This window comes from Mesoplodon densirostris, chromosome 1, assembly GCF_025265405.1.
Source record: "Mesoplodon densirostris isolate mMesDen1 chromosome 1, mMesDen1 primary haplotype, whole genome shotgun sequence".
NCBI lineage: Eukaryota > Metazoa > Chordata > Mammalia > Artiodactyla > Ziphiidae > Mesoplodon > Mesoplodon densirostris.
This window is the reverse complement of record NC_082661.1, coordinates 209,875,242-209,947,330: the sequence shown is the minus strand read 5'-3', so window position 1 is coordinate 209,947,330 and position 72,089 is coordinate 209,875,242. Positions and strand designations below refer to the sequence as shown.

Here is a 72,089-nt window from a genome sequence, read left to right as displayed (position 1 = left end):
ATCACATAGAAAAAAGTCATCTTTTGTTTTGCTTCTTTTTAAGAAAGGTCCCATGAATATACAGCACTCTGTTAAGGAACTCTAGTGAAATGTAATCAGAGGACTGGAGGAGAGGGCACTGGCAAAAATAGACCTATTCTAACATGTTCTAGAGAATAACAAGTTAGTGCCATTGTCAAGGTGCATGTTCTGCACCAAACAACTTTTGTTGTTGATTTTATTTTTTTTTTTGGATTTTAGCTAATTATAATTTTTAAATCACTGCTAGCAAGTGGTCCAGAAACTCCAACAGCCACCAACACTGGGACCCAGCAATTTTCAAACATTCACTTTGTGTTTCGAAATTTAGAAAATATTAATACAACAGCATCGTAGTAAAAATATCATGCTAAAATCTGGGGTTGCTCACCTGATTTATTTCTGTGTGAATGGGGCTAAGCTTCTGCCTCTGATTAACCTTGCTTACTAATTCCTTCTTCCTCCATGCCCACAAGGAATATGCATTTTTGAGGACACCGTTCCAATGCCCTGATGCCCTCTTTACCTGCTTTGAAAAAAACAAAAGCCCAAATCTCTCTGTTCTTTTTCAATTCTGTTAGTATGTTGTACATATTTTCCAGCACCGAAACTGAAGTAACATCTACAACCGTGAAAAGCTAAACCTAGTCAGTACTAATAGAGTCATTTTTTGGTATGGCTATTAGGTCAAATTACGATGAGAAAAAAAATCATCATTACAATTCAGTCAAGTATAAATAAGATAGCTAGATAAAACCTTGTAAACTGTCACCATTTAGAGATCTAATTCAAAAGTTTCAAACTTGAACTAACACTATCAAAATTCCGCCAGTTTGAAAACCAGTAAAAATTATTGCTGGAATCCAATACTTAAAAGTTGGTAGTTTGTGCTGTGATGCAAGAGTGGGGAAATACTTTGTGCTATGGAACAAATACCCTGTAAAATCTGTAGCCGCCGACTAATTTTGATTTATCACTTTGCATCTGTTGCTAAGAAACAAGATACTGTGAACGTCAGGTGATGGAGTCAATATGTTGAATGTTCTAAGCCAGTTAATCCAGTTGCACTGGCATATGTATGGTTGGTTTTATGTTCAAAAGCAACAAAACATGAAAAGGAAACAGGAAACTTGCAGGTGGATCTATAACTGCGAGTCCCACTCTGGTCAGGCACACCTCCCTCATCAATACGTCCGTAACCACAAAAACTCAAAATGGCTCTAAAAACCTGCAGTGCCAATTAGGCTGTGCATAGCAATTGCTACCCGTCCAGTCTGTCTGGGATGGATGTAAAAGGGCTGTAGCTCAAAGACCACACAAAGTGAGTGTGTCTTCAATGTGTTCTGAATAGTGAAGTAATCCTAAGGTCACTTCTGAATACTATTTTTCTTTTTTTGTCTGTATGAACGATCCATTGGTCACTCAGACCCTTGTGTAAAAATAAAAGAATCCTCAAGGCATGAAAACATCAGTAATCTGTAATCTGCTGGACTCTTCCCCTGTCTGGGAAAATATTCGCCACAATTGGACCCAAGCAAATTCTTCTTGGTCACTCAAGGCTAAGAAAAAAATTCTGCTTGTAAGAACTGTAATTTTTCTTCTTCTCTCTCTTTCTCTTTGTGCCAGCAAACTACGACTCTGGTGGCAAATATAAAAGTGCAGAATATATGGACCACAAGGCCGAGCATACACCGCTAACAGCGGTACATCTGCCTGCCCGTGCTGTTTGGGAGTCTCTGGAAGAGGCTTTTTAATATTATTCTACAATGTAAATGTAGGTATAGCCTATTATATAAACCATCTTAGAACATAAACCTCCATGTACAAAAATGACTAAGAATATCTAATAATAACTAGTGCAGTGTGTCAGTTTTTGTTTTTTTGCTTTTGGTTTTTGTTTTGAAAGAATAACTAGGTAATATATGAAACTAGTTTCACACTCTCTGGTTGGCAAAAGAGATGCTGGATGAGCTACAGTAAAGGCAGCCTTTTACCAAGTTACCACCTATTACCATCAAAAGCCTTCCATAGAAAGCAAAGCTCTAGGATCATCCCATTTCTGCTCATTATCAGACAGACAACATCACCCTCAAAGACTCTGGGTTCTGAAAGAACAAACTGGCCCAGGGTGCCAACTTCTGCTTCAAGTGAATCTGGGCCGTGTAGGGCAACAAGCACTTGTTTGCTGTCTCTATCTGCCACCACATGGACTCACTAGCATCTCTCAATAAAGACAAGGCTAGGGTAGTAGGTAAAGCACAATGTTTTACAATTAAAGGGCGCTTCACTGGTCAGCGCAAGAAATAAGTACAGGAGTCGGGGGCATTTCTTTTGGCTGTCCATCATGGGGGAGCGGAGTTGATCTCTGACTTCTATGCATTTTCCATGGCAGCCACTTCGGCCGGCACAGCGAGGCTGAAGAACGCAGACACGGCGGGCATCTCCGGGGTGCTGCTCCGCGTCTCCGTGGCCCCTCGGTTGTGTGAGCATGCGTCATTGCAGCCTGTCTCGGTCACCTTAACAAGACTCCTCTGCAGGTGTTCCTTTGGTTTGTCATCCAAAGTACCTCCTGCTGGTGATACCCGGCCATCTGCTGTCCTGACAAGGTGTGTGATCTTGGTTTTCCTTGCTTTTCTCTTTTGACTGCCCACCAAGGGTTCTTGCGCCCTTGTTGGCTCTGGAGTGTTGGGAATGGATGGGGCATTTGTAACCTTATAAGCAGGCTCTGTGGTGTTTCTGTCTTCTGAAAATATGGCTTCTGTAGGGTGAATGGCAGCCAAGAAGAGTTGCTTGTTTGACCATTTATCCCCACTTCCTTTTTCCGGAACATTAGGCTTCTCCTTTTTGTGCTTGTATTTGCTGACAATTTTGTGGAATAAGTTCTTTTTCTGAGACTGGAAAGGACCTTTGCTGGTTTGGGTCGGTTCTGAGGACATATGTCCGGTCTTCTTCTTTTTTCTTGGGACAGGTACACATTTCTGGTCAAATGTAACAGGACTATACTGAGGGAGGCTGTTGAATTTCTTTTCAAATTCTTCATCCAGCTTTGCTGAGCCAAGGAGAGAGTCTTCCTTTGGCTTTGTCTTCTTGAACTTCTTGCTTCCACTGGTCCCACTCTGGTGAAATGTCCAGCTTTCTTCATGCCAACACTCTTCATGATCAGAGGACTTTCCTTTTCCTGACCTTCGTTTCCCTCTGCCAACATTAGCTCGCAGAGAGGTGAGCATACCCTCAGACACCAGGGTTTTATAAAGAGCACCTTTGCAAGACCTCTCAGATTTCCGGGAGCCACAAGTCTCTATTTTTCTGTGACACTCACTGTCCTCAGGCTTGGCCTGTCCCGATAGACTGGGTGGTAATGCATCCTCCGTAGGGGTCAAAGGTTCTGCTTTTATACCCTCTGGGACCTCACCAGAAATGTTCTTGCTGGCAGAAATACTGATAAAATCTTGAGGTCTTGACTCTTGGGTGGTGTCTGAGGATCTCTCCTTTGACATTTTCTTCTCTCTTGATTTCACTTTCTTCTTTGGTGGCTTGGCATCCAAAATGCTTCCCTTGCCACTCGAGGATGTATGCACCTGCTTGCGAGGGGTATCTCCAAGCTTCTCGATGCCCCAGTCTCCCTTTGCAACAGCTTCAATGGTGTACATGACACTCTCGATATCAGATTCCGAGGACTGCCTCTTTTTGCAAGTCTTCTTGGGTGTGGATTTATCATTTCCCTGTCGATCCATTTTGGTTTTCTTCTTTTCCTTTTTTAGCTTTTCTGGTTTGCTTAACGCTGTGGGAATCTCGATGATCCTAATGCCATGAGGATGGCACATGTGATCCTTCCTACTGGGAACATCGCTTATTATTATCTTGCTACTGCCAGAGTAAGAAAAATCAGGGAAGTGACTACATTTTTGATCTTCCTCTAATTCTTCCTTTTTAATTGCTTTAGGAGCTTCCATTTTTATACCCATTATATCATCCATTCGCAGCTCCTCAAAATTTCTTAATTCCTTAGAATCTCTTACATTTTCCTTAGCTGATTTTTCAAATTCTGCTTCTTTCTGGAACCTGGCTTCATCTATTTTCTCCATTTTCATTTCTCTTTCTTCCTTGCCCTTCTCCAGTTCTTGAATTCTTCCGCCATCTGATTCTTTGGCTTTTATTAGCTTTGATTCTTCCATTTTCACCCCCTCTGATGCCAGGCACATCTCTGCCAGTTGAAAGAGTGCAGACTCTCCACAGCGTTTTACAGGTTCAGCACCGCCCAACTGTGAAGTCTTCAAACAGATCTCTGCAAACTGAAACAAGGCTGATGCTTGACATTGTTTTGACGGAACATCAGGGTGGGAGGTACCTGAAGATATCTCGGCAAACTGAAATAATGGTGACTCCTGACGCAATTCAGAGGATTCTGAAACATCAGGCCTGCAAGTGCCAGAGGATATCTCTGGTGTACCAAGAACATGTTCTCCAGCTAAAAGCAGCATGCTCAGGCCTCCCATTTGAGTAGGATCAGCCATCCCAAAGTTAAGCTGAGGCATTTCTTCAGGCTTTGTTTTCTTGGGGCTTGGCAAGGCTCTTGAAGAGTCAGATGGGAAGGCCCACAGTTTCTCCCGTGGATTGACAGTGGATGTTGGGGATTTCACAGGCTTGTTTGTGGTAGCACACCATTTGTAGCCAGGATTTGCTTTCATAAATGCATGTTTATACTCCTTGGCCATGTCTGTGTATTTCTGCTTTTCCTTTGGATCGAGAACAGCCCACCAATCAGCTAGTATCTTGGTAGCACCTCGGTTATCAAGCCTGTTCCTGTGTTCCTGACGTACAAGAGAGCGATGACGTTTGCAAAATAAGAGAAATGCATTCATTGGTCTCCGGGCTCGCTGTTCTGGTGATTCATCATCTTCAGTTTCACCATCTTGCTCTAGACCCGCGGCCCCAAGAAGTTGAACCTTATCAATATCCTCCTCTTCGTCTTCCTCTTCTTCCTCTTCTGAAAAGTCAAGAAGTTTCTTTGCTAGCAATGGATGCCACTGAAGGCACTTTCGTTTTGGTCGTTTTCCAGCTCCTTCTCCTTCTGCGGAATAATCTTTATTTCTATGACTGCCTTTCATTACTCTGACCGGTCAAGTCAAGACTTTCCATCGTGAGTTCAATGGAACATCGGAACTTCCAGCTTCTGTGATGCAGCAGAATTCCAGGAAGGCAAACGGAAAGTACACAGGGAGGAAGATGAACTGCGGCAAAGCCTGTGTCCTATGATACTGACCGCGCGGGTTCGCCGGGCGCGAGGGCGTGTGTGTGGCTCGCCCTCAGCGGCCAGTCAGGGCTTCTCTATGGGAAAGTGGAGAGAGAGGAGCTCGCGGAGCCACTCGGCCTCCCTTCACTGTACACTCCAAGATTCTGATGTTTAAAGAGTGACTCTCATAACCACTAAGGACCTACTCTATAGCACAGGGAACTATACTCAATATTTTGTAATAACCTATAATGGAAAAGAATCTGAAGAAGAATATATATATATGAATCACTGTGCTGTACACCTAAAACTAACACAACATTGTAAATCAACTATACTTCAACTTAAAATGATGAATTAATTAATCTAATTAAATACAATTTCTTCCCTAAAAAAATAAGAATGACTCTCAACTCTTCTAAACATATAAAATATTTTCTTAAACCTTAATCCACCCACTCCTGACACGTTAGGACCTGAGGCAAGACTGCGCTGTGCTGGAGGCTGAGGCCCTGCCCTCCAGCTCTGGGTCTGCCCCGTGTCCTGTAGGGCCTTGCTTACGGGACGGAACGTGGACGCCCAGCCACGTAGCCAAGCTCCCACCTCCCCTGCTGCACACAGATGAGCTTGGCCCCCTGGGGCCTGCAAGCGTCACATCTGTGGCTGGGCTCGTCTTCTAGACCATGGTCGTCACCTGGAAGCTTCTTAGAAATGCAGAATCTCAGGTCCCACCCAGACCTACTGAACAGTAGTCTACTTTTTCATAAAATCTCTAGGTGACTTATGTGCAAGTTAGAGCTTGAGAGCCTTTGCTCTCACGTGGGAGGCTGAGGTCAGAGGCACCCATCTCTTAAGTTTAAGAGACTCCCTGTTAAAATGCTTTGTTCGTCTTCTGACCTCTGAAGGACTTGAGAAGATTCTGGCCAATGATCAGTTCTGTTCAATTCCTTGTTGGACTTAAGGTACATTCCAAACCATAGCTGATTTTTCCTCTTATACATTTCATTTTTTTCGGTCAGGTAATTTTCCTTAAGCTGTATTCTTAGTTAGAATGCACCCCACCCACCCTACTCTGTCAATATCACCTGCATCAGGGTGGCCACCTCTTCCGTGAAGCCCACCGCAATACCCCCAAGGAAGAGCTTCCGTTCTGACCCCATCCTCCTTAGTTGAAAACTCTGGTAGCCCATTCACTGGGTCTGCTCTGGTTATACAACTGAATCCTCCATGAGACAATCAGCTCCCTGACATAGGAGCTGAGTCCCATTCAGATTTAGATTCTCCATTGCCCATAGCTGAGTCTATCAGATTTTAAATACACATGTGAAATTAAATCTGCCTCTCTTAAGTTTATTTTTGTGGCTCCTGCAATTCTCTGCTTGTGCCAGAAAGGAGATGAAAATAGCCCTGCAATTTTAATGAAGGTGGGTTTTACTCCTGGGTCTTACCACATTTAGGAAAGTGTATACATTTTGTACTTTCATGCAAAATTGTGCTTGGCACCGACCTGGTGGTCACGAAGGGAAGCAAGGGTGTTCTTCGATGAGAATTCTTGGGCAGCTGGGTCTAGTTCTGTTAGTGAACAGTATTCAGATGGAGGAATTGCTTTAGCTTGGAAAGTAGACCTCAGATATAGGAGGAATAGAGCAGAAGAAAAAGGAACTTATGAAAAATGGAATACAGAAGTGTAAAGGAAAGGTCAATGTCTATGACTGGCCCAGTCTTCTGGCTGTCTGTGTCCATGGATCATAACTCAGGAGTCATGGGAGTGCAGAGAGGGGGCAGGAACCTGCAACGGGGAGTCTGTGCTCTAGTTTTGGCTCTTCTGCTAATTAACTGAGCCCCTGAGAAACTCACTAAACATTTGTGGGTCTCTGTTGTCACATCTGAAACATGAATAGTTGGTCAATGCTTCTTAACCAGAGAAGAAAGCTAGAAAAATGGGGGGGGCGGGGTAGGAGGACTTGTTTAAAGACACGTGGCCAGGTGGGACACCCAGAAATGCGTATTTGCTGGGTTTGTGATGGGCCCCAAGTATGAGGTGCCTTTCTGATATTCAGCTCTGGTTAAGCATCAGTAAATCAGATGCTCTCTTAACATTCCTTCTAGCTCAAATATTCCCCAATTTCATGACTACCAGCCCCGTAGTGAATGCATGGTTAGGAGTCTACGGGTCTGGCAGACACTGCTGGTTGTACCCCTCTTCCTTTAGGAACAAAACCCAAAGTTTTTGCTCCACACACGCCTCCCAGAATAACTATGACATTTCCCAGCTTTCCTTTCGGTATGTCCGTGGACTAAATTCTGGCCAAAGGGAAGTGGTGAGTGTAGGTTCTGGGAGCGCTCTTAAAAGACAGAGGTGTGCCCTCTTGCTTCTTCTTGCTGACAGGCATGCATAGATGATAGTGGAAGATGGGCCAGCTGGGTCAGTGCCGGACATGGGAGCTGCCATAGGAGATGGGAGGGAACCAAGACAGTGTGGCCTGGGTCCAGGATACCAGGGAGTCGTGTCAGGAGGGAACTTCTACCCCCAGGCTTCCTTTATGTGTGAGAGAAAGACATTATCATCTAGTTAAAGTAACTGCAATTTTGCTCTTACTCTTTCTTTCAGCCAAACCCATTTTAAACTAAAACAATATGGAGCATGGAAAAGACTTTACGGACTCCAGTTACGCTTCCCAATCTTCATGTCAGCAGAAATTAAATGTCTGTTTACTGTGGCTTCTTGTTTTCTACTTCTGTAAGTGTAGTATGTTTATAAGACAGAGAATACTATTGTCTTTTACAGAGAGCACTTCTTTCACAGCCAAAAATTCATGGAGAGGTATCACAATTTTAGGAAGCACAGTTTTCTTTTTATGATTTTATCTTATTCTCTACAAACATATATTATTTCCTTACCATATGCCATATATATATATATATATATATATATATATATATATATATATATATATAATTTTTGCCCTCAAAAATGGTCAGTCACCATTAATTTTGTGTGAAATTTGGTAGGACCTGAACTACAGTGAAATACCAAGAACTGCCATTTAAATTACATATTATTGCTAATAATTGTTATGACTGGCAATAAGCAAACATGTGGTGTTGAGTTTTTTAAACGCTTCTACATTTTTTTTGAAAGTTTGGGCTTTGACAAGAGCTCATTAGGAAAAAACCTTTAATTCTTTTCCTTCTTATTTATAGTTGAACAAAAGCGCACACCTCCACACACCATATATGTATACGATAATGGAATTTGTTTCTTGTGAACTTGCATTTAGCCTGTGAAAATTACCTTTAATGACTTTGAAAGATATTGTGCTTTTTGCACATTTTAAGTTTCTGATGGGGGACAGGGATGAGGGGCAGTGATGGGAGGATGGTGAAAGAAAAATTATATATATACATATACATATATAGAGAGATATAGATATAGATATAGATATAGATATAAAATTCAGGGCATAAGACCTGCAAAATTCTGGGATTAAAAGTCATGTGAATAATCGTTTCCATTTCCAAACCTCTCTTAATAAATAATGGTAAAATGCCACAGTAGATATTTCAGGCCATTTAATAAAACTCTCTTTCTCTGTCTCTCTGTCTCCCTTCTCTCATACACACACACACACACAGCACACCCCAAAACAAACTCATTCTCACATACAGAATAGAAACTAAACCAAATCAAAGAAAGATGATTGGGTGGGGAAAGGAAATGGGGACTCTTATGAAGAGCTCTCTCTGTTTACCTTCATTCCTCTCATCCGGGTCAGTGTAGATGGAAGCCAGAGTAAAGAGGGAAAAGATAACAAAAGCCAATAAAATGAATGCCATTTCCAGGTTGGTAAATGGAAGCTCCATGAAAGACCACAAACTTCTTCGCCTGCAATAGAAAGCAGACACTGGCTTAGTATACCCTGGTCCAGAGAGAACTTGTTGAGTAATTATTTATTGTAGAATGAGATTTACTAAGACTTTTTAAGATACTTCTGTGCACCTGGAACAACACACCTGGCACTAGCAGAAATGGAGGGTGCTCTCGTTTTTTGAAATTTGGCATCAGTCTTGGTGTAATTGAACTTAGACTTTGCTGTGTAGACTGGAGGAGAACATGGGAGTCTGAAGGGCAGAGTCAATTTATGTTTTATGAGCTTTTTGGACAAAACCCTGGGAGTAAAGTTAGAGTATATTTCATATCATGAAGGAAAAAATAATGTTGGTTTCTATCTCACTGACCACACCCAGGTTCAGAGTAATGTTCTTGTGCCTGAAGTTATCCAGCGTTTGCCAACCAGGTGATAAATCTACAATGGAAGCAATTTTTAGTGAAGAAACCATAGTCTTCAGAGTAGCTGGATCAAACTCAACCCAAATAAAGATAAATGTGTTAACAATTCAACCATGAGAACTTCCAATCTCAGACTCGAAAAAGGAGAGCTCATGTGTCTAGAAAGGAAAGCATAGTTCCATTGGGGGGAAAGGATAACATCTAGCTGGAAATAACCTCTGTCTTTCTGTCTTTCAATGTTTACTACATAAATGGAAAATATTTAAAACACTGCAGACATATGTGGGAATGTGATAATTTTAAGAAGACCCAAAGAAAGAGATTTCACATCTTTCCACTGCAACGCATTCCAAAGTCTTTATTTACTGTCTATTTTAGGGAAATAACTTATTGGGGTCTTTCACCTAAGGGTTCAGTCTCCTTTAAATATATTTTTTAAATGACTTCATCATACCCTGTAGTTGAGAGACAAGATTTGAGGTGGGAGTTAGGCTTGCTCTCTTTCCTAGTTGCAGTCTTCCAGTGTTGCTATAGCAGAACAGAGGTGGGTGAGGGGATAATAAGTTCTTTAAAATCTGCTGGTTTTGAACAGATTTCTGATTCTTTTTTTTTCTTTTGGACATACTTCTTACAATTGACAATAGTTTGGGGGATATTGATCAGAAGTCTGTAGCTTTTCGTAGGTTTGTAGGACAGAAAATTAGACATGGAATTTATGTGTCATAGGTATGCACATGTTAAGATATGAAGAATACTACCGGGGCTTCCCTGGTGGCGCAGTGGTTGAGAATCCGCCTGCCAATGCAGGGGACACGGGTTCGAGCCCTGGTCTGGGAAGATCCCACATGCCGTGGAGCAACTAGGCCCGTGGGCCACAACTACTGAGCCTGCGCGTCTGGAGCTTGTGTTCCACAACAAGAGAGGCCGCGACAGTGAGAGGCCCGCGCACCGTGATGAAGAGAGGCCCCCGCTCGCCGCAACTAGAGGAAGCCACGCACAGAAACGAAGACCCAACACAGCCCAAAATAAATAAATTAAATTAAAAAAAAAATAAAAGAATACTACCAAGGGGTTAAGATGTATCTTGGAAATTTTTCACATCAGTGCACATTGGTCGAGCTTATTCTGGTTACTGGAAGCTGAGCATTCTAGAGTATGGCTCTACTGTCATTTAACCACTCATATTGATGGGAATTTGGGTTCCTTCTAATTTTTTGTCATTGCCAACAACGCAGCAGAAAATATTTTTTTGTAAATATAAATTTTCACACAGGTACACATATCTCTAGGAAAGATTTATAGAAGTAGAACTGCTGGATGTATAAACTTTTGAAATGTTCCTTCACAAATTTCCCTGAAATTTACAACCTTATCAGTACTATATGTAAAGAACTGGTTCCCAAATCCTTCCTCAACACTCCCTCTTTCGGTTTTCCCCCCCAATTTGAAGTTAAAAATATGATCTCATGTTTAAATTGGCTTTTCCCTGATTTCTAGTGAGGTTGAACATTTTTTATGTGTTGATTTATTATTTATACAGTTTGCTCTGTGAATAACTTGTCTTTATCTTTTGCCCAGTTTTAAACTGGGCATTTGTAATTTTCTCACTGATTTGTAGACACTCATTATAAACTTTGGATAAAAAATTCCTTTCAGGGCTTCCCTGGTGGCACAGTGGTTGAGAGTCTGCCTGCCGATGCAGGGGACGCGGGTTCGTCCCTAGGTGAAGTAGGTGAAGCTTCCTTGCCCAGTCAAGATTTCTGTTGGGCTACATGTTTTTCTACAGTGACTGATTTCTGTTCTTATTTGGACTCATATTTGCAAAGAAGCACTATATGTTATGTTTCAACTTTAAATTTTAAAATACATCATATGGTCCAGAACAAAAGCAATGTTCTTAAGTACCTCTGAATGTTCAAATGTAGATGATCTATGTAAATTCAGTTAGGGATCAAAATAGCCAGACTTCTTCCAGTGAATACTGAACTGACAGTCTTTGAAAATCTTTCTCTGGAGACTTCTTACAGTAACAGGGAAAAATGTGGGTTCTTGGTCAGTTTCTCAATAAATACAGTTTCCTGAAATATCTCAGGGCTTTGTCATACCTTATACCCTTTTCAACAAAGAAAGTTGTCTTAACTATTCCCTTATAAAAAGGCATAGAGTAAGAGAATTGAGAATGTTAATTACAAATGAGATAGTAGATTTACAAACTATTAAGAGCTGCAGAACTCTTGCAATACTAAAATATTCTGAGTTTTTTTTTATTTTTTATTTTTTTGCGGTACGCGGGCCTCTCACTGCTGTGGCCTCTCCCGTTGTGGAGCATGGGCTCCGGACGCGTAGGCTCAGCAGCCATGGCTCACGGGCCCAGCCACTCCGCGGCATGTAGGATCTTCCCGGACCGGGGCACGAACCCGCGTCCCCTGCATCGGCAGGTGGACTCTCAAACACTGCGCCACCAGGGAAGCCCAATATTCTGATTTTCTATTAAATATTTTTTATTCAGTTTTAAGATCACAGTTAAAGTACTTTAGCATGTTATACACATGACTTACATGTGCAAATTTTAGAAATTAAATTAAGTATAAGATTTTGAGGAAAGAAATTATATAAACGTGTATATTGACTTTTACTACACATACATCTAAGAAACCAATAATTCTGTTGTACCATTAAGTGGAAATCATTTATTACATGGCACGTTTACACCAACTCTAAAGACAACCAAGCCAATTTCTGAAAGCAAGAAAAATGAGCAATTCGGTCATGCTGAAAACTGTCAACAGACTTAAGACCTGGTGGCCAAATGAAGCTGTGGTTAATTTATAATAGGTAAGTAAGCAATTCAAACCTATGGGAAAAGTTCATAATCTGGTAATGTGGACTCGCAGGTGGTTTTTATTCCTTTTTGACAGATTCCTGAGAGCAAGCCATGAATGCTAAGGAAATGAGAAACATGTTGCCGAGCATGTGCTGAGCTCCAGATCACAAACCTCCCCCACCCCAGTTCTGCCGCTACGAGCTGACGCACTAAAGGGAGGTGTCAGTGGACGTGAGCACTCCCCTGAGGCCGCCAGGGGATGTGATGGTTAGTCCACGAAACGCGTGCCTCTGTGATTTAGGTTAGAGCTTGTGAGGTAAGACGTGTGGTGCGGTGCAGTGGGAGGGTGTGGAGGCATGGAATTAGGTCCTTGCTCCTCGGTAACCAGTTCTGGCCCAAGTTATTAGAAAATCTCTGGAAAGAGTAGTAATGTTCACAGTAACTAATTCTGTGCATAAAGATCAACTTAAGGAATTGACAGACCATTAGCCAGACTCATCAAGAAAAAAAGGGAGAAGACTCAAATCAATAGAATTAGAAATGAAAAAGGAGAAGTAACAACTCACGCTGCAGAAATACAAAAGATCATGAGAGATTACTACAAGCAACTCTATGCCAATAAAATGGACAACCTGGAAGAAATGGACAAATTCTTAGAAATGCACAACCTGCCAAGACTGAATCAGGAAGAAATAGAAAATATGAATAGACCAATCACAAGCCCTGAAATTGAAACTGTGATTAAAAATCTTCCAACAAACAAAAGCCCAGGACCAGATGGCTTCACAGGCGAATTCGATCAAACATTTAGAGAAGAGCTAACACCCATCCTTCTCAAACTCTTCCAAACAATTTCAGAGGAAGGAACACTCCCAAACTCATTCTACGAGGTCACCATCACCTTGATACCAAAACCAGGCAAGGATGTCCCAAAGAAAGAAAACTACAGGCCTATATCACTGATGAACATAGATGCAAAAAGCCTCAACATAAGACTAGCTAACAGAATCCAACAGCACATTAAAAGGATCATACACCATGATCAAGTGGGGTTTATTCCAGGAATGCAAGGATTACTCAATATACGCAAATCAATCAATGTGGTACACCATATTAACAAATTGAAGGAGAAAAACCATAGGATCCTCTCAATAGATGCAGAGAAAGCTTTTGACAAAATTCAACACCCATTTATGATAAAAACACTGCAGAAAGTAGGCATAGAGGGAACTTTCCTCAACCTAATCAAGGCCATATATGACAAACCCACAGCCAACATTGTCCTCAATGGTGGAAAACTGAAACCATTTCCACAAAGATCAAGAACAAGACAAGGTTGCCCACTCTCACCACTCTTATTCAACCTAGTTTTGGAAGTTTTAGCCACAGCAATCAGAGAAGAAAAGGAAATAAAAGGAATCCAAATCGGAAAAGAAGAAGTAAAGCTGTCACTGTTTGCAGATGACATGATACTATACATAGAGAATCCTAAAGATGCTACCAGAAAACTACTAGAGCTAATCAATGAATTTGGTAAAGTAGCAGGATACAAAATTAATGCACAGAAATCTCTGGCATTCCTGTACACTAATGATGAAACATCTGAAAATGAAATCAAGAAAACACTCCCATTTACCATTGCAACAAAAAGAATAAAATATCTAGGAATAAACCTACCTAAGGAGACAAAAGACCTGTATGCAGAAAATTATAAGACACTGATGAAAGAGATTAAAGATGATACAAATAGATGGAGAGATATACCATGCTTCTGGATTGGAAGAATCAATATTGTGAAAATGACTCTACTACCCAAAGCAATCTACAGATTCAATGCAATCCCTATCAAACTACCAGTGGCATTTTTCACAGAACTAGAACAAAAAATTTCAAAATTTGTTTGGAAAAAAAAAAGACCCCGAATAGCCAAAGCAATCTTGAGAACGAAAAACGGAGCTGGAGGAATCAGGCTCCCTGACTTCAGACTATACTACAAAGCTACAGTAATCAAGACAGTGTGGTACTGGCACAGAAACAGAAAGATAGATCAATGGAACGGGATAGAAAGCCCAGAGATCAACCCATGCACATATGGTCAACTTATCTTTGATAAAGGAGGCAGGAATGTACAGTGGAGAAAGGACAGCCTCTTCAATAAGTGGTGCTGGGAAAACTGGACAGGGACATGTAAAAGTATAGGATTAGATCATTCCCTAACACCATACACAAAAATAAGCTCAAAATGGATTAAAGGCCTCAATGTAAGGCCAGAAACTATCAAACTCTTAGAGGAAAACATAGGCAGAACACTCTATGACATAAATCACAGCAAGATCCTTTTGGACCCACCTCCTAGAGAAATGGAAATAAAAACAAAGATAAACAAATGGGACCTCATGAAACTTCAAAGCTTTTGCACAGCAAAGGAAACCATAAACAAGACCAAAAGACAACCCTCAGCATGGGAGAAAATATTTGCAAATGAAGCAACTGACAAAGGATTAATCTCCAAAATTTATAAGCAGCTCATGCAGCTCAATAGCAAAAAAACAAACAACCCAATCCAAAAATGGGCAGAAGATTTAAATAGGCATTTCTCCAAAGAAGATATACAGACTGCCAACAAACACATGAAAGGATGCTCAACATCATTAATCATTAGAGAAATGCAAATCAAAACTACAATGAGATATCATCTCACACCAGTCAGAATCGCCATCATCAAGAAATCTAGAAACAATAAATGCTGGAGAGGGTGTGGAGAAAGGGAACCCTCTTGCACTGCTGGAGGGAATGTGAATTGGTACAGCCACTATGGAGAACAGTATGGAGGTTCCTTAAAAAACTAAAAATAGAACTACCATATACCCAGCAATCCCACTACGAGGCATATACCCTGAGAAAACCATAATTCAAAAAGAGACCATGTACCAAAATGTTCATTGCAGCTCTATTCACAATAGCCCGGAGATAGAAACAACCTAAGTGTCCATCATCCGATGAATGGATAAAGAAGATGTGGCACATATATACAATGGAATATTACTCAGCCATAAAAAGAAACGAAACTGAGCTATTTGTAATGAGGTGGATAGACCTAGAGTCTGTCATACAGAGTGAAGTAAGTCAGAAAGAGACAGACAAATACCGTATGCTAACACATATATATGGAATTTTTTTTTAAAATGTCATGAAGAACCTAGGGGTAAAACGGGCATAAAGACACAGACCTAACTTGAGAATGGACTTGAGGATATGGGGAGGGGGAAGGGTAAACTGTGACAAAGCGAAAGAGAGGCATGGACATATATACACTACCAAACGTAAGGTAGATAGATAGTGGGAAGCAGCCGCAGAGCACAGGGAGATCAGCTCGGTGCTTTGTGACCGCCTGGAGGGGTGGGATGGGGAGGGTGGGAGGGAGGGAGATGCATGAGGGAAGGGATGTGGGAACAGATGTATATGTATGACTGATTCACTTTGTTATTAAGCAGAAACTAATAAATAAATAAATAAATAAATAAATAAATAAATAAATAAAAAAGATCAACTTCAGGGCAGGATCAATTTTGACCACTGACTGCAACAAGGAAACAGTGGCCACCGAATTTCTAAGTACAAGGTTTCCTCTTTTCTGTTATTATTATAAATCATACCACCACAAATAAAATTTGGCCAGGAGAGGAAACTTTCTGTACGTGTGAAGAAAATGTATATTGATATTTTTAAGGAAAGCGTAGCACAAACAGATGGATGTGTATGAGGGGAATCAAATGTACTTGTCTTGTTGTTCACTCTTTTGCTGCTTCTGTTTCTAAAATGTAAGATAATGTCCCCAGTGAAAAGGACAAGGTCATTTAATATGGGGTATAATAAACTTCACTATCACTTCCAAACTATATAAAAGCAAAGCAGTCCATCAGACTCTGAATACATCACCAGACATATCTGGTAAGATGAACTGAACCACTGTTTCTTTTTTTATTGTAAGTATGAGGTTAGTCAATCTAAATAAGATAACTGTAAAATAAAAAATCCCCAAACTCAAAGAAACACAAAATCCAAATCTAATTCTTTGGGAATGCTTGTCTAAATAAAAGCAACACCTAATTAACAATTAGTACACTCTTTATAAGGTGCAAAACAAGATCCTATGTGGGGAAAGCTAAATTTTAATTCCCACCTAACAGTCACTCTGAATACTTTATAGGTCAAATGTAATAAGAGCATTTGCTTCTACTGCCCATTTTCAGCAATACATTGTTCTCTCTGGAGAAGGTGGTTTGGGAAGTCAAAACACTGCAGTGGAAAACAGTGGCCCTGACGGTAGAAGCAAAAAAAGACAAACCTTTGAAACAGGACTTACTGGAATTAACCGTTAAAGCCGAGGTAGCCCATTAGGATTGGCCTTATCTGAGGGCTCTGTGAAGCAGTGCAATCAAAGGTGAACCTTCTCACAGCATCACGTACACCCCGACTTCCCCTTTACAAATGATGACTCCAGGCCTTGCACGACTTCCTTCCTTTTCCCCCAAGAAGCGGCGATGCTTCCCCTTTGCTGTATGGATGCTGGCCTCCAGCCTCCAGCTGCTGGTCTCCAGAACACTTAGGATTCATACAGTAGTTTAACAGGCAGCATGGTCCCACTGCTTCACATTAATGCCAAATGCCAAACTTGGAACAGAGCTACTTGATATTCCCCATCCCTCCCCCGGAACTGTATAGACAAAACATGTCATTCAGTTTTCAGCTTACTCCTAGTGCTGTATCGATTTATAATCTGCTTGAGATTTTACATAGGTGCAAACATTTCCAGAGGATGAGCCAAGGACTACAGAGTGCAAACAAAATTTTCTATGACTCAGGCAGAGTAGCATCTGACTTGATAAGAGAGTGACAGGGATTACACAAGTTGGATTCTAAATAACCAGACCCGTTCAGATGCTCCTTTTTGTTCACAGTGTTCGATCACTTTTTTTCTCGGCAGCAGTTTGAATGGCAGGAACTATAATAACAGTGATAACGTGGGAATGAGTTGAGCATGGCTTTGAGGGGGCACTGGTAGAAAGCTCATCTGACGGAATTAAATAAATATATTTTCGGGGGGGAAAAGACTGTCAGAATTACAATGGTATGATATATCCTTTTAAAAAAGAGGGCTTTAAAGAATTCACCATTTTCATCTAAAATCTGGGACCTAACCTAGTTTGGGGATAAGAACCTGTGTCTTCAAAGTGGCTGTGGGACCTTTTGCCTTTTCCTGGCCTCATTACAGTTATCCAAACAAATAAACACTTAAGAAGGGCGTCTTACAGTATTTTCTCTCTTTCACTCAGCTTCTTGGAGCTGCAGCTTCAGTAACTATAGTATACTCTACACACTTCAAAATTACATAGGAAAATACCCAGAATAACTAAATAAATAAAAGGCTAAAGAAAACTGGAACAGTACTGTGTCTCCATCTGAGACTAAATCATCCACTTCCAGCAACACAGAGAAGGGCTAGGACAATTTTGTTCCAAAGATTTATATACAGGTTTGAATCTAGAAATTAAGGTAAAAGCATAAATATTGAGAATTTCAACTAGATTCAGAATGGTTTCAGAAAGATATGATACAACAATTTAGAATAAAACAAAGGCAGAAGAGCATCATATTTTGGTTTGCTTGAAATATATATAAGGTGCAACAACTTTTTCTCTTGAGGATGCTTGTGGGACAAATGTTAGTGTAGATGGTGTTTGCTGGCAGATTAAGGTACACACCATAGCAATATGATTTTCTAAAATAAAAAAGAATGAGAGAAGTGAAATGAAAATGATAAATGGGGGAGGGTACTACATGTTGGTCTGCAATATTTGTGCTCACAAATGTTGTTACCTGAAAATACCAACACCCCTCTCCAGTGGATTCAGGGCATGAGAAAAGCACTATTTTTGAAATCAAGACATTACTCAGAGAAATGACAAGGTGAGTGTCTAAAAGACTATAGAGCTTTGCAGGATTTCTGCTACTCTCAGTGCCTAACCGCTTAAAAATTAAGCATGTCTACAAAAAGGTGGGTTTTTTTTTTTCTAAAGTACCTGAAAACAGTCGTATCCAGTAGGTCGCCCTCCACCCCGACCCCTGCCTAAGGGAAAAGCCACTGAGGTTTAGGAAAAGCAGATCAAGTAAGATATATTAATCACATAGAAAAAAGTCATCTTTTGTTTTGCTTCTTTTTAAGAAAGGTCCCATGAATATACAGCACTCTGTTAAGGAACTCTAGTGAAATGTAATCAGAGGACTGGAGGAGAGGGCACTGGCAAAAATAGACCTATTCTAACATGTTCTAGAGAATAACAAGTTAGTGCCATTGTCAAGGTGCATGTTCTGCACCAAACAACTTTTGTTGTTGATTTTATTTTTTTTTTTGGATTTTAGCTAATTATAATTTTTAAATCACTGCTAGCAAGTGGTCCAGAAACTCCAACAGCCACCAACACTGGGACCCAGCAATTTTCAAACATTCACTTTGTGTTTCGAAATTTAGAAAATATTAATACAACAGCATCGTAGTAAAAATATCATGCTAAAATCTGGGGTTGCTCACCTGATTTATTTCTGTGTGAATGGGGCTAAGCTTCTGCCTCTGATTAACCTTGCTTACTAATTCCTTCTTCCTCCATGCCCACAAGGAATATGCATTTTTGAGGACACCGTTCCAATGCCCTGATGCCCTCTTTACCTGCTTTGAAAAAAACAAAAGCCCAAATCTCTCTGTTCTTTTTCAATTCTATTAGTATGTTGTACATATTTTCCAGCACCGAAACTGAAGTAACATCTACAACCGTGAAAAGCTAAACCTAGTCAGTACTAATAGAGTCATTTTTTGGTATGGCTATTAGGTCAAATTACGATGAGAAAAAAAATCATCATTACAATTCAGTCAAGTATAAATAAGATAGCTAGATAAAACCTTGTAAACTGTCACCATTTAGAGATCTAATTCAAAAGTTTCAAACTTGAACTAACACTATCAAAATTCCGCCAGTTTGAAAACCAGTAAAAATTATTGCTGGAATCCAATACTTAAAAGTTGGTAGTTTGTGCTGTGATGCAAGAGTGGGGAAATACTTTGTGCTATGGAACAAATACCCTGTAAAATCTGTAGCCGAAGACTAATTTTGATTTATCACTTTGCATCTGTTGCTAAGAAACAAGATACTGTGAACGTCAGGTGATGGAGTCAATATGTTGAATGTTCTAAGCCACTTAATCCAGTTGCACTGGCATATGTATGGTTGGTTTTATGTTCAAAAGCAACAAAACATGAAAAGGAAACAGGAAACTTGCAGGTGGATCTATAACTGCGAGTCCCACTCTGGTCAGGCACACCTCCCTCATCAATACCTCCGTAACCACAAAAACTCAAAATGGCTCTAAAAACCTGCAGTGCCAATTAGGCTGTGCATAGCAATTGCTACCCGTCCAGTCTGTCTGGGATGGATGTAAAAGGGCTGTAGCTCAAAGACCACACAAAGTGAGTGTGTCTTCAATGTGTTCTGAATAGTGAAGTAATCCTAAGGTCACTTCTGAATACTATTTTTCTTTTTTTGTCTGTATGAACGATCCATTGGTCACTCAGACCCTTGTGTAAAAATAAAAGAATCCTCAAGGCATGAAAACATCAGTAATCTGTAATCTGCTGGACTCTTCCCCTGTCTGGGAAAATATTCGCCACAATTGGACCCAAGCAAATTCTTCTTGGTCACTCAAGGCTAAGAAAAAAATTCTGCTTGTAAGAACTGTAATTTTTCTTCTTCTCTCTCTTTCTCTTTGTGCCAGCAAACTACCACTCTGGTGGCAAATATAAAAGTGCAGAATATATGGACCACAAGGCCGAGCATACACCGCTAACAGCGGTACATCTGCCTGCCCGTGCTGTTTGGGAGTCTCTGGAAGAGGCTTTTTAATATTATTCTACAATGTAAATGTAGGTATAGCCTATTATATAAACCATCTTAGAACATAAACCTCCATGTACAAAAAAGACTAAGAATATCTAATAATAACTAGTGCAGTGTGTCAGTTTTTGTTTTTTTGCTTTTGGTTTTTGTTTTGAAAGAATAACTAGGTAATATATGAAACTAGTTTCACACTCTCTGGTTGGTAAAAGAGATGCTGGATGAGCTACAGTAAAGGCAGCCTTTTACCAAGTTACCACCTATTACCATCAAAAGCCTTCCATAGAAAGCAAAGCTCTAGGATCATCCCATTTCTGCTCATTATCAGACAGACAACATCACCCTCAAAGACTCTGGGTTCTGAAAGAACAAACTGGCCCAGGGTGCCAACTTCTGCTTCAAGTGAATCTGGGCCGTGTAGGGCAACAAGCACTTGTTTGCTGTCTCTATCTGCCACCACATGGACTCACTAGCATCTCTCAATAAAGACAAGGCTAGGGTAGTAGGTAAAGCACAATGTTTTACAATTAAAGGGCGCTTCACTGGTCAGCGCAAGAAATAAGTACAGGAGTCGGGGGCATTTCTTTTGGCTGTCCATCATGGGGGAGCGGAGTTGATCTCTGACTTCTATGCATGTTCCATGGCAGCCACTTCGGCCGGCACAGCGAGGCTGAAGAACGCAGACACGGCGGGCATCTCCGGGGTGCTGCTCCGCGTCTCCGTGGCCCCTCGGTTGTGTGAGCATGCGTCATTGCAGCCTGTCTCGGTCACCTTAACAAGACTCCTCTGCAGGTGTTCCTTTGGTTTGTCATCCAAAGTACCTCCTGCTGGTGATACCCGGCCATCTGCTGTCCTGACAAGGTGTGTGATCTTGGTTTTCCTTGCTTTTCTCTTTTGACTGCCCACCAAGGGTTCTTGCGCCCTTGTTGGCTCTGGAGTGTTGGGAATGGATGGGGCATTTGTAACCTTATAAGCAGGCTCTGTGGTGTTTCTGTCTTCTGAAAATATGGCTTCTGTAGGGTGAATGGCAGCCAAGAAGAGTTGCTTGTTTGACCATTTATCCCCACTTCCTTTTTCCGGAACATTAGGCTTCTCCTTTTTGTGCTTGTATTTGCTGACAATTTTGTGGAATAAGTTCTTTTTCTGAGACTGGAAAGGACCTTTGCTGGTTTGGGTCGGTTCTGAGGACATATGTCCGCTCTTCTTCTTTTTTCTTGGGACAGGTACACATTTCTGGTCAAATGTAACAGGACTATACTGAGGGAGGCTGTTGAATTTCTTTTCAAATTCTTCATCCAGCTTTGCTGAGCCAAGGAGAGAGTCTTCCTTTGGCTTTGTCTTCTTGAACTTCTTGCTTCCACTGGTCCCACTCTGGTGAAATGTCCAGCTTTCTTCATGCCAACACTCTTCATGATCAGAGGACTTTCCTTTTCCTGACCTTCGTTTCCCTCTGCCAACATTAGCTCGCAGAGAGGTGAGCATACCCTCAGACACCAGGGTTTTATAAAGAGCACCTTTGCAAGACCTCTCAGATTTCCGGGAGCCACAAGTCTCTATTTTTCTGTGACACTCACTGTCCTCAGGCTTGGCCTGTCCCGATAGACTGGGTGGTAATGCATCCTCCGTAGGGGTCAAAGGTTCTGCTTTTATACCCTCTGGGACCTCACCAGAAATGTTCTTGCTGGCAGAAATACTGATAAAATCTTGAGGTCTTGACTCTTGGGTGGTGTCTGAGGATCTCTCCTTTGACATTTTCTTCTCTCTTGATTTCACTTTCTTCTTTGGTGGCTTGGCATCCAAAATGCTTCCCTTGCCACTCGAGGATGTATGCACCTGCTTGCGAGGGGTATCTCCAAGCTTCTCGATGCCCCAGTCTCCCTTTGCAACAGCTTCAATGGTGTACATGACACTCTCGATATCAGATTCCGAGGACTGCCTCTTTTTGCAAGTCTTCTTGGGTGTGGATTTATCATTTCCCTGTCGATCCATTTTGGTTTTCTTCTTTTCCTTTTTTAGCTTTTCTGGTTTGCTTAACGCTGTGGGAATCTCGATGATCCTAATGCCATGAGGATGGCACATGTGATCCTTCCTACTGGGAACATCGCTTATTATTATCTTGCTACTGCCAGAGTAAGAAAAATCAGGGAAGTGACTACATTTTTGATCTTCCTCTAATTCTTCCTTTTTAATTGCTTTAGGAGCTTCCATTTTTATACCCATTATATCATCCATTCGCAGCTCCTCAAAATTTCTTAATTCCTTAGAATCTCTTACATTTTCCTTAGCTGATTTTTCAAATTCTGCTTCTTTCTGGAACCTGGCTTCATCTATTTTCTCCATTTTCATTTCTCTTTCTTCCTTGCCCTTCTCCAGTTCTTGAATTCTTCCGCCATCTGATTCTTTGGCTTTTATTAGCTTTGATTCTTCCATTTTCACCCCCTCTGATGCCAGGCACATCTCTGCCAGTTGAAAGAGTGCAGACTCTCCACAGCGTTTTACAGGTTCAGCACCGCCCAACTGTGAAGTCTTCAAACAGATCTCTGCAAACTGAAACAAGGCTGATGCTTGACATTGTTTTGACGGAACATCAGGGTGGGAGGTACCTGAAGATATCTCGGCAAACTGAAATAATGGTGACTCCTGACGCAATTCAGAGGATTCTGAAACATCAGGCCTGCAAGTGCCAGAGGATATCTCTGGTGTACCAAGAACATGTTCTCCAGCTAAAAGCAGCATGCTCAGGCCTCCCATTTGAGTAGGATCAGCCATCCCAAAGTTAAGCTGAGGCATTTCTTCAGGCTTTGTTTTCTTGGGGCTTGGCAAGGCTCTTGAAGAGTCAGATGGGAAGGCCCATAGTTTCTCCCGTGGATTGACAGTGGATGTTGGGGATTTCACAGGCTTGTTTGTGGTAGCACACCATTTGTAGCCAGGATTTGCTTTCATAAATGCATGTTTATACTCCTTGGCCATGTCTGTGTATTTCTGCTTTTCCTTTGGATCGAGAACAGCCCACCAATCAGCTAGTATCTTGGTAGCACCTCGGTTATCAAGCCTGTTCCTGTGTTCCTGACGTACAAGAGAGCGATGACGTTTGCAAAATAAGAGAAATGCATTCATTGGTCTCCGGGCTCGCTGTTCTGGTGATTCATCATCTTCAGTTTCACCATCTTGCTCTAGACCAGCGGCCCCAACAAGTTGAACCTTATCAATATCCTCCTCTTCGTCTTCCTCTTCTTCCTCTTCTGAAAAGTCAAGAAGTTTCTTTGCTAGCAATGGATGCCACTGAAGGCACTTTCGTTTTGGTCGTTTTCCAGCTCCTTCTCCTTCTGCGGAATAATCTTTATTTCTATGACTGCCTTTCATTACTCTGACCGGTCAAGTCAAGACTTTCCATCGTGAGTTCAATGGAACATCAGAACTTCCAGCTTCTGTGATGCAGCAGAATTCCAGGAAGGCAAACGGAAAGTACACAGGGAGGAAGATGAACTGCGGCAAAGCCTGTGTCCTATGATACTGACCGCGCGGGTTCGCCGGGCGCGAGGGCGTGTGTGTGGCTCGCCCTCAGCGGCCAGTCAGGGCTTCTCTATGGGAAAGTGGAGAGAGAGGAGCTCGCGGAGCCGCTCGGCCTCCCTTCACTGTACACTCCAAGATTCTGCTGTTTAAAGAGTGACTCTCATAACCACTAAGGACCTACTCTATAGCACAGGGAACTATACTCAATATTTTGTAATAACCTATAATGGAAAAGAATCTGAAGAAGAATATATATATATGAATCACTGTGCTGTACACCTAAAACTAACACAACATTGTAAATCAACTATACTTCAACTTAAAATGATGAATTAATTAATCTAATTAAATACAATTTCTTCCCTAAAAAAATAAGAATGACTCTCAACTCTTCTAAACATATAAAATATTTTCTTAAACCTTAATCCACCCACTCCTGACACGTTAGGACCTGAGGCAAGACTGCGCTGTGCTGGAGGCTGAGGCCCTGCCCTCCAGCTCTGGGTCTGCCCCGTGTCCTGTAGGGCCTTGCTTACGGGACGGAACGTGGACGCCCAGCCACGTAGCCAAGCTCCCACCTCCCCTGCTGCACACAGATGAGCTTGGCCCCCTGGGGCCTGCAAGCGTCACATCTGTGGCTGGGCTCGTCTTCTAGACCATGGTCGTCACCTGGAAGCTTCTTAGAAATGCAGAATCTCAGGTCCCACCCAGACCTACTGAACAGTAGTCTACTTTTTCATAAAATCTCTAGGTGACTTATGTGCAAGTTAGAGCTTGAGAGCCTTTGCTCTCACGTGGGAGGCTGAGGTCAGAGGCACCCATCTCTTAAGTTTAAGAGACTCCCTGTTAAAATGCTTTGTTCGTCTTCTGACCTCTGAAGGACTTGAGAAGATTCTGGCCAATGATCAGTTCTGTTCAATTCCTTGTTGGACTTAAGGTACATTCCAAACCATAGCTGCTTTTTCCTCTTATACATTTCATTTTGTTTCGGTCAGGTAATTTTCCTTAAGCTGTATTCTTAGTTAGAATGCACCCCACCCACCCTACTCTGTCAATATCACCTGCATCAGGGTGGCCACCTCTTCCGTGAAGCCCACCGCAATACCCCCAAGGAAGAGCTTCCGTTCTGACCCCATCCTCCTTAGTTGAAAACTCTGGTAGCGCATTCACTGGGTCGGCTCTGGTTATACAACTGAATCCTCCATGAGACAATCAGCTCCCTGACATAGGAGCTGAGTCCCATTCAGATTTAGATTCTCCATTGCCCATAGCTGAGTCTATCAGATTTTAAATACACATGTGAAATTAAATCTGCCTCTCTTAAGTTTATTTTTGTGGCTCCTGCAATTCTCTGCTTGTGCCAGAAAGGAGATGAAAATAGCCCTGCAATTTTAATGAAGGTGGGTTTTACTCCTGGGTCTTACCACATTTAGGAAAGTGTATACATTTTGTACTTTCATGCAAAATTGTGCTTGGCACCGACCTGGTGGTCACGAAGGGAAGCAAGGGTGTTCTTCGATGAGAATTCTTGGGCAGCTGGGTCTAGTTCTGTTAGTGAACAGTATTCAAATGGAGGAATTGCTTTAGCTTGGAAAGTAGACCTCAGATATAGGAGGAATAGAGCAGAAGAAAAAGGAACTTATGAAAAACGGAATACAGAAGTGTAAAGGAAAGGTCAATGTCTATGACTGGCCCAGTCTTCTGGCTGTCTGTGTCCATGGATCATAACTCAGGAGTCATGGGAGTGCAGAGAGGGGGCAGGAACCTGCAACGGGGAGTCTGTGCTCTAGTTTTGGCTCTTCTGCTAATTAACTGAGCCCCTGAGAAACTCACTAAACATTTGTGGGTCTCTGTTGTCACATCTGAAACATGAATAGTTGGTCAATGCTTCTTAACCAGAGAAGAAAGCTAGAAAAATGGGGGGGGGGTAGGGGGTCTTGTTTAAAGACACGTGGCCAGGTGGGACACCCAGAAATGCGTATTTGCTGGGTTTGTGATGGGCCCCAAGTATGAGGTGCCTTTCTGATATTCAGTTCTGGTTAAGCATCAGTAAATCAGATGCTCTCTTAACATTCCTTCTAGCTCAAATATTCCCCAATTTCATGACTACCAGCCCTGTAGTGAATGCATGGTTAGGAGTCTACGGGTCTGGCAGACACTGCTGGTTGGACCCCTCTTCCTTTAGGAACAAAACCCAAAGTTTTTGCTCCGCACACGCCTCCCAGAATAACTATTACATTTCCCAGCTTTCCTTTCGGGATGTCCGTGGACTAAATTCTGGCCAAAGGGAAGTGGTGAGTGTAGGTTCTGGGAGCGCTCTTAAAAGACAGAGGTGTGCCCTCTTGCTTCTTCTTGCTGACAGGCATGCATAGATGATAGTGGAAGATGGGCCAGCTGGGTCAGTGCCGGACATGGGAGCTGCCATAGGAGATGGGAGGGAACCAAGACAGTGTGGCCTGGGTCCAGGATACCAGGGAGTCGTGTCAGGAGGGAACTTCTACCCCCAGGCTTCCTTTATGTGTGAGAGAAAGACATTATCATCTAGTTAAAGTAACTGCAATTTTGCTCTTACTCTTTCTTTCAGCCAAACCCATTTTAAACTAAAACAATATGGAGCATGGAAAAGACTTTACGGACTCCAGTTACGCTTCCCAATCTTCATGTCAGCAGAAATTAAATGTCTGTTTACTGTGGCTTCTTGTTTTCTACTTCTGTAAGTGTAGTATGTTTATAAGACAGAGAATACTATTGTCTTTTACAGAGAGCACTTCTTTCACAGCCAAAAATTCATGGAGAGGTATCACAATTTTAGGAAGCACAGTTTTCTTTTTATGATTTTATCTTATTCTCTACAAACATATATTATTTCCTTACCATATGCCATATATATATATATAAATATATATATATATATATATATTTATATATATAATTTTTGCCCTCAAAAATGGTCAGTCACCATTAATTTTGTGTGAAATTTGGTAGGACCTGAACTACAGTGAAATACCAAGAACTGCCATTTAAATTACATATTATTGCTAATAATTGTTATGACTGGCAATAAGCAAACATGTGGTGTTGAGTTTTTTAAACGCTTCTACATTTTTTTTGAAAGTTTGGGCTTTGACAAGAGCTCATTAGGAAAAAACCTTTAATTCTTTTCCTTCTTATTTATAGTTGAACAAAAGCGCACACCTCCACACACCATATATGTATACGATAATGGAATTTGTTTCTTGTGAACTTGCATTTAGCCTGTGAAAATTACCTTTAATGACTTTGAAAGATATTGTGCTTTTTGCACATTTTAAGTTTCTGATGGGGGACAGGGATGAGGGGCAGTGATGGGAGGATGGTGAAAGAAAAATTATATATATACATATACATATATAGAGAGATATAGATATAGATATAGATATAGATATAAAATTCAGGGCATAAGACCTGCAAAATTCTGGGATTAAAAGTCATGTGAATAATCGTTTCCATTTCCAAACCTCTCTTAATAAATAATGGTAAAATGCCACAGTAGATATTTCAGGCCATTTAATAAAACTCTCTTTCTCTGTCTCTCTGTCTCCCTTCTCTCATACACACACACACACACAGCACACCCCAAAACAAACTCATTCTCACATACAGAATAGAAACTAAACCAAATCAAAGAAAGATGATTGGGTGGGGAAAGGAAATGGGGACTCTTATGAAGAGCTCTCTCTGTTTACCTTCATTCCTCTCATCCGGGTCAGTGTAGATGGAAGCCAGAGTAAAGAGGGAAAAGATAACAAAAGCCAATAAAATGAATGCCATTTCCAGGTTGGTAAATGGAAGCTCCATGAAAGACCACAAACTTCTTCGCCTGCAATAGAAAGCAGACACTGGCTTAGTATACCCTGGTCCAGAGAGAACTTGTTGAGTAATTATTTATTGTAGAATGAGATTTACTAAGACTTTTTAAGATACTTCTGTGCACCTGGAACAACACACCTGGCACTAGCAGAAATGGAGGGTGCTCTCGTTTTTTGAAATTTGGCATCAGTCTTGGTGTAATTGAACTTAGACTTTGCTGTGTAGACTGGAGGAGAACATGGGAGTCTGAAGGGCAGAGTCAATTTATGTTTTATGAGCTTTTTGGACAAAACCCTGGGAGTAAAGTTAGAGTATATTTCATATCATGAAGGAAAAAATAATGTTGGTTTCTATCTCACTGACCACACCCAGGTTCAGAGTAATGTTCTTGTGCCTGAAGTTATCCAGCGTTTGCCAACCAGGTGATAAATCTACAATGGAAGCAATTTTTAGTGAAGAAACCATAGTCTTCAGAGTAGCTGGATCAAACTCAACCCAAATAAAGATAAATGTGTTAACAATTCAACCATGAGAACTTCCAATCTCAGACTCGAAAAAGGAGAGCTCATGTGTCTAGAAAGGAAAGCATAGTTCCATTGGGGGGAAAGGATAACATCTAGCTGGAAATAACCTCTGTCTTTCTGTCTTTCAATGTTTACTACATAAATGGAAAATATTTAAAACACTGCAGACATATGTGGGAATGTGATAATTTTAAGAAGACCCAAAGAAAGAGATTTCACATCTTTCCACTGCAACGCATTCCAAAGTCTTTATTTACTGTCTATTTTAGGGAAATAACTTATTGGGGTCTTTCACCTAAGGGTTCAGTCTCCTTTAAATATATTTTTTAAATGACTTCATCATACCCTGTAGTTGAGAGACAAGATTTGAGGTGGGAGTTAGGCTTGCTCTCTTTCCTAGTTGCAGTCTTCCAGTGTTGCTATAGCAGAACAGAGGTGGGTGAGGGGATAATAAGTTCTTTAAAATCTGCTGGTTTTGAACAGATTTCTGATTCTTTTTTTTTCTTTTGGACATACTTCTTACAATTGACAATAGTTTGGGGGATATTGATCAGAAGTCTGTAGCTTTTCGTAGGTTTGTAGGACAGAAAATTAGACATGGAATTTATGTGTCATAGGTATGCACATGTTAAGATATGAAGAATACTACCGGGGCTTCCCTGGTGGCGCAGTGGTTGAGAATCCGCCTGCCAATGCAGGGGACACGGGTTCGAGCCCTGGTCTGGGAAGATCCCACATGCCGTGGAGCAACTAGGCCCGTGGGCCACAACTACTGAGCCTGCGCGTCTGGAGCTTGTGTTCCACAACAAGAGAGGCCGCGACAGTGAGAGGCCCGCGCACCGTGATGAAGAGAGGCCCCCGCTCGCCGCAACTAGAGGAAGCCACGCACAGAAACGAAGACCCAACACAGCCCAAAATAAATAAATTAAATTAAAAAAAAAATAAAAGAATACTACCAAGGGGGTTAAGATGTATCTTGGAAATTTTTCACATCAGTGCACATTGGTCGAGCTTATTCTGGTTACTGGAAGCTGAGCATTCTAGAGTATGGCTCTACTGTCATTTAACCACTCATATTGATGGGAATTTGGGTTCCTTCTAATTTTTTGTCATTGCCAACAACGCAGCAGAAAATATTTTTTTGTAAATATAAATTTTCACACAGGTACACATATCTCTAGGAAAGATTTATAGAAGTAGAACTGCTGGATGTATAAACTTTTGAAATGTTCCTTCACAAATTTCCCTGAAATTTACAACCTTATCAGTACTATATGTAAAGAACTGGTTCCCAAATCCTTCCTCAACACTCCCTCTTTCGGTTTTCCCCCCCAATTTGAAGTTAAAAATATGATCTCATGTTTAAATTGGCTTTTCCCTGATTTCTAGTGAGGTTGAACATTTTTTATGTGTTGATTTATTATTTATACAGTTTGCTCTGTGAATAACTTGTCTTTATCTTTTGCCCAGTTTTAAACTGGGCATTTGTAATTTTCTCACTGATTTGTAGACACTCATTATAAACTTTGGATAAAAAATTCCTTTCAGGGCTTCCCTGGTGGCACAGTGGTTGAGAGTCTGCCTGCCGATGCAGGGGACGCGGGTTCGTCCCTAGGTGAAGTAGGTGAAGCTTCCTTGCCCAGTCAAGATTTCTGTTGGGCTACATGTTTTTCTACAGTGACTGATTTCTGTTCTTATTTGGACTCATATTTGCAAAGAAGCACTATATGTTATGTTTCAACTTTAAATTTTAAAATACATCATATGGTCCAGAACAAAAGCAATGTTCTTAAGTACCTCTGAATGTTCAAATGTAGATGATCTATGTAAATTCAGTTAGGGATCAAAATAGCCAGACTTCTTCCAGTGAATACTGAACTGACAGTCTTTGAAAATCTTTCTCTGGAGACTTCTTACAGTAACAGGGAAAAATGTGGGTTCTTGGTCAGTTTCTCAATAAATACAGTTTCCTGAAATATCTCAGGGCTTTGTCATACCTTATACCCTTTTCAACAAAGAAAGTTGTCTTAACTATTCCCTTATAAAAAGGCATAGAGTAAGAGAATTGAGAATGTTAATTACAAATGAGATAGTAGATTTACAAACTATTAAGAGCTGCAGAACTCTTGCAATACTAAAATATTCTGAGTTTTTTTTTATTTTTTATTTTTTTGCGGTACGCGGGCCTCTCACTGCTGTGGCCTCTCCCGTTGTGGAGCATGGGCTCCGGACGCGTAGGCTCAGCAGCCATGGCTCACGGGCCCAGCCACTCCGCGGCATGTAGGATCTTCCCGGACCGGGGCACGAACCCGCGTCCCCTGCATCGGCAGGTGGACTCTCAAACACTGCGCCACCAGGGAAGCCCAATATTCTGATTTTCTATTAAATATTTTTTATTCAGTTTTAAGATCACAGTTAAAGTACTTTAGCATGTTATACACATGACTTACATGTGCAATTTTTAGAAATTAAATTAAGTATAAGATTTTGAGGAAAGAAATTATATAAACGTGTATATTGACTTTTACTACACATACATCTAAGAAAGCAATAATTCTGTTGTACCATTAAGTGGAAATCATTTATTACATGGCACGTTTACACCAACTCTAAAGACAACCAAGCCAATTTCTGAAAGCAAGAAAAATGAGCAATTCGGTCATGCTGAAAACTGTCAACAGACTTAAGACCTGGTGGCCAAATGAAGCTGTGGTTAATTTATAATAGGTAAGTAAGCAATTCAAACCTATGGGAAAAGTTCATAATCTGGTAATGTGGACTCGCAGGTGGTTTTTATTCCTTTTTGACAGATTCCTGAGAGCAAGCCATGAATGCTAAGGAAATGAGAAACATGTTGCCGAGCATGTGCTGAGCTCCAGATCACAAACCTCCCCCACCCCAGTTCTGCCGCTACGAGCTGACGCACTAAAGGGAGGTGTCAGTGGACGTGAGCACTCCCCTGAGGCCGCCAGGGGATGTGATGGTTAGTCCACGAAACGCGTGCCTCTGTGATTTAGGTTAGAGCTTGTGAGGTAAGACGTGTGGTGCGGTGCAGTGGGAGGGTGTGGAGGCATGGAATTAGGTCCTTGCTCCTCGGTAACCAGTTCTGGCCCAAGTTATTAGAAAATCTCTGGAAAGAGTAGTAATGTTCACAGTAACTAATTCTGTGCATAAAGATCAACTTAAGGAATTGACAGACCATTAGCCAGACTCATCAAGAAAAAAAGGGAGAAGACTCAAATCAATAGAATTAGAAATGAAAAAGGAGAAGTAACAACTCACGCTGCAGAAATACAAAAGATCATGAGAGATTACTACAAGCAACTCTATGCCAATAAAATGGACAACCTGGAAGAAATGGACAAATTCTTAGAAATGCACAACCTGCCAAGACTGAATCAGGAAGAAATAGAAAATATGAATAGACCAATCACAAGCCCTGAAATTGAAACTGTGATTAAAAATCTTCCAACAAACAAAAGCCCAGGACCAGATGGCTTCACAGGCGAATTCGATCAAACATTTAGAGAAGAGCTAACACCCATCCTTCTCAAACTCTTCCAAACAATTTCAGAGGAAGGAACACTCCCAAACTCATTCTACGAGGTCACCATCACCTTGATACCAAAACCAGGCAAGGATGTCCCAAAGAAAGAAAACTACAGGCCTATATCACTGATGAACATAGATGCAAAAAGCCTCAACATAAGACTAGCTAACAGAATCCAACAGCACATTAAAAGGATCATACACCATGATCAAGTGGGGTTTATTCCAGGAATGCAAGGATTACTCAATATACGCAAATCAATCAATGTGGTACACCATATTAACAAATTGAAGGAGAAAAACCATAGGATCCTCTCAATAGATGCAGAGAAAGCTTTTGACAAAATTCAACACCCATTTATGATAAAAACACTGCAGAAAGTAGGCATAGAGGGAACTTTCCTCAACCTAATCAAGGCCATATATGACAAACCCACAGCCAACATTGTCCTCAATGGTGGAAAACTGAAACCATTTCCACAAAGATCAAGAACAAGACAAGGTTGCCCACTCTCACCACTCTTATTCAACCTAGTTTTGGAAGTTTTAGCCACAGCAATCAGAGAAGAAAAGGAAATAAAAGGAATCCAAATCGGAAAAGAAGAAGTAAAGCTGTCACTGTTTGCAGATGACATGATACTATACATAGAGAATCCTAAAGATGCTACCAGAAAACTACTAGAGCTAATCAATGAATTTGGTAAAGTAGCAGGATACAAAATTAATGCACAGAAATCTCTGGCATTCCTGTACACTAATGGTGAAACATCTGAAAATGAAATCAAGAAAACACTCCCATTTACCATTGCAACAAAAAGAATAAAATATCTAGGAATAAACCTACCTAAGGAGACAAAAGACCTGTATGCAGAAAATTATAAGACACTGATGAAAGAGATTAAAGATGATACAAATAGATGGAGAGATATACCATGCTTCTGGATTGGAAGAATCAATATTGTGAAAATGACTCTACTACCCAAAGCAATCTACAGATTCAATGCAATCCCTATCAAACTACCAGTGGCATTTTTCACAGAACTAGAACAAAAAATTTCAAAATTTGTTTGGAAAAAAAAAAGACCCCGAATAGCCAAAGCAATCTTGAGAACGAAAAACGGAGCTGGAGGAATCAGGCTCCCTGACTTCAGACTATACTACAAAGCTACAGTAATCAAGACAGTGTGGTACTGGCACAGAAACAGAAAGATAGATCAATGGAACGGGATAGAAAGCCCAGAGATCAACCCATGCACATATGGTCAACTTATCTTTGATAAAGGAGGCAGGAATGTACAGTGGAGAAAGGACAGCCTCTTCAATAAGTGGTGCTGGGAAAACTGGACAGGGACATGTAAAAGTATGAGATTAGATCATTCCCTAACACCATACACAAAAATAAGCTCAAAATGGATTAAAGACCTAAATGTAAGGCCAGAAACTATCAAACTCTTAGAGGAAAACATAGGCAGAACACTCTATGACATAAATCACAGCAAGATCCTTTTGGACCCACCTCCTAGAGAAATGGAAATAAAAACAAAGATAAACAAATGGGACCTCATGAAACTTCAAAGCTTTTGCACAGCAAAGGAAACCATAAACAAGACCAAAAGACAACCCTCAGCATGGGAGAAAATATTTGCAAATGAAGCAACTGACAAAGGATTAATCTCCAAAATTTATAAGCAGCTCATGCAGCTCAATAGCAAAAAAACAAACAACCCAATCCAAAAATGGGCAGAAGATTTAAATAGGCATTTCTCCAAAGAAGATATACAGACTGCCAACAAACACATGAAAGGATGCTCAACATCATTAATCATTAGAGAAATGCAAATCAAAACTACAATGAGATATCATCTCACACCAGTCAGAATCGCCATCATCAAGAAATCTAGAAACAATAAATGCTGGAGAGGGTGTGGAGAAAGGGAACCCTCTTGCACTGCTGGTGGGAATGTGAATTGGTACAGCCACTATGGAGAACAGTATGGAGGTTCCTTAAAAAACTAAAAATAGAACTACCATATGACCCAGCAATCCCACTACGAGGCATATACCCTGAGAAAACCATAATTCAAAAAGAGACCATGTACCAAAATGTTCATTGCAGCTCTATTCACAATAGCCCGGAGATAGAAACAACCTAAGTGTCCATCATCCGATGAATGGATAAAGAAGATGTGGCACATATATACAATGGAATATTACTCAGCCATAAAAAGAAACGAAACTGAGCTATTTGTAATGAGGTGGATAGACCTAGAGTCTGTCATACAGAGTGAAGTAAGTCAGAAAGAGACAGACAAATACCGTATGCTAACACATATATATGGAATTTTTTTTTAAAATGTCATGAAGAACCTAGGGGTAAAATGGGCATAAAGACACAGACCTAACTTGAGAATGGACTTGAGGATATGGGGAGGGGGAAGGGTAAGCTGTGACAAAGCGAAAGAGAGGCATGGACATATATACACTACCAAACGTAAGGTAGATAGATAGTGGGAAGCAGCCGCAGAGCACAGGGAGATCAGCTCGGTGCTTTGTGACCGCCTGGAGGGGTGGGATGGGGAGGGTGGGAGGGAGGGAGATGCATGAGGGAAGGGATGTGGGAACAGATGTATATGTATGACTGATTCACTTTGTTATTAAGCAGAAACTAATAAATAAATAAATAAATAAATAAATAAATAAATAAATAAATAAATAAATAAATAAATAAAAAAGATCAACTTCAGGGCAGGATCAATTTTGACCACTGACTGCAACAAGGAAACAGTGGCCACCGAATTTCTAAGTACAAGGTTTCCTCTTTTCTGTTATTATTATAAATCATACCACCACAAATAAAATTTGGCCAGGAGAGGAAACTTTCTGTACGTGTGAAGAAAATGTATATTGATATTTTTAAGGAAAGCGTAGCACAAACAGATGGACGTGTATGAGGGGAATCAAATGTACTTGTCTTGTTGTTCACTCTTTTGCTGCTTCTGTTTCTAAAATGTAAGATAATGTCCCCAGTGAAAAGGACAAGGTCATTTAATATGGGGTATAATAAACTTCACTATCACTTCCAAACTATATAAAAGCAAAGCAGTCCATCAGACTCTGAATACATCACCAGACATATCTGGTAAGATGAACTGAACCACTGTTTCTTTTTTTATTGTAAGTATGAGGTTAGTCAATCTAAATAAGATAACTGTAAAATAAAAAATCCCCAAACTCAAAGAAACACAAAATCCAAATCTAATTCTTTGGGAATGCTTGTCTAAATAAAAGCAACACCTAATTAACAATTAGTACACTCTTTATAAGGTGCAAAACAAGATCCTATGTGGGGAAAGCTAAATTTTAATTCCCACCTAACAGTCACTCTGAATACTTTATAGGTCAAATGTAATAAGAGCATTTGCTTCTACTGCCCATTTTCAGCAATACATTGTTCTCTCTGGAGAAGGTGGTTTGGGAAGTCAAAACACTGCAGTGGAAAACAGTGGCCCTGACGGTAGAAGCAAAAAAAGACAAACCTTTGAAACAGGACTTACTGGAATTAACCGTTAAAGCCGAGGTAGCCCATTAGGATTGGCCTTATCTGAGGGCTCTGTGAAGCAGTGCAATCAAAGGTGAACCTTCTCACAGCATCACGTACACCCCGACTTCCCCTTTACAAATGATGACTCCAGGCCTTGCACGACTTCCTTCCTTTTCCCCCAAGAAGCGGCGATGCTTCCCCTTTGCTGTATGGATGCTGGCCTCCAGCCTCCAGCTGCTGGTCTCCAGAACACTTAGGATTCATACAGTAGTTTAACAGGCAGCATGGTCCCACTGCTTCACATTAATGCCAAATGCCAAACTTGGAACAGAGCTACTTGATATTCCCCATCCCTCCCCCGGAACTGTATAGACAAAACATGTCATTCAGTTTTCAGCTTACTCCTAGTGCTGTATCGATTTATAATCTGCTTGAGATTTTACATAGGTGCAAACATTTCCAGAGGATGAGCCAAGGACTACAGAGTGCAAACAAAATTTTCTATGACTCAGGCAGAGTAGCATCTGACTTGATAAGAGAGTGACAGGGATTACACAAGTTGGATTCTAAATAACCAGACCCGTTCAGATGCTCCTTTTTGTTCACAGTGTTCGATCACTTTTTTTCTCGGCAGCAGTTTGAATGGCAGGAACTATAATAACAGTGATAACGTGGGAATGAGTTGAGCATGGCTTTGAGGGGGCACTGGTAGAAAGCTCATCTGACGGAATTAAATAAATATATTTTCGGGGGGGAAAAGACTGTCAGAATTACAATGGTATGATATATCCTTTTAAAAAAGAGGGCTTTAAAGAATTCACCATTTTCATCTAAAATCTGGGACCTAACCTAGTTTGGGGATAAGAACCTGTGTCTTCAAAGTGGCTGTGGGACCTTTTGCCTTTTCCTGGCCTCATTACAGTTATCCAAACAAATAAACACTTAAGAAGGGCGTCTTACAGTATTTTCTCTCTTTCACTCAGCTTCTTGGAGCTGCAGCTTCAGTAACTATAGTATACTCTACACACTTCAAAATTACATAGGAAAATACCCAGAATAACTAAATAAATAAAAGGCTAAAGAAAACTGGAACAGTACTGTGTCTCCATCTGAGACTAAATCATCCACTTCCAGCAACACAGAGAAGGGCTAGGACAATTTTGTTCCAAAGATTTATATACAGGTTTGAATCTAGAAATTAAGGTAAAAGCATAAATATTGAGAATTTCAACTAGATTCAGAATGGTTTCAGAAAGATATGATACAACAATTTAGAATAAAACAAAGGCAGAAGAGCATCATATTTTGGTTTGCTTGAAATATATATAAGGTGCAACAACTTTTTCTCTTGAGGATGCTTGTGGGACAAATGTTAGTGTAGATGGTGTTTGCTGGCAGATTAAGGTACACACCATAGCAATATGATTTTCTAAAATAAAAAAGAATGAGAGAAGTGAAATGAAAATGATAAATGGGGGAGGGTACTACATGTTGGTCTGCAATATTTGTGCTCACAAATGTTGTTACCTGAAAATACCAACACCCCTCTCCAATGGATTCAGGGCATGAGAAAAGCACTATTTTTGAAATCAAGACATTACTCAGAGAAATGACAAGGTGAGTGTCTAAAAGACTATAGAGCTTTGCAGGATTTCTGCTACTCTCAGTGCCTAACCGCTTAAAAATTAAGCATGTCTACAAAAAGGTGGGTTTTTTTTTTTTTCTGAAGTACCTGAAAACAGTCGTATCCAGTAGGTCGCCCTCCACCCCGACCCCTGCCTAAGGGAAAAGCCACTGAGGTTTAGGAAAAGCAGATCAAGTAAGATATATTAATCACATAGAAAAAAGTCATCTTTTGTTTTGCTTCTTTTTAAGAAAGGTCCCATGAATATACAGCACTCTGTTAAGGAACTCTAGTGAAATGTAATCAGAGGACTGGAGGAGAGGGCACTGGCAAAAATAGACCTATTCTAACATGTTCTAGAGAATAACAAGTTAGTGCCATTGTCAAGGTGCATGTTCTGCACCAAACAACTTTTGTTGTTGATTTTATTTTTTTTTTTGGATTTTAGCTAATTATAATTTTTAAATCACTGCTAGCAAGTGGTCCAGAAACTCCAACAGCCACCAACACTGGGACCCAGCAATTTTCAAACATTCACTTTGTGTTTCGAAATTTAGAAAATATTAATACAACAGCATCGTAGTAAAAATATCATGCTAAAATCTGGGGTTGCTCACCTGATTTATTTCTGTGTGAATGGGGCTAAGCTTCTGCCTCTGATTAACCTTGCTTACTAATTCCTTCTTCCTCCATGCCCACAAGGAATATGCATTTTTGAGGACACCGTTCCAATGCCCTGATGCCCTCTTTACCTGCTTTGAAAAAAACAAAAGCCCAAATCTCTCTGTTCTTTTTCAATTCTGTTAGTATGTTGTACATATTTTCCAGCACTGAAACTGAAGTAACATCTACAACCGTGAAAAGCTAAACCTAGTCAGTACTAATAGAGTCATTTTTTGGTATGGCTATTAGGTCAAATTACGATGAGAAAAAAAATCATCATTACAATTCAGTCAAGTATAAATAAGATAGCTAGATAAAACCTTGTAAACTGTCACCATTTAGAGATCTAATTCAAAAGTTTCAAACTTGAACTAACACTATCAAAATTCCGCCAGTTTGAAAACCAGTAAAAATTATTGCTGGAATCCAATACTTAAAAGTTGGTAGTTTGTGCTGTGATGCAAGAGTGGGGAAATACTTTGTGCTATGGAACAAATACCCTGTAAAATCTGTAGCCGAAGACTAATTTTGATTTATCACTTTGCATCTGTTGCTAAGAAACAAGATACTGTGAACGTCAGGTGATGGAGTCAATATGTTGAATGTTCTAAGCCACTTAATCCAGTTGCACTGGCATATGTATGGTTGGTTTTATGTTCAAAAGCAACAAAACATGAAAAGGAAACAGGAAACTTGCAGGTGGATCTATAACTGCGAGTCCCACTCTGGTCAGGCACACCTCCCTCATCAATACCTCCGTAACCACAGAAACTCAAAATGGCTCTAAAAACCTGCAGTGCCAATTAGGCTGTGCATAGCAATTGCTACCCGTCCAGTCTGTCTGGGATGGATGTAAAAGGGCTGTAGCTCAAAGACCACACAAAGTGAGTGTGTCTTCAATGTGTTCTGAATAGTGAAGTAATCCTAAGGTCACTTCTGAATACTATTTTTCTTTTTTTGTCTGTATGAACGATCCATTGGTCACTCAGACCCTTGTGTAAAAATAAAAGAATCCTCAAGGCATGAAAACATCAGTAATCTGTAATCTGCTGGACTCTTCCCCTGTCTGGGAAAATATTCGCCACAATTGGACCCAAGCAAATTCTTCTTGGTCACTCAAGGCTAAGAAAAAAATTCTGCTTGTAAGAACTGTAATTTTTCTTCTTCTCTCTCTTTCTCTTTGTGCCAGCAAACTACCACTCTGGTGGCAAATATAAAAGTGCAGAATATATGGACCACAAGGCCGAGCATACACCGCTAACAGCGGTACATCTGCCTGCCCGTGCTGTTTGGGAGTCTCTGGAAGAGGCTTTTTAATATTATTCTACAATGTAAATGTAGGTATAGCCTATTATATAAACCATCTTAGAACATAAACCTCCATGTACAAAAAAGACTAAGAATATCTAATAATAACTAGTGCAGTGTGTCAGTTTTTGTTTTTTTGCTTTTGGTTTTTGTTTTGAAAGAATAGCTAGGTAATATATGAAACTAGTTTCACACTCTCTGGTTGGTAAAAGAGATGCTGGATTAGCTACAGTAAAGGCAGCCTTTTACCAAGTTACCACCTATTACCATCAAAAGCCTTCCATAGAAAGCAAAGCTCTAGGATCATCCCATTTCTGCTCATTATCAGACAGACAACATCACCCTCAAAGACTCTGGGTTCTGAAAGAACAAACTGGCCCAGGGTGCCAACTTCTGCTTCAAGTGAATCTGGGCCGTGTAGGGCAACAAGCACTTGTTTGCTGTCTCTATCTGCCACCACATGGACTCACTAGCATCTCTCAATAAAGACAAGGCTAGGGTAGTAGGTAAAGCACAATGTTTTACAATTAAAGGGCGCTTCACTGGTCAGCGCAAGAAATAAGTACAGGAGTCGGGGGCATTTCTTTTGGCTGTCCATCATGGGGGAGCGGAGTTGATCTCTGACTTCTATGCATTTTCCATGGCAGCCACTTCGGCCGGCACAGCGAGGCTGAAGAACGCAGACACGGCGGGCATCTCTGGGGTGCTGCTCCGCGTCTCCGTGGCCTCTCGGTTGTGTGAGCATTCGTCATTGCAGCCTGTCTCGGTCACCTTAACAAGACTCCTCTGCAGGTGTTCCTTTGGTTTGTCATCCAAAGTACCTCCTGCTGGTGATACCCGGCCATCTGCTGTCCTGACAAGGTGTGTGATCTTGGTTTTCCTTGCTTTTCTCTTTTGACTGCCCACCAAGGGTTCTTGCGCCCTTGTTGGCTCTGGAGTGTTGGGAATGGATGGGGCATTTGTAACCTTATAAGCAGGCTCTGTGGTGTTTCTGTCTTCTGAAAATATGGCTTCTGTAGGGTGAATGGCAGCCAAGAAGAGTTGCTTGTTTGACCATTTATCCCCACTTCCTTTTTCCGGAACATTAGGCTTCTCCTTTTTGTGCTTGTATTTGCTGACAATTTTGTGGAATAAGTTCTTTTTCTGAGACTGGAAAGGACCTTTGCTGGTTTGGGTCGGTTCTGAGGACATATGTCCGCTCTTCTTCTTTTTTCTTGGGACAGGTACACATTTCTGGTCAAATGTAACAGGACTATACTGAGGGAGGCTGTTGAATTTCTTTTCAAATTCTTCATCCAGCTTTGCTGAGCCAAGGAGAGAGTCTTCCTTTGGCTTTGTCTTCTTGAACTTCTTGCTTCCACTGGTCCCACTCTGGTGAAATGTCCAGCTTTCTTCATGCCAACACTCTTCATGATCAGAGGACTTTCCTTTTCCTGACCTTCGTTTCCCTCTGCCAACATTAGCTCGCAGAGAGGTGAGCATACCCTCAGACACCAGGGTTTTATAAAGAGCACCTTTGCAAGACCTCTCAGATTTCCGGGAGCCACAAGTCTCTATTTTTCTGTGACACTCACTGTCCTCAGGCTTGGCCTGTCCCGATAGACTGGGTGGTAATGCATCCTCCGTAGGGGTCAAAGGTTCTGCTTTTATACCCTCTGGGACCTCACCAGAAATGTTCTTGCTGGCAGAAATACTGATAAAATCTTGAGGTCTTGACTCTTGGGTGGTGTCTGAGGATCTCTCCTTTGACATTTTCTTCTCTCTTGATTTCACTTTCTTCTTTGGTGGCTTGGCATCCAAAATGCTTCCCTTGCCACTCGAGGATGTATGCACCTGCTTGCGAGGGGTATCTCCAAGCTTCTCGATGCCCCAGTCTCCCTTTGCAACAGCTTCAATGGTGTACATGACACTCTCGATATCAGATTCCGAGGACTGCCTCTTTTTGCAAGTCTTCTTGGGTGTGGATTTATCATTTCCCTGTCGATCCATTTTGGTTTTCTTCTTTTCCTTTTTTAGCTTTTCTGGTTTGCTTAACGCTGTGGGAATCTCGATGATCCTAATGCCATGAGGATGGCACATGTGATCCTTCCTACTGGGAACATCGCTTATTATTATCTTGCTACTGCCAGAGTAAGAAAAATCAGGGAAGTGACTACATTTTTGATCTTCCTCTAATTCTTCCTTTTTAATTGCTTTAGGAGCTTCCATTTTTATACCCATTATATCATCCATTCGCAGCTCCTCAAAATTTCTTAATTCCTTAGAATCTCTTACATTTTCCTTAGCTGATTTTTCAAATTCTGCTTCTTTCTGGAACCTGGCTTCATCTATTTTCTCCATTTTCATTTCTCTTTCTTCCTTGCCCTTCTCCAGTTCTTGAATTCTTCCGCCATCTGATTCTTTGGCTTTTATTAGCTTTGATTCTTCCATTTTCACCCCCTCTGATGCCAGGCACATCTCTGCCAGTTGAAAGAGTGCAGACTCTCCACAGCGTTTTACAGGTTCAGCACCGCCCAACTGTGAAGTCTTCGAACAGATCTCTGCAAACTGAAACAAGGCTGATGCTTGACATTGTTTTGACGGAACATCAGGGTGGGAGGTACCTGAAGATATCTCGGCAAACTGAAATAATGGTGACTCCTGACGCAATTCAGAGGATTCTGAAACATCAGGCCTGCAAGTGCCAGAGGATATCTCTGGTGTACCAAGAACATGTTCTCCAGCTAAAAGCAGCATGCTCAGGCCTCCCATTTGAGTAGGATCAGCCAGCCCAAAGTTAAGCTGAGGCATTTCTTCAGGCTTTGTTTTCTTGGGGCTTGGCAAGGCTCTTGAAGAGTCAGATGGGAAGGCCCACAGTTTCTCCCGTGGATTGACAGTGGATGTTGGGGATTTCACAGGCTTGTTTGTGGTAGCACACCATTTGTAGCCAGGATTTGCTTTCATAAATGCATGTTTATACTCCTTGGCCATGTCTGTGTATTTCTGCTTTTCCTTTGGATCGAGAACAGCCCACCAATCAGCTAGTATCTTGGTAGCACCTCGGTTATCAAGCCTGTTCCTGTGTTCCTGACGTACAAGAGAGCGATGACGTTTGCAAAATAAGAGAAATGCATTCATTGGTCTCCGGGCTCGCTGTTCTGGTGATTCATCATCTTCAGTTTCACCATCTTGCTCTAGACCCGCGGCCCCAAGAAGTTGAACCTTATCAATATCCTCCTCTTGGTCTTCCTCTTCTTCCTCTTCTGAAAAGTCAAGAAGTTTCTTTGCTAGCAATGGATGCCACTGAAGGCACTTTCGTTTTGGTCGTTTTCCAGCTCCTTCTCCTTCTGCGGAATAATCTTTATTTCTATGACTGCCTTTCATTACTCTGACCGGTCAAGTCAAGACTTTCCATCGTGAGTTCAATGGAACATCGGAACTTCCAGCTTCTGTGATGCAGCAGAATTCCAGGAAGGCAAACGGAAAGTACACAGGGAGGAAGATGAACTGCGGCAAAGCCTGTGTCCTATGATACTGACCGCGCGGGTTCGCCGGGCGCGAGGGCGTGTGTGTGGCTCGCCCTCAGCGGCCAGTCAGGGCTTCTCTATGGGAAAGTGGAGAGAGAGGAGCTCGCGGAGCCGCTCGGCCTCCCTTCACTGTACACTCCAAGATTCTGCTGTTTAAAGAGTGACTCTCATAACCACTAAGGACCTACTCTAGAGCACAGGGAACTATACTCAATATTTTGTAATAACCTATAATGGAAAAGAATCTGAAGAAGAATATATATATATGAATCACTGTGCTGTACACCTAAAACTAACACAACATTGTAAATCAACTATACTTCAACTTAAAATGATGAATTAATTAATCTAATTAAATACAATTTCTTCCCTAAAAAAATAAGAATGACTCTCAACTCTTCTAAACATATAAAATATTTTCTTAAACCTTAATCCACCCACTCCTGACACGTTAGGACCTGAGGCAAGACTGCGCTGTGCTGGAGGCTGAGGCCCTGCCCTCCAGCTCTGGGTCTGCCCCGTGTCCTGTAGGGCCTTGCTTACGGGACGGAACCTGGACGCCCAGCCACGTAGCCAAGCTCCCACCTCCCCTGCTGCACACAGATGAGCTTGGCCCCCTGGGGCCTGCAAGCGTCACATCTGTGGCTGGGCTCGTCTTCTAGACCATGGTCGTCACCTGGAAGCTTCTTAGAAATGCAGAATCTCAGGTCCCACCCAGACCTACTGAACAGTAGTCTACTTTTTCATAAAATCTCTACGTGACTTATGTGCAAGTTAGAGCTTGAGAGCCTTTGCTCTCACGTGGGAGGCTGAGGTCAGAGGCACCCATCTCTTAAGTTTAAGAGACTCCCTGTTAAAATGCTTTGTTCGTCTTTTGACCTCTGAAGGACTTGAGAAGATTCTGGCCAATGATCAGTTCTGTTCAATTCCTTGTTGGACTTAAGGTACATTCCAAACCATAGCTGATTTTTCCTCTTATACATTTCATTTTTTTCGGTCAGGTAATTTTCCTTAAGCTGTATTCTTAGTTAGAATGCACCCCACCCACCCTACTCTGTCAATATCACCTGCATCAGGGTGGCCACCTCTTCCGTGAAGCCCACCGCAATACCCCCAAGGAAGAGCTTCCGTTCTGACCCCATCCTCCTTAGTTGAAAACTCTGGTAGCGCATTCACTGGGTCGGCTCTGGTTATACAACTGAATCCTCCATGAGACAATCAGCTCCCTGACATAGGAGCTGAGTCCCATTCAGATTTAGATTCTCCATTGCCCATAGCTGAGTCTATCAGATTTTAAATACACATGTGAAATTAAATCTGCCTCTCTTAAGTTTATTTTTGTGGCTCCTGCAATTCTCTGCTTCTGCCAGAAAGGAGATGAAAATAGCCCTGCAATTTTAATGAAGGTGGGTTTTACTCCTGGGTCTTACCACATTTAGGAAAGTGTATACATTTTGTACTTTCATGCAAAATTGTGCTTGGCACCGACCTGGTGGTCACGAAGGGAAGCAAGGGTGTTCTTCGATGAGAATTCTTGGGCAGCTGGGTCTAGTTCTGTTAGTGAACAGTATTCAAATGGAGGAATTGCTTTAGCTTGGAAAGTAGACCTCAGATATAGGAGGAATAGAGCAGAAGAAAAAGGAACTTATGAAAAACGGAATACAGAAGTGTAAAGGAAAGGTCAATGTCTATGACTGGCCCAGTCTTCTGGCTGTCTGTGTCCATGGATCATAACTCAGGAGTCATGGGAGTGCAGAGAGGGGGCAGGAACCTGCAACGGGGAGTCTGTGCTCTAGTTTTGGCTCTTCTGCTAATTAACTGAGCCCCTGAGAAACTCACTAAACATTTGTGGGTCTCTGTTGTCACATCTGAAACATGAATAGTTGGTCAATGCTTCTTAACCAGAGAAGAAAGCTAGAAAAATGGGGGGGGGGGGTAGGGGATCTTGTTTAAAGACACGTGGCCAGGTGGGACACCCAGAAATGCGTATTTGCTGGGTTTGTGATGGGCCCCAAGTATGAGGTGCCTTTCTGATATTCAGTTCTGGTTAAGCATCAGTAAATCAGATGCTCTCTTAACATTCCTTCTAGCTCAAATATTCCCCAATTTCATGACTGCCAGCCCCGTAGTGAATGCATGGTTAGGAGTCTACGGGTCTGGCAGACACTGCTGGTTGTACCCCTCTTCCTTTAGGAACAAAACCCAAAGTTTTTGCTCCACACACGCCTCCCAGAATAACTATGACATTTCCCAGCTTTCCTTTCGGGATGTCCGTGGACTAAATTCTGGCCAAAGGGAAGTGGTGAGTGTAGGTTCTGGGAGCGCTCTTAAAAGACAGAGGTGTGCCCTCTTGCTTCTTCTTGCTGACAGGCATGCATAGATGATAGTGGAAGATGGGCCAGCTGGGTCAGTGCCGGACATGGGAGCTGCCATAGGAGATGGGAGGGAACCAAGACAGTGTGGCCTGGGTCCAGGATACCAGGGAGTCGTGTCAGGAGGGAACTTCTACCCCCAGGCTGCCTTTATGTGTGAGAGAAAGACATTATCATCTAGTTAAAGTAACTGCAATTTTGCTCTTACTCTTTCTTTCAGCCAAACCCATTTTAAACTAAAACAATATGGAGCATGGAAAAGACTTTACGGACTCCAGTTACGCTTCCCAATCTTCATGTCAGCAGAAATTAAATGTCTGTTTACTGTGGCTTCTTGTTTTCTACTTCTGTAAGTGTAGTATGTTTATAAGACAGAGAATACTATTGTCTTTTACAGAGAGCACTTCTTTCACAGACAAAAATTCATGGAGAGGTATCACAATTTTAGGAAGCACAGTTTTCTTTTTATGATTTTATCTTATTCTCTACAAACATATATTATTTCCTTACCATATGCCATATATATATATATAAATATATATATATATATATATATATATATATATATATATATATATATAATTTTTGCCCTCAAAAATGGTCAGTCACCATTAATTTTGTGTGAAATTTGGTAGGACCTGAACTACAGTGAAATACCAAGAACTGCCATTTAAATTACATATTATTGCTAATAATTGTTATGACTGGCAATAAGCAAACATGTGGTGTTGAGTTTTTTAAACGCTTCTACATTTTTTTTGAAAGTTTGGGCTTTGACAAGAGCTCATTAGGAAAAAACCTTTAATTCTTTTCCTTCTTATTTATAGTTGAACAAAAGCGCACACCTCCACACACCATATATGTATACGATAATGGAATTTGTTTCTTGTGAACTTGCATTTAGCCTGTGAAAATTACCTTTAATGACTTTGAAAGATATTGTGCTTTTTGCACATTTTAAGTTTCTGATGGGGGACAGGGATGAGGGGCAGGGATGGGAGGATGGTGAAAGAAAAATTATATATATACATATACATATATAGAGAGATATAGATATAGATATAGATATAGATATAAAATTCAGGGCATAAGACCTGCAAAATTCTGGGATTAAAAGTCATGTGAATAATCGTTTCCATTTCCAAACCTCTCTTAATAAATAATGGTAAAATGCCACAGTAGATATTTCAGGCCATTTAATAAAACTCTCTTTCTCTGTCTCTCTGTCTCCCTTCTCTCATACACACACACACACACAGCACACCCCAAAACAAACTCATTCTCACATACAGAATAGAAACTAAACCAAATCAAAGAAAGATGATTGGGTGGGGAAAGGAAATGGGGACTCTTATGAAGAGCTCTCTCTGTTTACCTTCATTCCTCTCATCCGGGTCAGTGTAGATGGAAGCCAGAGTAAAGAGGGAAAAGATAACAAAAGCCAATAAAATGAATGCCATTTCCAGGTTGGTAAATGGAAGCTCCATGAAAGACCACAAACTTCTTCGCCTGCAATAGAAAGCAGACACTGGCTTAGTATACCCTGGTCCAGAGAGAACTTGTTGAGTAATTATTTATTGTAGAATGAGATTTACTAAGACTTTTTAAGATACTTCTGTGCACCTGGAACAACACACCTGGCACTAGCAGAAATGGAGGGTGCTCTCGTTTTTTGAAATTTGGCATCAGTCTTGGTGTAATTGAACTTAGACTTTGCTGTGTAGACTGGAGGAGAACATGGGAGTCTGAAGGGCAGAGTCAATTTATGTTTTATGAGCTTTTTGGACAAAGCCCTGGGAGTAAAGTTAGAGTATATTTCATATCATGAAGGAAAAAATAATGTTGGTTTCTATCTCACTGACCACACCCAGGTTCAGAGTAATGTTCTTGTGCCTGAAGTTATCCAGCGTTTGCCAACCAGGTGATAAATCTACAATGGAAGCAATTTTTAGTGAAGAAACCATAGTCTTCAGAGTAGCTGGATCAAACTCAACCCAAATAAAGATAAATGTGTTAACAATTCAACCATGAGAACTTCCAATCTCAGACTCGAAAAAGGAGAGCTCGTGTGTCTAGAAAGGAAAGCATAGTTCCATTGGGGGGAAAGGATAACATCTAGCTGGAAATAACCTCTGTCTTTCTGTCTTTCAATGTTTACTACATAAATGGAAAATATTTAAAACACTGCAGACATATGTGGGAATGTGATAATTTTAAGAAGACCCAAAGAAAGAGATTTCACATCTTTCCACTGCAACGCATTCCAAAGTCTTTATTTACTGTCTATTTTAGGGAAATAACTTATTGGGGTCTTTCACCTAAGGGTTCAGTCTCCTTTAAATATATTTTTTAAATGACTTCATCATACCCTGTAGTTGAGAGACAAGATTTGAGGTGGGAGTTCGGCTTGCTCTCTTTCCTAGTTGCAGTCTTCCAGTGTTGCTATAGCAGAACAGAGGTGGGTGAGGGGATAATAAGTTCTTTAAAATCTGCTGGTTTTGAACAGATTTCTGATTCTTTTTTTTTCTTTTGGACATACTTCTTACAATTGACAATAGTTTGGGGGATATTGATCAGAAGTCTGTAGCTTTTCGTAGGTTTGTAGGACAGAAAATTAGACATGGAATTTATGTGTCATAGGTATGCACATGTTAAGATATGAAGAATACTACCGGGGCTTCCCTGGTGGCGCAGTGGTTGAGAATCCGCCTGCCAATGCAGGGGACACGGGTTCGAGCCCTGGTCTGGGAAGATCCCACATGCCGTGGAGCAACTAGGCCCGTGGGCCACAACTACTGAGCCTGCGCGTCTGGAGCTTGTGTTCCACAACAAGAGAGGCCGCGACAGTGAGAGGCCCGCGCACCGTGATGAAGAGAGGCCCCCGCTCGCCGCAACTAGAGGAAGCCACGCACAGAAACGAAGACCCAACACAGCCCAAAATAAATAAATTAAATTAAAAAAAAAATAAAAGAATACTACCAAGGGGGTTAAGATGTATCTTGGAAATTTTTCACATCAGTGCACATTGGTCGAGCTTATTCTGGTTACTGGAAGCTGAGCATTCTAGAGTATGGCTCTACTGTTATTTAACCACTCATATTGATGGGAATTTGGGTTCCTTCTAATTTTTTGTCATTGCCAACAACGCAGCAGAAAATATTTTTTTGTAAATATAAATTTTCACACAGGTACACATATCTCTAGGAAAGATTTATAGAAGTAGAACTGCTGGATGTATAAACTTTTGAAATGTTCCTTCACAAATTTCCCTGAAATTTACAACCTTATCAGTACTATATGTAAAGAACTGGTTCCCAAATCCTTCCTCAACACTCCCTCTTTCGGTTTTCCCCCCCAATTTGAAGTTAAAAATACGATCTCATGTTTAAATTGGCTTTTCCCTGATTTCTAGTGAGGTTGAACATTTTTTATGTGTTGATTTATTATTTATACAGTTTGCTCTGTGAATAACTTGTCTTTATCTTTTGCCCAGTTTTAAACTGGGCATTTGTAATTTTCTCACTGATTTGTAGACACTCATTATAAACTTTGGATAAAAAATTCCTTTCAGGGCTTCCCTGGTGGCGCAGTGGTTGAGAGTCCGCCTGCCGATGCAGGGGACGCGGGTTCGTCCCTAGGTGAAGTAGGTGAAGCTTCCTTGCCCAGTCAAGATTTCTGTTGGGCTACATGTTTTTCTACAGTGACTGATTTCTGTTCTTATTTGGACTCATATTTGCAAAGAAGCACTATATGTTATGTTTCAACTTTAAATTTTAAAATACATCATATGGTCCAGAACAAAAGCAATGTTCTTAAGTACCTCTGAATGTTCAAATGTAGATGATCTATGTAAATTCAGTTAGGGATCAAAATAGCCAGACTTCTTCCAGTGAATACTGAACTGACAGTCTTTGAAAATCTTTCTCTGGAGACTTCTTACAGTAACAGGGAAAAATGTGGGTTCTTGGTCAGTTTCTCAATAAATACAATTTCCTGAAATATCTGAGGGCTTTGTCATACCTTATACCCTTTTCAACAAAGAAAGTTGTCTTCACTATTCCCTTATAAAAAGGCATAGAGTAAGAGAATTGAGAATGTTAATTACAAATGAGAGAGTGGATTTACAAACTATTAAGAGCTGCAGAACTCTTGCAATACTAAAATATTCTGAGTTTTTTTTTATTTTTTATTTTTTTGCGGTACGCGGGCCTCTCACTGCTGTGGCCTCTCCCGTTGTGGAGCATGGGCTCCGGACGCGTAGGCTCAGCAGCCATGGCTCACGGGCCCAGCCACTCCGCGGCATGTAGGATCTTCCCGGACCGGGGCACGAACCCGCGTCCCCTGCATCGGCAGGTGGACTCTCAAACACTGCGCCACCAGGGAAGCCCAATATTCTGATTTTCTATTAAATATTTTTTATTCAGTTTTAAGATCACAGTTAAAGTACTTTAGCATGTTATACACATGACTTACATGTGCAATTTTTAGAAATTAAATTAAGTATAAGATTTTGAGGAAAGAAATTATATAAACGTGTATATTGACTTTTACTACACAAACATCTAAGAAACCAATAATTCTGTTGTACCATTAAGTGGAAATCATTTATTACATGGCACGTTTACACCAACTCTAAAGACAACCAAGCCAATTTCTGAAAGCAAGAAAAATGAGCAATTCGGTCATGCTGAAAACTGTCAACAGACTTAAGACCTGGTGGCCAAATGAAGCTGTGGTTAATTTATAATAGGTAAGTAAGCAATTCAAACCTATGGGAAAAGTTCATAATCTGGTAATGTGGACACTCAGGTGGTTTTTATTCCTTTTCGACAGATTCCTGAGAGCAAGCCATGAATGCTAAGGAAATGAGAAACATGTTGCCGAGCATGTGCTGAGCTCCAGATCACAAACCTCCCCCACCCCAGTTCTGCCGCTACGAGCTGACGCACTAAAGGGAGGTGTCAGTGGACGTGAGCACTCCCCTGAGGCCGCCAGGGGATGTGATGGTTAGTCCACGAAACGCGTGCCTCTGTGATTTAGGTTAGAGCTTGTGAGGTAAGACGTGTGGTGCGGTGCAGTGGGAGGGTGTGGAGGCATGGAATTAGGTCCTTGCTCCTCGGTAACCAGTTCTGGCCCAAGTTATTAGAAAATCTCTGGAAAGAGTAGTAATGTTCACAGTAACTAATTCTGTGCATAAAGATCAACTTAAGGAATTGACAGACCATTAGCCAGACTCATCAAGAAAAAAAGGGAGAAGACTCAAATCAATAGAATTAGAAATGAAAAAGGAGAAGTAACAAATCACGCTGCAGAAATACAAAAGATCATGAGAGATTACTACAAGCAACTCTATGCCAATAAAATGGACAACCTGGAAGAAATGGACAAATTCTTAGAAATGCACAACCTGCCAAGACTGAATCAGGAAGAAATAGAAAATATGAATAGACCAATCACAAGCCCTGAAATTGAAACTGTGATTAAAAATCTTCCAACAAACAAAAGCCCAGGACCAGATGGCTTCACAGGCGAATTCGATCAAACATTTAGAGAAGAGCTAACACCCATCCTTCTCAAACTCTTCCAAACAATTTCAGAGGAAGGAACACTCCCAAACTCATTCTACGAGGTCACCATCACCTTGATACCAAAACCAGGCAAGGATGTCCCAAAGAAAGAAAACTACAGGCCTATATCACTGATGAACATAGATGCAAAAAGCCTCAACATAAGACTAGCTAACAGAATCCAACAGCACATTAAAAGGATCATACACCATGATCAAGTGGGGTTTATTCCAGGAATGCAAGGATTACTCAATATACGCAAATCAATCAATGTGATACACCATATTAACAAATTGAAGGAGAAAAACCATAGGATCCTCTCAATAGATGCAGAGAAAGCTTTTGACAAAATTCAACACCCATTTATGATAAAAACACTGCAGAAAGTAGGCATAGAGGGAACTTTCCTCAACCTAATCAAGGCCATATATGACAAACCCACAGCCAACATTGTCCTCAATGGTGGAAAACTGAAACCATTTCCACAAAGATCAAGAACAAGACAAGGTTGCCCACTCTCACCACTCTTATTCAACCTAGTTTTGGAAGTTTTAGCCACAGCAATCAGAGAAGAAAAGGAAATAAAAGGAATCCAAATCGGAAAAGAAGAAGTAAAGCTGTCACTGTTTGCAGATGACATGATACTATACATAGAGAATCCTAAAGATGCTACCAGAAAACTACTAGAGCTAATCAATGAATTTGGTAAAGTAGCAGGATACAAAATTAATGCACAGGAATCTCTGGCATTCCTGTACACTAATGATGAAACATCTGAAAAGGAAATCAAGAAAACACTCCCATTTACCATTGCAACAAAAAGAATAAAATATCTAGGAATAAACCTACCTAAGGAGACAAAAGACCTGTATGCAGAAAATTATAAGACACTGATGAAAGAGATTAAAGATGATACAAATAGATGGAGAGATATACCATGCTTCTGGATTGGAAGAATCAATATTGTGAAAATGACTCTACTACCCAAAGCAATCTACAGATTCAATGCAATCCCTATCAAACTACCAGTGGCATTTTTCACAGAACTAGAACAAAAAATTTCAAAATTTGTTTGGAAAAAAAAAAGACCCCGAATAGCCAAAGCAATCTTGAGAACGAAAAACGGAGCCGGAGGAATCAGGCTCCCTGACTTCAGACTATACTACAAAGCTACAGTAATCAAGACAGTGTGGTACTGGCACAGAAACAGAAAGATAGATCAATGGAATGGGATAGAAAGCCCAGAGATCAACCCATGCACATATGGTCAACTTATCTTTGATAAAGGAGGCAGGAATGTACAGTGGAGAAAGGACAGCCTCTTCAATAAGTGGTGCTGGGAAAACTGGACAGGGACATGTAAAAGTATGAGATTAGATCATTCCCTAACACCATACACAAAAATAAGCTCAAAATGGATTAAAGACCTAAATGTAAGGCCAGAAACTATCAAACTCTTAGAGGAAAACATAGGCAGAACACTCTATGACATAAATCACAGCAAGATCCTTTTGGACCCACCTCCTAGAGAAATGGAAATAAAAACAAAGATAAACAAATGGGACCTCATGAAACTTCAAAGCTTTTGCACAGCAAAGGAAACCATAAACAAGACCAAAACACAACCCTCAGCATGGGAGAAAATATTTGCAAATGAAGCAACTGACAAAGGATTAATCTCCAAAATTTATAAGCAGCTCATGCAGCTCAATAGCAAAAAAACAAACAACCCAATCCAAAAATGGGCAGAAGACTTAAATAGGCATTTCTCCAAAGAAGATATACAGACTGCCAACAAACACATGAAAGGATGCTCAACATCATTAATCATTAGAGAAATGCAAATCAAAACTACAATGAGATATCATCTCACACCAGTCAGAATCGCCATCATCAAGAAATCTAGAAACAATAAATGCTGGAGAGGGTGTGGAGAAAGGGAACCCTCTTGCACCGCTGGTGGGAATGTGAATTGGTACAGCCACTATGGAGAACAGTATGGAGGTTCCTTAAAAAACTAAAAATAGAACTACCATATGACCCAGCAATCCCACTACGAGGCATATACCCTGAGAAAACCATAATTCAAAAAGAGACCATGTACCAAAATGTTCATTGCAGCTCTATTCACAATAGCCCGGAGATAGAAACAACCTAAGTGTCCATCATCCGATGAATGGATAAAGAAGATGTGGCACATATATACAATGGAATATTACTCAGCCATAAAAAGAAACGAAACTGAGCTATTTGTAATGAGGTGGATAGACCTAGAGTCTGTCATACAGAGTGAAGTAAGTCAGAAAGAGACAGACAAATACCGTATGCTAACACATATATATGGAATTTTTTTTTAAAATGTCATGAAGAACCTAGGGGTAAAACGGGCATAAAGACACAGACCTAACTTGAGAATGGACTTGAGGATATGGGGAGGGGGAAGGGTAAGCTGTGACAAAGCGAAAGAGAGGCATGGACATATATACACTACCAAACGTAAGGTAGATAGATAGTGGGAAGCAGCCGCAGAGCACAGGGAGATCAGCTCGGTGCTTTGTGACCGCCTGGAGGGGTGGGATGGGGAGGGTGGGAGGGAGGGAGATGCATGAGGGAAGGGATGTGGGAACAGATGTATATGTATGACTGATTCACTTTGTTATTAAGCAGAAACTAATAAATAAATAAATAAATAAATAAATAAATAAATAAATAAAAAAGATCAACTTCAGGGCAGGATCAATTTTGACCACTGACTGCAACAAGGAAACAGTGGCCACCGAACTTCTAAGTACAAGGTTTCCTCTTTTCTGTTATTATTATAAATCATACCACCACAAATAAAATTTGGCCAGGAGAGGAAACTTTTTGTATGTGTGAAGAAAATGTATATTGATATTTTTAAGGAAAGCGTAGCACAAACAGATGGACGTGTATGAGGGGAATCAAATGTACTTGTCTTGTTGTTCACTCTTTTGCTGCTTCTGTTTCTAAAATGTAAGATAATGTCCCCAGTGAAAAGGACAAGGTCATTTAATATGGGGTATAATAAACTTCACTATCACTTCCAAACTATATAAAAGCAAAGCAGTCCATCAGACTCTGAATACATCACCAGACATATCTGGTAAGATGAACTGAACCACTGTTTCTTTTTTTATTGTAAGTATGAGGTTAGTCAATCTAAATAAGATAACTGTAAAATTAAAAATCCCCAAACTCAAAGAAACACAAAATCCAAATCTAATTCTTTGGGAATGCTTGTCTAAATAAAAGCAACCCCTAATTAACAATTAGTACACTCTTTATAAGGTGCAAAACAAGATCCTATGTGGGGAAAGCTAAATTTTAATTCCCACCTAACAGTCACTCTGAATACTTTATAGGTCAAATGTAATAAGAGCATTTGCTTCTACTGCCCATTTTCAGCAATACATTGTTCTCTCTGGAGAAGGTGGTTTGGGAAGTCAAAACACTGCAGTGGAAAACAGTGGCCCTGACGGTAGAAGCAAAAAAAGACAAACCTTTCAAACAGGACTTACTGGAATTAACCGTGAAAGCCGAGGTAGCCCATTAGGACTGGCCTTATCTGAGGGCTCTGTGAAGCAGTGCAATCAAAGGTGAACCTTCTCACAGCATCACGTACACCCCGACTTCCCCTTTACAAATGATGACTCCAGGCCTTGCACGACTTCCTTCCTTTTCCCCCAAGAAGCGGCGATGCTTCCCCTTTGCTGTATGGATGCTGGCCTCCAGCCTCCAGCTGCTGGTCTCCAGACCACTTAGGATTCATACAGTAGTTTAACAGGCAGCATGGTCCCACTGCTTCACATTAATGCCAAATGCCAAACTTGGAACAGAGCTACTTGATATTCCCCATCCCTCCCCCGGAACTGTATAAACAAAACATGTCATTCAGTTTTCAGCTTACTCCTAGTGCTGTATCGATTTATAATCTGCTTGAGATTTTACATAGGTGCAAACATTTCCAGAGGATGAGCCAAGGACTACAGAGTGCAAACAAAATTTTCTATGACTCAGGCAGAGTAGCATCTGACTTGATAAGAGAGTGACAGGGATTACACAAGTTGGATTCTAAATAACCAGACCCGTTCAGATGCTTCATTTTGTTCACAGTGTTCGATCACTTTTTTTCTCGGCAGCAGTTTGAATGGCAGGAACTATAATAACAGTGATAACGTGGGAATGAGTTGAGCATGGCTTTGAGGGGGCACTGGTAGAAAGCTCATCTGACGGAATTAAATAAATAAATTTTCGGGGGGGAAAAGACTGTCAGAATTACAATGGTATGATATATCCTTTTAAAAAAGAGGGCTTTAAAGAATTCACCATTTTCATCTAAAATCTGGGACCTAACCTAGTTTGGGGATAAGAACCTGTGTCTTCAAAGTGGCTGTGGGACCTTTTGCCTTTTCCTGGCCTCATTACAGTTATCCAAACAAATAAACACTTAAGAAGGGCGTCTTACAGTATTTTCTCTCTTTCACTCAGCTTCTTGGAGCTGCAGCTTCAGTAACTATAGTATACTCTACACACTTCAAAATTACATAGGAAAATACCCAGAATAACTAAATAAATAAAAGGCTAAAGAAAACTGGAACAGTACTGTGTCTCCATCTGAGACTAAATCATCCACTTCCAGCAACACAGAGAAGGGCTAGGACAATTTTGTTCCAAAGATTTATATACAGGTTTGAATCTAGAAATTAAGGTAAAAGCATAAATATTGAGAATTTCAACTAGATTCAGAATGGTTTCAGAAAGATATGATACAACAATTTAGAATAAAACAAAGGCAGAAGAGCATCATATTTTGGTTTGCTTGAAATATATATAAGGTGCAACAACTTTTTCTCTTGAGGATGCTTGTGGGACAAATGTTAGTGTAGATGGTGTTTGCTGGCAGATTAAGGTACACACCATAGCAATATGATTTTCTAAAATAAAAAAGAATGAGAGAAGTGAAATGAAAATGATAAATGGGGGAGGGTACTACATGTTGGTCTGCAATATTTGTGCTCACAAATGTTGTTACCTGAAAATACCAACACCCCTCTCCAGTGGATTCAGGGCATGAGAAAAGCACTATTTTTGAAATCAAGACATTACTCAGAGAAATGACAAGGTGAGTGTCTAAAAGACTATAGAACTTTGCAGGATTTCTGCTACTCTCAGTGCCTAACCACTTAAAAATTAAGCATGTCTACAAAAAGGTGGGTTTTTTTTTTTCTAAAGTACCTGAAAACAGTCGTATCCAGTAGGTCGCCCTCCACCCCGACCCCTGCCTAAGGGAAAAGCCACTGAGGTTTAGGAAAAGCAGATCAAGTAAGATATATTAATCACATAGAAAAAAGTCATCTTTTGTTTTGCTTCTTTTTAAGAAAGGTCCCATGAATATACAGCACTCTGTTAAGGAACTCTAGTGAAATGTAATCAGAGGACTGGAGGAGAGGGCACTGGCAAAAATAGACCTATTCTAACATGTTCTAGAGAATAACAAGTTAGTGCCATTGTCAAGGTGCATGTTCTGCACCAAACAACTTTTGTTGTTGATTTTATTTTTTTTTTGGATTTTAGCTAATTATAATTTTTAAATCACTGCTAGCAAGTGGTCCAGAAACTCCAACAGCCACCAACACTGGGACCCAGCAATTTTCAAACATTCACTTTGTGTTTCGAAATTTAGAAAATATTAATACAACAGCATCGTAGTAAAAATATCATGCTAAAATCTGGGGTTGCTCACCTGATTTATTTCTGTGTGAATGGGGCTAAGCTTCTGCCTCTGATTAACCTTGCTTACTAATTCCTTCTTCCTCCATGCCCACAAGGAATATGCATTTTTGAGGACACCGTTCCAATGCCCTGATGCCCTCTTTACCTGCTTTGAAAAAAAAAAAAAGCCCAAATCTCTCTGTTCTTTTTCAATTCTGTTAGTATGTTGTACATATTTTCCAGCACCGAAACTGAAGTAACATCTACAACCGTGAAAAGCTAAACCTAGTCAGTACTAATAGAGTCATTTTTTGGTATGGCTATTAGGTCAAATTACAATGAGAAAAAAAATCATCATTACAATTCAGTCAAGTATAAATAAGATAGCTAGATAAAACCTTGTAAACTGTCACCATTTAGAGATCTAATTCAAAAGTTTCAAACTTGAACTAACACTATCAAAATTCCGCCAGTTTGAAAACCAGTAAAAATTATTGCTGGAATCCAATACTTAAAAGTTGGTAGTTTGTGCTGTGATGCAAGAGTGGGGAAATACTTTGTGCTATGGAACAAATACCCTGTAAAATCTGTAGCCGAAGACTAATTTTGATTTATCACTTTGCATCTGTTGCTAAGAAACAAGATACTGTGAACGTCAGGTGATGGAGTCAATATGTTGAATGTTCTAAGCCAGTTAATCCAGTTGCACTGGCATATGTATGGTTGGTTTTATGTTCAAAAGCAACAAAACATGAAAAGGAAACAGGAAACTTGCAGGTGGATCTATAACTGCGAGTCCCACTCTGGTCAGGCACACCTCCCTCATCAATACCTCCGTAACCACAAAAACTCAAAATGGCTCTAAAAACCTGCAGTGCCAATTAGGCTGTGCATAGCAATTGCTACCCGTCCAGTCTGTCTGGGATGGATGTAAAAGGGCTGTAGCTCAAAGACCACACAAAGTGAGTGTGTCTTCAATGTGTTCTGAATAGTGAAGTAATCCTAAGGTCACTTCTGAATACTATTTTTCTTTTTTTGTCTGTATGAACGATCCATTGGTCACTCAGACCCTTGTGTAAAAATAAAAGAATCCTCAAGGCATGAAAACATCAGTAATCTGTAATCTGCTGGACTCTTCCCCTGTCTGGGAAAATATTCGCCACAATTGGACCCAAGCAAATTCTTCTTGGTCACTCAAGGCTAAGAAAAAAATTCTGCTTGTAAGAACTGTAATTTTTCTTCTTCTCTCTCTTTCTCTTTGTGCCAGCAAACTACCACTCTGGTGGCAAATATAAAAGTGCAGAATATATGGACCACAAGGCCGAGCATACACCGCTAACAGCGGTACATCTGCCTGCCCGTGCTGTTTGGGAGTCTCTGGAAGAGGCTTTTTAATATTATTCTACAATGTAAATGTAGGTATAGCCTATTATATAAACCATCTTAGAACATAAACCTCCATGTACAAAAAAGACTAAGAATATCTAATAATAACTAGTGCAGTGTGTCAGTTTTTGTTTTTTTGCTTTTGGTTTTTGTTTTGAAAGAATAACTAGGTAATATATGAAACTAGTTTCACACTCTCTGGTTGGCAAAAGAGATGCTGGATGAGCTACAGTAAAGGCAGCCTTTTACCAAGTTACCACCTATTACCATCAAAAGCCTTCCATAGAAAGCAAAGCTCTAGGATCATCCCATTTCTGCTCATTATCAGACAGACAACATCACCCTCAAAGACTCTGGGTTCTGAAAGAACAAACTGGCCCAGGGTGCCAACTTCTGCTTCAAGTGAATCTGGGCCGTGTAGGGCAACAAGCACTTGTTTGCTGTCTCTATCTGCCACCACATGGACTCACTAGCATCTCTCAATAAAGACAAGGCTAGGGTAGTAGGTAAAGCACAATGTTTTACAATTAAAGGGCGCTTCACTGGTCAGCGCAAGAAATAAGTACAGGAGTCGGGGGCATTTCTTTTGGCTGTCCATCATGGGGGAGCGGAGTTGATCTCTGACTTCTATGCATGTTCCATGGCAGCCACTTCGGCCGGCACAGCGAGGCTGAAGAACGCAGACACGGCGGGCATCTCCGGGGTGCTGCTCCGCGTCTCCGTGGCCTCTCGGTTGTGTGAGCATGCGTCATTGCAGCCTGTCTCGGTCACCTTAACAAGACTCCTCTGCAGGTGTTCCTTTGGTTTGTCATCCAAAGTACCTCCTGCTGGTGATACCCGGCCATCTGCTGTCCTGACAAGGTGTGTGATCTTGGTTTTCCTTGCTTTTCTCTTTTGACTGCCCACCAAGGGTTCTTGCGCCCTTGTTGGCTCTGGAGTGTTGGGAATGGATGGGGCATTTGTAACCTTATAAGCAGGCTCTGTGGTGTTTCTGTCTTCTGAAAATATGGCTTCTGTAGGGTGAATGGCAGCCAAGAAGAGTTGCTTGTTTGACCATTTATTCCCACTTCCTTTTTCTGGAACATTAGGCTTCTCCTTTTTGTGCTTGTATTTGCTGACAATTTTGTGGAATAAGTTCTTTTTCTGAGACTGGAAAGGACCTTTGCTGGTTTTGGTCGGTTCTGAGGACATATGTCCGGTCTTCTTCTTTTTTCTTGGGACAGGTACACATTTCTGGTCAAATGTAACAGGACTATACTGAGGGAGGCTGTTGAATTTCTTTTCAAATTCTTCATCCAACTTTGCTGAGCCAAGGAGAGAGTCTTCCTTTGGCTTTGTCTTCTTGAACTTCTTGCTTCCACTGGTCCCACTCTGGTGAAATGTCCAGCTTTCTTCATGCCAACACTCTTCATGATCAGAGGACTTTCCTTTTCCTGACCTTCGTTTCCCTCTGCCAACATTAGCTCGCAGAGAGGTGAGCATACCCTCAGACACCAGGGTTTTATAAAGAGCACCTTTGCAAGACCTCTCAGATTTCCGGGAGCCACAAGTCTCTATTTTTCTGTGACACTCACTGTCCTCAGGCTTGGCCTGTCCCGATAGACTGGGTGGTAATGCATCCTCCGTAGGGGTCAAAGGTTCTGCTTTTATACCCTCTGGGACCTCACCAGAAATGTTCTTGCTGGCAGAAATACTGATAAAATCTTGAGGTCTTGACTCTTGGGTGGTGTCTGAGGATCTCTCCTTTGACATTTTCTTCTCTCTTGATTTCACTTTCTTCTTTGGTGGCTTGGCATCCAAAATGCTTCCCTTGCCACTCGAGGATGTATGCACCTGCTTGCGAGGGGTATCTCCAAGCTTCTCGATGCCCCAGTCTCCCTTTGCAACAGCTTCAATGGTGTACATGACACTCTCGATATCAGATTCCGAGGACTGCCTCTTTTTGCAAGTCTTCTTGGGTGTGGATTTATCATTTCCCTGTCGATCCATTCTGGTTTTCTTCTTTTCCTTTTTTAGCTTTTCTGGTTTGCTTAACGCTGTGGGAATCTCGATGATCCTAATGCCATGAGGATGGCACATGTGATCCTTCCTACTGGGAACATCGCTTATTATTATCTTGCTACTGCCAGAGTAAGAAAAATCAGGGAAGTGACTACATTTTTGATCTTCCTCTAATTCTTCCTTTTTAATTGCTTTAGGAGCTTCCATTTTTATACCCATTATATCATCCATTCGCAGCTCCTCAAAATTTCTTAATTCCTTAGAATCTCTTACATTTTCCTTAGCTGATTTTTCAAATTCTGCTTCTTTCTGGAACCTGGCTTCATCTATTTTCTCCATTTTCATTTCTCTTTCTTCCTTGCCCTTCTCCAGTTCTTGAATTCTTCCGCCATCTGATTCTTTGGCTTTTATTAGCTTTGATTCTTCCATTTTCACCCCCTCTGATGCCAGGCACATCTCTGCCAGTTGAAAGAGTGCAGACTCTCCACAGCGTTTTACAGGTTCAGCACCGCCCAACTGTGAAGTCTTCGAACAGATCTCTGCAAACTGAAACAAGGCTGATGCTTGACATTGTTTTGACGGAACATCAGGGTGGGAGGTACCTGAAGATATCTCGGCAAACTGAAATAATGGTGACTCCTGACGCAATTCAGAGGATTCTGAAACATCAGGCCTGCAAGTGCCAGAGGATATCTCTGGTGTACCAAGAACATGTTCTCCAGCTAAAAGCAGCATGCTCAGGCCTCCCATTTGAGTAGGATCAGCCAGCCCAAAGTTAAGCTGAGGCATTTCTTCAGGCTTTGTTTTCTTGGGGCTTGGCAAGGCTCTTGAAGAGTCAGATGGGAAGGCCCACAGTTTCTCCCGTGGATTGACAGTGGATGTTGGGGATTTCACAGGCTTGTTTGTGGTAGCACACCATTTGTAGCCAGGATTTGCTTTCATAAATGCATGTTTATACTCCTTGGCCATGTCTGTGTATTTCTGCTTTTCCTTTGGATCGAGAACAGCCCACCAATCAGCTAGTATCTTGGTAGCACCTCGGTTATCAAGCCTGTTCCTGTGTTCCTGACGTACAAGAGAGCGATGACGTTTGCAAAATAAGAGAAATGCATTCATTGGTCTCCGGGCTCGCTGTTCTGGTGATTCATCATCTTCAGTTTCACCATCTTGCTCTAGACCCGCGGCCCCAAGAAGTTGAACCTTATCAATATCCTCCTCTTGGTCTTCCTCTTCTTCCTCTTCTGAAAAGTCAAGAAGTTTCTTTGCTAGCAATGGATGCCACTGAAGGCACTTTCGTTTTGGTCGTTTTCCAGCTCCTTCTCCTTCTGCGGAATAATCTTTATTTCTATGACTGCCTTTCATTACTCTGACCGGTCAAGTCAAGACTTTCCATCGTGAGTTCAATGGAACATCGGAACTTCCAGCTTCTGTGATGCAGCAGAATTCCAGGAAGGCAAACGGAAAGTACACAGGGAGGAAGATGAACTGCGGCAAAGCCTGTGTCCTATGATACTGACCGCGCGGGTTCGCCGGGCGCGAGGGCGTGTGTGTGGCTCGCCCTCAGCGGCCAGTCAGGGCTTCTCTATGGGAAAGTGGAGAGAGAGGAGCTCGCGGAGCCGCTCGGCCTCCCTTCACTGTACACTCCAAGATTCTGCTGTTTAAAGAGTGACTCTCATAACCACTAAGGACCTACTCTAGAGCACAGGGAACTATACTCAATATTTTGTAATAACCTATAATGGAAAAGAATCTGAAGAAGAATATATATATATGAATCACTGTGCTGTACACCTAAAACTAACACAACATTGTAAATCAACTATACTTCAACTTAAAATGATGAATTAATTAATCTAATTAAATACAATTTCTTCCCTAAAAAAATAAGAATGACTCTCAACTCTTCTAAACATATAAAATATTTTCTTAAACCTTAATCCACCCACTCCTGACACGTTAGGACCTGAGGCAAGACTGCGCTGTGCTGGAGGCTGAGGCCCTGCCCTCCAGCTCTGGGTCTGCCCCGTGTCCTGTAGGGCCTTGCTTACGGGACGGAACCTGGACGCCCAGCCACGTAGCCAAGCTCCCACCTCCCCTGCTGCACACAGATGAGCTTGGCCCCCTGGGGCCTGCAAGCGTCACATCTGTGGCTGGGCTCGTCTTCTAGACCATGGTCGTCACCTGGAAGCTTCTTAGAAATGCAGAATCTCAGGTCCCACCCAGACCTACTGAACAGTAGTCTACTTTTTCATAAAATCTCTACGTGACTTATGTGCAAGTTAGAGCTTGAGAGCCTTTGCTCTCACGTGGGAGGCTGAGGTCAGAGGCACCCATCTCTTAAGTTTAAGAGACTCCCTGTTAAAATGCTTTGTTCGTCTTTTGACCTCTGAAGGACTTGAGAAGATTCTGGCCAATGATCAGTTCTGTTCAATTCCTTGTTGGACTTAAGGTACATTCCAAACCATAGCTGATTTTTCCTCTTATACATTTCATTTTTTTCGGTCAGGTAATTTTCCTTAAGCTGTATTCTTAGTTAGAATGCACCCCACCCACCCTACTCTGTCAATATCACCTGCATCAGGGTGGCCACCTCTTCCGTGAAGCCCACCGCAATACCCCCAAGGAAGAGCTTCCGTTCTGACCCCATCCTCCTTAGTTGAAAACTCTGGTAGCGCATTCACTGGGTCGGCTCTGGTTATACAACTGAATCCTCCATGAGACAATCAGCTCCCTGACATAGGAGCTGAGTCCCATTCAGATTTAGATTCTCCATTGCCCATAGCTGAGTCTATCAGATTTTAAATACACATGTGAAATTAAATCTGCCTCTCTTAAGTTTATTTTTGTGGCTCCTGCAATTCTCTGCTTCTGCCAGAAAGGAGATGAAAATAGCCCTGCAATTTTAATGAAGGTGGGTTTTACTCCTGGGTCTTACCACATTTAGGAAAGTGTATACATTTTGTACTTTCATGCAAAATTGTGCTTGGCACCGACCTGGTGGTCACGAAGGGAAGCAAGGGTGTTCTTCGATGAGAATTCTTGGGCAGCTGGGTCTAGTTCTGTTAGTGAACAGTATTCAAATGGAGGAATTGCTTTAGCTTGGAAAGTAGACCTCAGATATAGGAGGAATAGAGCAGAAGAAAAAGGAACTTATGAAAAACGGAATACAGAAGTGTAAAGGAAAGGTCAATGTCTATGACTGGCCCAGTCTTCTGGCTGTCTGTGTCCATGGATCATAACTCAGGAGTCATGGGAGTGCAGAGAGGGGGCAGGAACCTGCAACGGGGAGTCTGTGCTCTAGTTTTGGCTCTTCTGCTAATTAACTGAGCCCCTGAGAAACTCACTAAACATTTGTGGGTCTCTGTTGTCACATCTGAAACATGAATAGTTGGTCAATGCTTCTTAACCAGAGAAGAAAGCTAGAAAAATGGGGGGGGGGGTAGGGGATCTTGTTTAAAGACACGTGGCCAGGTGGGACACCCAGAAATGCTTATTTGCTGGGTTTGTGATGGGCCCCAAGTATGAGGTGCCTTTCTGATATTCAGTTCTGGTTAAGCATCAGTAAATCAGATGCTCTCTTAACATTCCTTCTAGCTCAAATATTCCCCAATTTCATGACTGCCAGCCCCGTAGTGAATGCATGGTTAGGAGTCTACGGGTCTGGCAGACACTGCTGGTTGTACCCCTCTTCCTTTAGGAACAAAACCCAAAGTTTTTGCTCCACACACGCCTCCCAGAATAACTATGACATTTCCCAGCTTTCCTTTCGGGATGTCCGTGGACTAAATTCTGGCCAAAGGGAAGTGGTGAGTGTAGGTTCTGGGAGCGCTCTTAAAAGACAGAGGTGTGCCCTCTTGCTTCTTCTTGCTGACAGGCATGCATAGATGATAGTGGAAGATGGGCCAGCTGGGTCAGTGCCGGACATGGGAGCTGCCATAGGAGATGGGAGGGAACCAAGACAGTGTGGCCTGGGTCCAGGATACCAGGGAGTCGTGTCAGGAGGGAACTTCTACCCCCAGGCTTCCTTTATGTGTGAGAGAAAGACATTATCATCTAGTTAAAGTAACTGCAATTTTGCTCTTACTCTTTCTTTCAGCCAAACCCATTTTAAACTAAAACAATATGGAGCATGGAAAAGACTTTACGGACTCCAGTTACGCTTCCCAATCTTCATGTCAGCAGAAATTAAATGTCTGTTTACTGTGGCTTCTTGTTTTCTACTTCTGTAAGTGTAGTATGTTTATAAGACAGAGAATACTATTGTCTTTTACAGAGAGCACTTCTTTCACAGACAAAAATTCATGGAGAGGTATCACAATTTTAGGAAGCACAGTTTTCTTTTTATGATTTTATCTTATTCTCTACAAACATATATTATTTCCTTACCATATGCCATATATATATATATAAATATATATATATATATATATATTTATATATATATATATATATATATATATAATTTTTGCCCTCAAAAATGGTCAGTCACCATTAATTTTGTGTGAAATTTGGTAGGACCTGAACTACAGTGAAATACCAAGAACTGCCATTTAAATTACATATTATTGCTAATAATTGTTATGACTGGCAATAAGCAAACATGTGGTGTTGAGTTTTTTAAACGCTTCTACATTTTTTTTGAAAGTTTGGGCTTTGACAAGAGCTCATTAGGAAAAAACCTTTAATTCTTTTCCTTCTTATTTATAGTTGAACAAAAGCGCACACCTCCACACACCATATATGTATACGATAATGGAATTTGTTTCTTGTGAACTTGCATTTAGCCTGTGAAAATTACCTTTAATGACTTTGAAAGATATTGTGCTTTTTGCACATTTTAAGTTTCTGATGGGGGACAGGGATGAGGGGCAGGGATGGGAGGATGGTGAAAGAAAAATTATATATATACATATACATATATAGAGAGATATAGATATAGATATAGATATAGATATAAAATTCAGGGCATAAGACCTGCAAAATTCTGGGATTAAAAGTCATGTGAATAATCGTTTCCATTTCCAAACCTCTCTTAATAAATAATGGTAAAATGCCACAGTAGATATTTCAGGCCATTTAATAAAACTCTCTTTCTCTGTCTCTCTGTCTCCCTTCTCTCATACACACACACACACACAGCACACCCCAAAACAAACTCATTCTCACATACAGAATAGAAACTAAACCAAATCAAAGAAAGATGATTGGGTGGGGAAAGGAAATGGGGACTCTTATGAAGAGCTCTCTCTGTTTACCTTCATTCCTCTCATCCGGGTCAGTGTAGATGGAAGCCAGAGTAAAGAGGGAAAAGATAACAAAAGCCAATAAAATGAATGCCATTTCCAGGTTGGTAAATGGAAGCTCCATGAAAGACCACAAACTTCTTCGCCTGCAATAGAAAGCAGACACTGGCTTAGTATACCCTGGTCCAGAGAGAACTTGTTGAGTAATTATTTATTGTAGAATGAGATTTACTAAGACTTTTTAAGATACTTCTGTGCACCTGGAACAACACACCTGGCACTAGCAGAAATGGAGGGTGCTCTCGTTTTTTGAAATTTGGCATCAGTCTTGGTGTAATTGAACTTAGACTTTGCTGTGTAGACTGGAGGAGAACATGGGAGTCTGAAGGGCAGAGTCAATTTATGTTTTATGAGCTTTTTGGACAAAGCCCTGGGAGTAAAGTTAGAGTATATTTCATATCATGAAGGAAAAAATAATGTTGGTTTCTATCTCACTGACCACACCCAGGTTCAGAGTAATGTTCTTGTGCCTGAAGTTATCCAGCGTTTGCCAACCAGGTGATAAATCTACAATGGAAGCAATTTTTAGTGAAGAAACCATAGTCTTCAGAGTAGCTGGATCAAACTCAACCCAAATAAAGATAAATGTGTTAACAATTCAACCATGAGAACTTCCAATCTCAGACTCGAAAAAGGAGAGCTCGTGTGTCTAGAAAGGAAAGCATAGTTCCATTGGGGGGAAAGGATAACATCTAGCTGGAAATAACCTCTGTCTTTCTGTCTTTCAATGTTTACTACATAAATGGAAAATATTTAAAACACTGCAGACATATGTGGGAATGTGATAATTTTAAGAAGACCCAAAGAAAGAGATTTCACATCTTTCCACTGCAACGCATTCCAAAGTCTTTATTTACTGTCTATTTTAGGGAAATAACTTATTGGGGTCTTTCACCTAAGGGTTCAGTCTCCTTTAAATATATTTTTTAAATGACTTCATCATACCCTGTAGTTGAGAGACAAGATTTGAGGTGGGAGTTCGGCTTGCTCTCTTTCCTAGTTGCAGTCTTCCAGTGTTGCTATAGCAGAACAGAGGTGGGTGAGGGGATAATAAGTTCTTTAAAATCTGCTGGTTTTGAACAGATTTCTGATTCTTTTTTTTTCTTTTGGACATACTTCTTACAATTGACAATAGTTTGGGGGATATTGATCAGAAGTCTGTAGCTTTTCGTAGGTTTGTAGGACAGAAAATTAGACATGGAATTTATGTGTCATAGGTATGCACATGTTAAGATATGAAGAATACTACCGGGGCTTCCCTGGTGGCACAGTGGTTGAGAATCCGCCTGCCAATGCAGGGGACACGGGTTCGAGCCCTGGTCTGGGAAGATCCCACATGCCGTGGAGCAACTAGGCCCGTGGGCCACAACTACTGAGCCTGCGCGTCTGGAGCTTGTGTTCCACAACAAGAGAGGCCGCGACAGTGAGAGGCCCGCGCACCGTGATGAAGAGAGGCCCCCGCTCGCCGCAACTAGAGGAAGCCACGCACAGAAACGAAGACCCAACACAGCCCAAAATAAATAAATTAAATTAAAAAAAAAATAAAAGAATACTACCAAGGGGGTTAAGATGTATCTTGGAAATTTTTCACATCAGTGCACATTGGTCGAGCTTATTCTGGTTACTGGAAGCTGAGCATTCTAGAGTATGGCTCTACTGTTATTTAACCACTCATATTGATGGGAATTTGGGTTCCTTCTAATTTTTTGTCATTGCCAACAACGCAGCAGAAAATATTTTTTTGTAAATATAAATTTTCACACAGGTACACATATCTCTAGGAAAGATTTATAGAAGTAGAACTGCTGGATGTATAAACTTTTGAAATGTTCCTTCACAAATTTCCCTGAAATTTACAACCTTATCAGTACTATATGTAAAGAACTGGTTCCCAAATCCTTCCTCAACACTCCCTCTTTCGGTTTTCCCCCCCAATTTGAAGTTAAAAATACGATCTCATGTTTAAATTGGCTTTTCCCTGATTTCTAGTGAGGTTGAACATTTTTTATGTGTTGATTTATTATTTATACAGTTTGCTCTGTGAATAACTTGTCTTTATCTTTTGCCCAGTTTTAAACTGGGCATTTGTAATTTTCTCACTGATTTGTAGACACTCATTATAAACTTTGGATAAAAAATTCCTTTCAGGGCTTCCCTGGTGGCGCAGTGGTTGAGAGTCCGCCTGCCGATGCAGGGGACGCGGGTTCGTCCCTAGGTGAAGTAGGTGAAGCTTCCTTGCCCAGTCAAGATTTCTGTTGGGCTACATGTTTTTCTACAGTGACTGATTTCTGTTCTTATTTGGACTCATATTTGCAAAGAAGCACTATATGTTATGTTTCAACTTTAAATTTTAAAATACATCATATGGTCCAGAACAAAAGCAATGTTCTTAAGTACCTCTGAATGTTCAAATGTAGATGATCTATGTAAATTCAGTTAGGGATCAAAATAGCCAGACTTCTTCCAGTGAATACTGAACTGACAGTCTTTGAAAATCTTTCTCTGGAGACTTCTTACAGTAACAGGGAAAAATGTGGGTTCTTGGTCAGTTTCTCAATAAATACAATTTCCTGAAATATCTCAGGGCTTTGTCATACCTTATACCCTTTTCAACAAAGAAAGTTGTCTTAACTATTCCCTTATAAAAAGGCATAGAGTAAGAGAATTGAGAATGTTAATTACAAATGAGATAGTGGATTTACAAACTATTAAGAGCTGCAGAACTCTTGCAATACTAAAATATTCTGAGTTTTTTTTTATTTTTTATTTTTTTGCGGTACGCGGGCCTCTCACTGCTGTGGCCTCTCCCGTTGTGGAGCACGGGCTCCGGACGCGTAGGCTCAGCAGCCATGGCTCACGGGCCCAGCCACTCCGCGGCATGTAGGATCTTCCCGGACCGGGGCACGAACCCGCGTCCCCTGCATCGGCAGGTGGACTCTCAAACACTGCGCCACCAGGGAAGCCCAATATTCTGATTTTCTATTAAATATTTTTTATTCAGTTTTAAGATCACAGTTAAAGTACTTTAGCATGTTATACACATGACTTACATGTGCAATTTTTAGAAATTAAATTAAGTATAAGATTTTGAGGAAAGAAATTATATAAACGTGTATATTGACTTTTACTACACAAACATCTAAGAAACCAATAATTCTGTTGTACCATTAAGTGGAAATCATTTATTACATGGCACGTTTACACCAACTCTAAAGACAACCAAGCCAATTTCTGAAAGCAAGAAAAATGAGCAATTCGGTCATGCTGAAAACTGTCAACAGACTTAAGACCTGGTGGCCAAATGAAGCTGTGGTTAATTTATAATAGGTAAGTAAGCAATTCAAACCTATGGGAAAAGTTCATAATCTGGTAATGTGGACACTCAGGTGGTTTTTATTCCTTTTCGACAGATTCCTGAGAGCAAGCCATGAATGCTAAGGAAATGAGAAACATGTTGCCGAGCATGTGCTGAGCTCCAGATCACAAACCTCCCCCACCCCAGTTCTGCCGCTACGAGCTGACGCACTAAAGGGAGGTGTCAGTGGACGTGAGCACTCCCCTGAGGCCGCCAGGGGATGTGATGGTTAGTCCACGAAACGCGTGCCTCTGTGATTTAGGTTAGAGCTTGTGAGGTAAGACGTGTGGTGCGGTGCAGTGGGAGGGTGTGGAGGCATGGAATTAGGTCCTTGCTCCTCGGTAACCAGTTCTGGCCCAAGTTATTAGAAAATCTCTGGAAAGAGTAGTAATGTTCACAGTAACTAATTCTGTGCATAAAGATCAACTTAAGGAATTGACAGACCATTAGCCAGACTCATCAAGAAAAAAAGGGAGAAGACTCAAATCAATAGAATTAGAAATGAAAAAGGAGAAGTAACAACTCACGCTGCAGAAATACAAAAGATCATGAGAGATTACTACAAGCAACTCTATGCCAATAAAATGGACAACCTGGAAGAAATGGACAAATTCTTAGAAATGCACAACCTGCCAAGACTGAATCAGGAAGAAATAGAAAATATGAATAGACCAATCACAAGCCCTGAAATTGAAACTGTGATTAAAAATCTTCCAACAAACAAAAGCCCAGGACCAGATGGCTTCACAGGCGAATTCGATCAAACATTTAGAGAAGAGCTAACACCCATCCTTCTCAAACTCTTCCAAACAATTTCAGAGGAAGGAACACTCCCAAACTCATTCTACGAGGTCACCATCACCTTGATACCAAAACCAGGCAAGGATGTCCCAAAGAAAGAAAACTACAGGCCTATATCACTGATGAACATAGATGCAAAAAGCCTCAACATAAGACTAGCTAACAGAATCCAACAGCACATTAAAAGGATCATACACCATGATCAAGTGGGGTTTATTCCAGGAATGCAAGGATTACTCAATATACGCAAATCAATCAATGTGATACACCATATTAACAAATTGAAGGAGAAAAACCATAGGATCCTCTCAATAGATGCAGAGAAAGCTTTTGACAAAATTCAACACCCATTTATGATAAAAACACTGCAGAAAGTAGGCATAGAGGGAACTTTCCTCAACCTAATCAAGGCCATATATGACAAACCCACAGCCAACATTGTCCTCAATGGTGGAAAACTGAAACCATTTCCACAAAGATCAAGAACAAGACAAGGTTGCCCACTCTCACCACTCTTATTCAACCTAGTTTTGGAAGTTTTAGCCACAGCAATCAGAGAAGAAAAGGAAATAAAAGGAATCCAAATCGGAAAAGAAGAAGTAAAGCTGTCACTGTTTGCAGATGACATGATACTATACATAGAGAATCCTAAAGATGCTACCAGAAAACTACTAGAGCTAATCAATGAATTTGGTAAAGTAGCAGGATACAAAATTAATGCACAGGAATCTCTGGCATTCCTGTACACTAATGATGAAACATCTGAAAATGAAATCAAGAAAACACTCCCATTTACCATTGCAACAAAAAGAATAAAATATCTAGGAATAAACCTACCTAAGGAGACAAAAGACCTGTATGCAGAAAATTATAAGACACTGATGAAAGAGATTAAAGATGATACAAATAGATGGAGAGATATACCATGCTTCTGGATTGGAAGAATCAATATTGTGAAAATGACTCTACTACCCAAAGCAATCTACAGATTCAATGCAATCCCTATCAAACTACCAGTGGCATTTTTCACAGAACTAGAACAAAAAATTTCAAAATTTGTTTGGAAAAAAAAAAGACCCCGAATAGCCAAAGCAATCTTGAGAACGAAAAACGGAGCCGGAGGAATCAGGCTCCCTGACTTCAGACTATACTACAAAGCTACAGTAATCAAGACAGTGTGGTACTGGCACAGAAACAGAAAGATAGATCAATGGAATGGGATAGAAAGCCCAGAGATCAACCCATGCACATATGGTCAACTTATCTTTGATAAAGGAGGCAGGAATGTACAGTGGAGAAAGGACAGCCTCTTCAATAAGTGGTGCTGGGAAAACTGGACAGGGACATGTAAAAGTATGAGATTAGATCATTCCCTAACACCATACACAAAAATAAGCTCAAAATGGATTAAAGACCTAAATGTAAGGCCAGAAACTATCAAACTCTTAGAGGAAAACATAGGCAGAACACTCTATGACATAAATCACAGCAAGATCCTTTTGGACCCACCTCCTAGAGAAATGGAAATAAAAACAAAGATAAACAAATGGGACCTCATGAAACTTCAAAGCTTTTGCACAGCAAAGGAAACCATAAACAAGACCAAAACACAACCCTCAGCATGGGAGAAAATATTTGCAAATGAAGCAACTGACAAAGGATTAATCTCCAAAATTTATAAGCAGCTCATGCAGCTCAATAGCAAAAAAACAAACAACCCAATCCAAAAATGGGCAGAATAGGCATTTCTCCAAAGAAGATATACAGACTGCCAACAAACACATGAAAGGATGCTCAACATCATTAATCATTAGAGAAATGCAAATCAAAACTACAATGAGATATCATCTCACACCAGTCAGAATCGCCATCATCAAGAAATCTAGAAACAATAAATGCTGGAGAGGGTGTGGAGAAAGGGAACCCTGTTGCACCGCTGGTGGGAATGTGAATTGGTACAGCCACTATGGAGAACAGTATGGAGGTTCCTTAAAAAACTAAAAATAGAACTACCATATGACCCAGCAATCCCACTACGAGGCATATACCCTGAGAAAACCATAATTCAAAAAGAGACCATGTACCAAAATGTTCATTGCAGCTCTATTCACAATAGCCCGGAGATAGAAACAACCTAAGTGTCCATCATCCGATGAATGGATAAAGAAGATGTGGCACATATATACAATGGAATATTACTCAGCCATAAAAAGAAACGAAACTGAGCTATTTGTAATGAGGTGGATAGACCTAGAGTCTGTCATACAGAGTGAAGTAAGTCAGAAAGAGACAGACAAATACCGTATGCTAACACATATATATGGAATTTTTTTTTAAAATGTCATGAAGAACCTAGGGGTAAAACGGGCATAAAGACACAGACCTAACTTGAGAATGGACTTGAGGATATGGGGAGGGGGAAGGGTAAGCTGTGACAAAGCGAAAGAGAGGCATGGACATATATACACTACCAAACGTAAGGTAGATAGATAGTGGGAAGCAGCCGCAGAGCACAGGGAGATCAGCTCGGTGCTTTGTGACCGCCTGGAGGGGTGGGATGGGGAGGGTGGGAGGGAGGGAGATGCATGAGGGAAGGGATGTGGGAACAGATGTATATGTATGACTGATTCACTTTGTTATTAAGCAGAAACTAATAAATAAATAAATAAATAAATAAATAAATAAATAAATAAAAAAGATCAACTTCAGGGCAGGATCAATTTTGACCACTGACTGCAACAAGGAAACAGTGGCCACCGAACTTCTAAGTACAAGGTTTCCTCTTTTCTGTTATTATTATAAATCATACCACCACAAATAAAATTTGGCCAGGAGAGGAAACTTTTTGTATGTGTGAAGAAAATGTATATTGATATTTTTAAGGAAAGCGTAGCACAAACAGATGGACGTGTATGAGGGGAATCAAATGTACTTGTCTTGTTCACTCTTTTGCTGCTTCTGTTTCTAAAATGTAAGATAATGTCCCCAGTGAAAAGGACAAGGTCATTTAATATGGGGTATAATAAACTTCACTATCACTTCCAAACTATATAAAAGCAAAGCAGTCCATCAGACTCTGAATACATCACCAGACATATCTGGTAAGATGAACTGAACCACTGTTTCTTTTTTTATTGTAAGTATGAGGTTAGTCAATCTAAATAAGATAACTGTAAAATTAA

The 72,089-nt window shown here is 40.8% G+C and overlaps 4 protein-coding genes across 7 annotated transcripts; all 4 read right to left on the bottom strand.

The window, feature by feature from the left end:
• Positions 1-2,390: 2,390 nt before the first annotated feature.
• On the bottom strand, positions 2,391-5,126 carry LOC132486837 (HMG box transcription factor BBX-like). 2 transcript variants are annotated; one of them, XM_060094415.1, is made up of 2 exons: positions 2,924-5,126; positions 2,391-2,833 (listed from the first exon to the last, which is right to left on the bottom strand). In XM_060094415.1, exons 1-2 carry the CDS (start codon positions 5,124-5,126, stop codon positions 2,391-2,393), a joined length of 2,646 nt encoding a protein of 881 aa, XP_059950398.1. The 2 variants fall into 2 exon arrangements, with proteins under 2 accessions (XP_059950398.1, XP_059950391.1); XM_060094408.1 differs by having other exon boundaries at positions 2,391-5,126.
• Positions 5,127-20,939: 15,813 nt separating this feature from the next.
• LOC132486831 (HMG box transcription factor BBX-like) lies at positions 20,940-23,675 on the bottom strand. The gene is made up of 2 exons (XM_060094393.1): positions 21,473-23,675; positions 20,940-21,382 (listed from the first exon to the last, which is right to left on the bottom strand). Exons 1-2 carry the CDS (start codon positions 23,673-23,675, stop codon positions 20,940-20,942), a joined length of 2,646 nt encoding a protein of 881 aa, XP_059950376.1.
• A 15,835-nt stretch (positions 23,676-39,510) lies between these two features.
• On the bottom strand, positions 39,511-42,246 carry LOC132486814 (HMG box transcription factor BBX-like). 2 transcript variants are annotated; one of them, XM_060094386.1, is made up of 2 exons: positions 40,044-42,246; positions 39,511-39,953 (listed from the first exon to the last, which is right to left on the bottom strand). In XM_060094386.1, the coding sequence occupies exons 1-2, from the start codon at positions 42,244-42,246 to the stop codon at positions 39,511-39,513; spliced, it is 2,646 nt and encodes an 881-aa protein (XP_059950369.1). The 2 variants fall into 2 exon arrangements, with proteins under 2 accessions (XP_059950369.1, XP_059950366.1); XM_060094383.1 differs by having other exon boundaries at positions 39,511-42,246.
• Positions 42,247-58,074: 15,828 nt separating this feature from the next.
• LOC132486796 (HMG box transcription factor BBX-like) lies at positions 58,075-60,810 on the bottom strand. 2 transcript variants are annotated; one of them, XM_060094376.1, is made up of 2 exons: positions 58,608-60,810; positions 58,075-58,517 (listed from the first exon to the last, which is right to left on the bottom strand). In XM_060094376.1, the coding sequence occupies exons 1-2, from the start codon at positions 60,808-60,810 to the stop codon at positions 58,075-58,077; spliced, it is 2,646 nt and encodes an 881-aa protein (XP_059950359.1). The 2 variants fall into 2 exon arrangements, with proteins under 2 accessions (XP_059950359.1, XP_059950355.1); XM_060094372.1 differs by having other exon boundaries at positions 58,075-60,810.
• Positions 60,811-72,089: the final 11,279 nt, after the last annotated feature.

Coding starts and splice junctions, on each gene's coding strand:
- LOC132486837 (XM_060094408.1), bottom strand. CDS start 5,126: ATGAAAGGCAGTCATAGAAATAAAGATTATTCCGCAGAAGGAGAAGGA.
- LOC132486831 (XM_060094393.1), bottom strand. CDS start 23,675: ATGAAAGGCAGTCATAGAAATAAAGATTATTCCGCAGAAGGAGAAGGA. Junction 21,383..21,472: donor ACCGACCCAAACCAGCAAAG/GTCCTTTCCAGT, acceptor TTCCGGAAAAAG/GAAGTGGGGATAAATGGTCA.
- LOC132486814 (XM_060094383.1), bottom strand. CDS start 42,246: ATGAAAGGCAGTCATAGAAATAAAGATTATTCCGCAGAAGGAGAAGGA.
- LOC132486796 (XM_060094372.1), bottom strand. CDS start 60,810: ATGAAAGGCAGTCATAGAAATAAAGATTATTCCGCAGAAGGAGAAGGA.